Raw genomic sequence first — 72,089 nt, 5'->3', positions numbered from 1 at the left:
GGGCTGTCAGACTTTACAAGCAAGATCTTTCAACCACTGAGCCACTTCTTCTGCTCAAAAATGGCATTTTTAGTAAGAAAGATTGCTAAAAATTATATTTTCTGAACAGTGGTACATACGATAGTTTGTAAAGAAAAACAGAATTTAAACAGCATATATTTTAAAAGAGGGGCACCATGATATGGAGTAAGTAGGATAGACCCATTTCTGGGCTACTCTGAACTGCCAGGTCTGAGTTTCCTGCTTGGACAGTGTGCGGGCAGGCACAGTGGACTGGAGTAAATAGGCCAGTCCCATTTGGGAACTCCTGCCACCTTCTGGGCCTGAGTTCCTTGTGCAGACTGTGTGGGTGGGCACCACAGTCTGGAGTGAGTAGGCTAGACTCATCTACGGACTCCCTCCATTTCCTGGGTCTGAATTCCTTGCTTGGACAGTGTGTAGGTTAAAGCTATGATCTGGATTGAGTTGGCCAGACACATTTCTGGCCTCCCACCTCCAGCTCTGAGTTGCCTACCCTGACCTTTGTGCTACAGGGCTACAGGTATGAAGTAGGCTAGATCCCTGTTCCCTTCCTCTTCCCAGTCTCCTGGTCCTGGTAGGTCCCATTGTGCCCTGCTTGGGGAGGCCTGGACCCCATGTAGAATCAGGACTTTTTCTCTGTTATCCTGACTGGCCATTAGGTACCAACCTTCACCTGAGTCAGAGGGTGAATGGGACAAACACAATAACTTTTTTCCTCCTCAATAAAATAAAGATTCCTCCTAAAATGGGTAGAGAGCAATGCAATAAAAGACAACTGTTGGAGTCAGGTTTGCATTGCTGGTAGAAATCTCTCAACTAAGAGCAGCTTGTGGGGATAAAAAAAGAGGTTTATTTTGGCTTACTGGCTGGAGGCGAATCTCCATGATGGAAGGAGGAAATAATGGCATGAGCAGAGGGTGTACATCACCCCTTGGCCAACATAAGGTGAACAATAGCAGCAGGAGAGTGTACCAAACACTGGCATGGGGAAACTAGCTATGACACCCATAAGCTCACCCCCAACAATACACTCCCTCCAGGAGGGGTTAATTCCCAAATATACATCGGCTGGGAATCTAGCATTCAGAACACCTCTGAGTTTATGTAGGACACCTGAATCAAACCACCACACCAACAAAAGCCAGAAAACTGAAAGATCTCTTCAATAGATGCCTACTCCTACAGTGAAAGACACCAATGAAATCAAAGAGAAATCAACAGAAATTCTTTCCCCAAATGAATACAAAACCACCAATGAGTCCCTGATCAAAAAATTCACTAAATGTGATGCAAACTATCAACAGAGCAACAATCATATGAATGAATGAAATTGAATAGAATCACCTCCTAGACTATTCAACTTTGACAGTAAGCTTAACCTGATTGAAGAAATAGAACCCACCAAAGAAATATGAATAAATTGAAGGTAAGTGAAGAAATGGAAGACCTCAACAACTGGTTGATTACCCTTAATGAAGACTTGAGCAAATGCAAGAATGAAGCATCAATAAAAAGAGAACTCAAATTGAAATTGTACCTCAAAAAAGAGATAAACATGATGCAAAACAACACAATGGGAAACAAAATCAAATAAAAATTATAAAAACCTCTCTAGAACCACTCACCAACAGATTTATTCATGTGTAAGACAGAACCTCTGAACTGGAATATAAGACACAAGAATTAATCAGGAGGCAAAAAACTTGGCTAACTTAAAAAAAATCAGAAGACTTCCAGTTAAGATGGCAGCATAGGAACCACACCAAAGCAGCCTAGGGAAGAAAAAGCCAATGAAAACCCAGCAAAATGCACACTTTTATAAAAAGTGAGGTGTATGGGAAATTAAAATGGCAGCAGAGAAGTAGGAGAGTCCCAGAGCATCCAGAGCCCACACAGGCAGGCCGAAGCAGCTCTGGCAGCAGAAGTGGTGGTGGAAGCTGCAGCTCCAGCTCTAGCAGCAACAGCAGTGGCTCCTACACTGGCAACAGTGGCTCCAGCAGCAGCAACAGCAGTTCCAGCAGTGGCAGTGGCAGACCCAGCATCAGCAGCTTCAGCAGCAGCAGTGGTGGTTCCAGCAGCAGGGGTACCAATCTGTAGGGCCACAGTAGCCAGGCTCGGTTTTCCCCACAGGAAAAGCCAGTGCCCAGCTCCAGAAAACAGAACAGTAGTCCAGCAACCCAACCAGCCTACTAGACTGAGACCAAAACCATCCAAAAGCGTAACTGGGATTGCACAAGGGTCTCACTTGGTCACAAGCTGATTGGAACCCTCACTAGACCAGAAATCATAACCTCTTTGATGATAGAGGATCTGGTTATTATAACACCTACAATTGCATAAATACTCGGTGCTATTATAGTTAAACTTAGAATCTACCTGTATTTTTTTCCAATCAGCCCACTTGGACACTCCCATAACAGGCAAACTCAACCCCTAGGAACACTTTTCTAGATACTCTGAGAGTATTAAGAGCTACACCTAACATCTTAATCTCCTACATTGAAGATATATAACATCAGATAAATTGATACAGCTAAGAATACCCAACTAACTAGAAAACCCAAGCATTAACTTAATCCAAGGTGCAAAAATATATACATTCTAACACAAGAAACACAAAAATCAAAACAATATAAATCAACCAAAAAGTATTAATGCATCAGAGATGACCTCCAGTGAGAATGAGTTGGAGGAAATGCCTGAGAAAGATTTCAAAAGAATGATTATAAATATGTTCAAAGAAGTCAAAGAACAAATCAAAGGATTCAAAGAGGAAATCAAAGGAATCAAAGAAGATGCAGGACACCAATTTAATGAAATAAAGAAGGCAATAAAAGACATAAGTAAGGAAATAGAAATAATAAATAAAAACAAGTCAGAATTACTAGCAATGAAGAACACAGTTAATGAAATAAGAAACTCTGTAGAAAATCTCACCAGAAGAATGGATGAAGTCAAGGACAAAATATCTAAGCTAGAAGACCAGGTAGCAGATCTAATACAGTCCAACAAGAGAAAGACAAACTAACAGAAAAATATTAATGGGAATTTCAAGATATTCAGGACACTATGAAAAGATCAAACATAAGAATTCAGGGCATAGTAGAAGGAGGAGAATGTCACTCCAAAGGCATAGTAGGCATCCTCAAAAAATCATAGAAGGAAACGTCCCACAAATTGGGAAAGAGGTGCCAATGCAGATGCAGGAAGCCTTGAGAACACCAGCCAGACAAAACCAGGAAAGAACATCTCCTCACTATATTATAATCAAACTACCAAACACACAATCCAGAGAGAAAATATTGAAAGCAGTTAGAGAGAAAAATCAAATTACCTACAAAGGCAATCCATCAGGATGACAGCAGATGACACAACACAAAATTTAAAAGCCAGAAGGGCTTGGAGTGATGTATTCCAAATTCTGAAAGATAACAACTGTCAACCAAGGTTACTTTATCCTGCAGAGCTATCCAATCAAATACACGGAGAAATAAGGACATTCCATGACAAAAGCAAGCTAAAGGAGTATTTGAAGACAAAACCAGCTCTACAGAAAATACTTGAAAGAATCCTCCATGCCAAAGAGAAGGAAAAGCACACATATAAGGAACATGGAAAAAACAAGCAATACTCAAATACTAGTTAACACAAGAGAGCACAGGTAGAACCAGAACCACACACACACAAAAAAAATGGCAAAAATAAATACACAACTTTCAATAATATCACTTAACATCAATGGCCTCAATGCCCCAACCAAAAGACATAGGGTTGAAGACTGGGTTAAAAATCAGTATCCTACAATTTGCTGTCTCCAAGAAACTCACCTTTCTACAAAGGATGGGCATTATCTCAGGGTGAAAGGTTGTAAAACAGTGTTTCAAGCAAATGGGCCTAGAAAACAAGCAGGGGTTGCTATCCTAATATCTGGCAAGGTAGACTTCAGTCCAATGTTAGTCAAGAAAGATAAGGAAGGTCACTTTATATTGATTAAGGGCACACTCCAACAGGAGGACATTACAATCCTAAACATATATGCACCTAACATGGGGGCTCCCAAATTCGTCAAACAAACACTATTAGAACTAAGGTAACAGAGAACACCAAACACAGTGGTGGTGGGTGACTTTAACACCCCAATCTCATCAATTGACAGGTCATCCAGGAAAGAATAAACAGAGAGGCATCTGGACTAAATGAGGTCATAGAAGGAATGGACTTAACAGATATATACAGGACATTTTATCCAAAGGCTGCAGAATATACATTCTTTTCAGCAGCACATGGAACATTCTCTAAAATAGACCATATATTAGGACACAAAGCAAATCTTAACAAATAGAGGAAAATTGAAATAATTCCTTGTATTCTATCTTACTACAATGTAATCAAACTGCAAATCAGTAGCAAGAAAGGCCATAGAACATATACAAAATCATGGAAACTAAACAATACAATACTAAATGATGAATAGGTCAATGAAGAAATCAAGAATGAAATCAGAAAAATTATAGAGTCAACCGATAATGAGAACACAACATACCAAAATCTCTGGGATTATTTTAGGGTGAAAGGTTGGAAAACAGTGTTTCAAGAAAATGGGCCTAGAAAACAAGCAGGAGTTTGTATCCTAATATCTGACAAATTAGACTTCAGTCCAATCTCTGGGACACAATGAAGGCAGTTCTAAGAGGTAAATTTATAGCTTTAAGTGCCTATATTAAGAAATTAGAAAGGTCATAAGTAATGACCTACTGCTTCAACTTAAAGCCTTGGAAAAAGAATAACAAGGCAAACCCAAAATCAGTAGATGGGAAGAAATAATAAATATTAGGACAAAAATTAATGAAATAGAAACAGAAAAAAAAATCAAAGAATTAATGAATCAAAGACTTGGTTCTTTGAAAAGATAAACAAGATTGATAAACCCTTAGCAAATCTAACCAAAAGAAAGAGACACAAATTAATAAAATTAGAGATGAAAAAGGTAACATCACAACAGCTTACAGAGAAATTCAATAAAATCATAGGGACATACTATAAAAGCATATACTCCACAAAGTATGAAAATCTGAAAGAAATGTATGCGTTCCTTGATTTATATGACCTACCTAAATTAAATCAAGATGAGATTAATCACTTAAATAGACCTATAGCAAGCATGGAGATCCAAACATTTATTAAAAATCTCCCAACTAAAAAAAGCGCAGTCTCAGATGGATTCACTACTGAATTTTACAAGACTTTCAAGGAAGAGCTAACACTATTGCTTCTTAAGCTTTTCCATAAAATAGACAAAGAAGGAATTCTATCAAACTCCTTCTATGAAGCCAGAATCACCCTGATACAAAAACCAGGCAAAGACAGAACAAAAAAGAAAATCACAGAGCAATCTCCCTCATGAACATAGATGCAAAAATTCTCAGCAAAATATTGGCAAACAGAATATAAGAATATATCAGAAAGACTACTTACCCTGACCAAGTAGACTTTATGCCAGATATGCAGGGATGGTTCAATATACACAAATATATAAATGTAATACATCATATAAATGTACTGAAGGACAAAAATCACATGATCATCTCATTAGACGCAGAGAAAGTGTTTGACAAAATCCAACATCCCTTCATGATAAAAGTCCTACAGAGACTTGGAATAGAAGGAACATATCTCAATATAATAAAGGCTATTTATGACAAGCCTACAGCCAACATATTACTAAATGGGGGAAAATTAGAAGCTTTTCAACTAAAATCAGGAAGAAGACAAGGGTGTCCACTGTCTCTACTTTTATTTAATATGGCTCTGGAAGTCTTAGCCATAGCAATAAGGCAAGAGACACACATAAAAGGGAAACAAATTGGAAAGGAAGAGATCAAGTTATCATTATTTGTAGATGACATGATTCTATATATAAAGGACCTTAAAGACTCTACTAGAAAACTATTAGAGCTGATCAAAACCTACAGCCATGTAGCAGGATACAAAATAAATACACAGAAATCAGAGGCATTCATTTATGCTAACAACAAACACACAGAGGATGAAATCAGAGAATCACTCCCATTCACAATTGCATCAAAAAAAAAAAAATAATAAAGTACTTTGGAATAAACCTACCCAAGGAAATAAAGAATCTCTGCAATAAGAACTTTAAAACACTCAAGCCAGAAATTGCAGAAGACACTACGAAGTGGAAAAACATCCCTTGTTCCTGGATTGGAAGAATCAATATTGTGAAAATGGCAATCTTACCTAAAACAATCTACACATTTAATGCAATCCACATCAAAATTCCAAAGGCATTCTTCATGGAAATAGAAAAAACAAATCCAAAAATTCATTTGAAATCACAAAAATCCTTGAATATCTAAAATAATACTGAGCAGCAAAAATAAGGCTGGTGGTATCACCATACCCGATTTTAACCTATACTACAGAGCCATAGTAACAAAAACAGTGTGGTACTGGCACAAAAGTAGACATGTAGATCAATGGAACAGAATTGAGGACCCAGATGTAAGTCTAGGTAGCTATACCCACCTGATATTCGATAAAAATGCCAAAAATACTCATTGGAGAAAAGACAGCCTCTTCAGCAAATGGTGTTGGGAAAACTGGATATGTATCTATAGAAGGATGAAAATAGATCCTTCTATCTCTCCATGCACAAGAATTAATTCCAAGTTGATTAAAGACCTTAACATCAGACCAGAACCTGTAAAACTGCTAGAGGAAAAAAGTAGTGAAAACCCTTCAACATATTGGTCTTGGCAAAGATTTTCTGAATACAACCCCAATTCCTCAGGCAATAAAACCACAGATTAATCACTGGGACCTCATGAAATTACAGAGATTTTGCACTGCAAAGGACACTGTGAATAAAGCAAAGAGGCAACCTACAGAATGGGAAAAAACTCTTTGCCAGCTCTATATCTGATAGAGGATTAATATCTATGATATACAAAGAACTTAAAAAATTAACTAATAAGGAATCAAACAAGCCAATCAAACAACAGGCTATGGAGCTAAATAGAGAGTTCTCAAAGGAAGAAATACAAATGGCATATAAGCATCTAAAAAAATAATCTACATCACTAGTCATCAGGGAAATGCAGATTAAAACTACATTGAGATTCCATCTCACTCCTGTCAGATTGGCTACCATCATGAAAACAAATGATCATAAATGTTGGCAGGGATGTGGACAAAGAGGAACCCTTCTACACTGTTTGTGGGAATGCAATCTGGTCCAGCCATTGTGGAAATCAGTGTGGAGGTTCCTAAAACAGCTAAAGATTGATCTACCATATGACTCAGCTAATGCACTCCTAGGCATATATCCTTAGGACTCATCTCATTTCATTAGAAGTACGTGCTCAACCATGTTTATTGCTGCTCAATTCATAATAGCTGGAAAATGGAACCAGCTTAGATGTCACTCAACTGATGAGTGGGTAATGAAGATATGGCACATTTATACAATGGAGTTCTACTCAGCGGTAAAGAAAATAGAATTTATGAAATTTGTATAAAAATGGATGGATCTGGAAAGGATTGTACTAAGTGAGGTAACCCAGGCCCAGAAAGACAAGCACCACATATTCTCCCTCATATGTGGTTCCTAGCTACAGATGACTGGGCTTCTGTGTGAGAAGGAAAAAAACTCAGTAGCAGAGGCCAATAAGTTAAAAAGGAGATGTAAAGGGAAGAGAAAGGAAGGGAGGAGGGTACCTAATAGGTTGGTATTGTATATATGTAAGTACAATGATTGAGATGGGGAGGGGATATGATGGAGAATAGAATTTCAAAGAGAAAGTGTGGTGGGGGTATTAACATGGGATATTTTTTAATAATCATGGAAAATATTAATAAAAATTGAGAAAAAATAAAAATAAAAAAGTCAAGTGAATGGAATATGAGGGAACTTCAACTACCAAATATCCAGATCATGGGTTTCCAGAAGGAGAAGACCACAGGCATCAAGAACATATTCAACAAAATTATTGAAAATTTTCCAGATTTTGCAAAAGAGAGGCCCATCCAGATACAAGAAGCCCACAATACACCAAGCAGACAGGACCAAAGAAGAAACTCTCCAAGACACATCATAGTTAAAACTCTTAATAATGAAAATGAAGAGAGTATTAAGCGCAGCAAGAGAGAAGCAATTCACAACTTACAAAGTCAATCCTCTTAGAATAACATCAGATTTCTTAATGGAATCCCTGACAGCCAGAAAAGCCTGGAATGGAACACTTGAAAGTCTGTAAAATGATGTCTTCCTGCCCAAGCTACTTTACCCAGAAAAAGTATCCCTCATAATTGATGGTGAAAGAAAAACTTTCCATGAAAAGAGTCAACTCCATGATTGTATGAACACAAAGCCAAACCTACAGAGAATACTTGAGGGACTGCTCCACGCAGACCAGTCAAACAACCAATCTCAAGAGCCAACGAGAGGTTGAACCTGGGACAGATCACTCTCGGTGAACTTACCCAATCACAGAAAAAAAATCGACACATAGTCTCACTCATCTGCAACACCTAACCTGAATCTGCCCAAGATGCCTTACATACCCAGCAAGCGCCTCATGGGCTAGACAATAAGATGGATGGGAGGGTGGGGAGGGAATCAAAGGGTGGAAAACAGTAATCCGGACCCAAACGGCAATGGTACCATAAAATTCTACTTCCTAAAAGACAGACCAAATGGCTGAACCTTCACTAGACCCTTACAGGAAACACCTGAACCACAAGACACTGGAGAGGGTAGGATCAAGACTGACCTAAATCTCCTACATCTTCCCTCCCTCCCTCTCCCCCTCTCCCCTCTATCTCTCTCCTCTCTAACTCTTGTATAGTAGTTATCTTTTTCCTGTAACCCCCACTTCCAGCTTGGGCCTACCATCCACAATGAGCTTTTGATCAGAGAAACCTACAAGGTTTCCCAAAACAATGACAGACTTCTGTCAGAGTACTTGATGACCCACCAAAGGCCAGTGGTAAGACCCTATTGCTGAAGACTCCATATGCAGCTGACGTGTAAACTGGAATGACATGGCTGGAAGACAAGAGAGAGTCAGTCCCCAGACAGTCAGCGTGTCTAGTGCCAGAAGGCACTACATAGGCGACTGGGGGAAATGACCAAGATCTGTCCAAGCAACACATTGTTTAATCTAATTAGCAACAAATAACCGGATGTGATGCCCACACAAGTGCAATAGTGGTACGCAGCCATGGTGAGGAATCAATTACTCTTGATTTGGCTAACTGATCCACTCAGTGGTACTAGACCCTTAGCTGGAGCTGGGAAACAAGTCAGAACCATACCCAAACACAAGCCCACTCTATAATATCAAGCTACCATCAATCATGGGGTATAAGAGGGCCTACTGTCTATCAAAAAAGTAAGTGTTATCTCAATTTTCCGGGTGCTAACTTACTCTCCGTTGGAGAATCTGCTTCTCTTTTCCAGATAGATGCAGATCCTAAGAAGAGAGCTTCCCCAACATACCTCAAAAGGGGCCCAACTGAAACTAAGGACAACTGGTGAAATAAGCAAGGGTGATGTTTTCCTGTGAACCAGATACCAGCACAAAGGGGAAGGAGATCAACGCAGAGAAAAATCAACTCCTACCAAATCAGAGAGCCAGAGCCTCAGATGCCCCCAACACCTCAGCACTGAAGCAGACCAAAAATGAACCCAACATGGCTCAGGGAAATTTTGCAGAAGAGGGGGCGGAAAGAATGTCAGAGTTACATGTTGGGTCATGATTTGCAGAGACATTTACCATACCAATAACTGGGGGCTAACTCCACAATGCACGACCCATTTTCATTAACAAGGAGGGTCTAATGGGAGGGGGTAGATCACAGATGAGCCTAAACAATGGTACCAAACTTCCTGTATTTACTGAAAAGAAAACTAATAAATTAAATTTAAAAAAATGTCAAAAAAAAAAAGAGCCAACGAGAAGATCACAATAACCAAAATAAACCTGGATCAAAACAGTACATAACACAAGAAAGCACCAAACCCCATAAAACACCTCATGGGATTAATTCAAACCTCAAAGTAATAAGCTTAAATATTGCTGGTCTTAGTTCACCCATCAAAAGACACGTTATTGGGATGGAACAAAAAACTAGACCCTACTCTCTGTGGTCTTCAAGAAACCCACATTGCCATTAAAGACAGACACCTCCTTGGGGTGAAAGGTTATTAAAACGATATTCCAAGAAAATGCTGCATAGAATTCCATCGTGCAGATATACCACATCTTAGTTATCCATTCATCTAATGATGGGCATCTGGGTTAATTCCAGCTCTTAGCTCTTATGAATAGAGCAGCTATAGACATGGTTGAGCAAATCTCTCTGACCTGAGGTTTGGAGATTTTGGGATACATTCCTAGTAAGGGAATAACTGGGTCTGTTAGTACCTCTATAGTCATCCTTTTCAGGAGTCTCCATAATTCTTTCCATAGTGGTTGTACTAGCTTGCATTCCCACCAGCAATGAGTGAGGGTTCATATTTCTCCACAACCTCGCCAGCATTTGTTGTCATGAGATTTTTTTAAAGTTTGCTATCCTTACTGGGGTAAGGTAGAATCTCTTCATTGTTATAATTTGCATTTTCCTGATGATTGGGGATGTTGAACATTTTCATAAGCGTGTGTTTGCCTTTTGTATTTCTTCATCTGAGAACTCCCTGTGCAGTTCTTTGCCCCATTTTGTGAGTGGGTTGTTTGATTTTTAATTGTTTAGGTTTTTGAATTCTTTGTTGATTCTAGAAATTACACCTCTGTCTAATGTATATCTGGCAAAGATTTTCTCCCATTCTTTGGGAAATCAATTGTCTCTGCTTGTTTGTTTGTCTGTGAAAGCTTTTCTCTCTCATTTCTCAATTTTGTTCATTTGAAGTATTTTTTCACTTTATCAATTTGGCCAGGGGTTTATCAATCTTGTTTATTTTTTCAACGAACTGGCTCTTTCTTTCACCAATTTTCTTAATTGTTTGCTTAGTTTTTAATTCATTAATTTCTGCTCTGGTTTTAACTATTTCTGTCCATCTGGTGCTTTTTTGGGTTGGATAATTCTTGTTTTTTCACTGCCTTTAGGTGGATGGCTAGGATATTGATTTGGGATCTCTCTATATTTGTTATGAAGGCATTTATCACAGTGAAATTTCCCCTGAGGATTACCTTCATTGTGTCCCATAAGATTTGGTACATTGGATTCTCATTGTCATTAATTTCTATAAATTTTGAAATTTCATTTTTAATTTTGTATACTACCCATTTATTGTTTTTGAGTGTGTTGTTCAGTTTCCAGGAGTTGGTTGGGTTCTTGGCACATCTTTTGTAGTTGTACTGTGATCTGATATCAAGCAGCAAATTATGTAGATCCTCCTAAATATATGGAGGCAGGCGGTGTGACCCAGTATATGATATATTTTAGAATTCCATCATTCTATGGGCCACTGAGAAGAATGTGTAATCTGTGGATTTTGTGTGGAATGCTCTGTAGATGTCTGTTATGTCTAATTGGTGTATGGTGCTGTTGAGCTCTCATACTTCCCTGTTCATTTTATGGTTTGATGTCTACCTATTGCTCATAGTGGAGTATTGAAGTCCACAACCATGATGGTGTTGGTGGTTATTTCTGTTTTATTGTCAAATAAGTTTATTTATTTATTTATTTTTAATTAATTTATTTTTAAAAAAAATTTTATTAACATTTTCCATGATTATAAAATATATCCCATGGCAATTCCCTCCCTCCCCACCCCCACACTTTCCCATTTGAAATTCCATTCTCCATCATATTACCTCCCCATTACAATCATTGTAATTACATATATACAATATCAACATATTAAGTATCCTCCTCCCTTCCTTTCTCTATGAAGGTTTTTTAAATTGTGGTACACCTTTATTTTTTGCATAAAGATTAATGATTATGCTGTCCTCTTGTTGGATCATTCCCTTGATAAGTAAAAAGTGGACTTCTTTGTCTTTTTTTTACTTTTGGTGTGAAGTCTATTTTAATCAATATAAGTATAGCTACACCTTCTTGCTTATTTCCATTTGCTTGGAATATCATTTTCCACCTTTTCACCTTAAGGAGGTATCTGTCTTTAGTGGCAAGGTGTGTTTTTTGAAGAGAGCAAGTCTAATTTTCTGATCCACCATGTTAGCTTATGTATCTTGATGGATGAGTTAAAGCCATTAATATTTAGGGTAATAACTGAGGTTTGATTTAATAGCTGCCATGTTTTGCTGTGGTCTACCCATGACAATGTTTCAGAAAGAAAAGGGTATGAAATGCTAGCCTGCTGGCCATGGTGGGGGGGGCAGTAGTGAGTGAAAGGATGCTCACCCATGGAATTCAGAAAGGCTAGGGTGGAGAAACTAGCCTTGTCCCTGTTAGGTGGTGGGAGGGGGAAGCAGTGAGTGAAATGGCAATTGTGCACTTGGCTCAGATGGGCTGGGCAGGAATGGTGACTGGGCCAGAGATTGCCCACAGGGGTCAGCAAGGCTGGGCAGTCATGGTGACTGGGCTACCCAGTTGCAAGTGGGGGACAGCAAGGATGGGCAGGAACAAGAACAGAGATAGCGGTGTCCACAGAGAACATCAAGGCTGGATGGGAACAGTGATCATGCCTAGACAGGTGCCAGCAACACTGGGCCGGAATGGTGATCACGCACCTGCACCCCTGGTGGACAGCAAGGCTGTGGGGAAATGACAATCATGCATGCATAGGGACAGCAACACTGGGCCGGAATGGTGATGGCGCACACCTAATGGGGAGAGCAAGGCTGGGGGGAAATGGTGATCATGCACCTGCAGGGGACAGCAAGGCTGGGGAGGACCATTAATCTTGCACAGTGATGGGGGGACGTTGAGGTGACTGAAAGTCTTGGAAGAACTGGTGATCCTATGCACCTGGAGGGGGAACAGCAAGATTTGGTGGGAACAGCAATCCTGCCTGCCCACTGGGGACAGCAAGGCCGGGTGGTAATGCCTATGGTGCATGCCTGCAGGGAGCAGCAATGCTGGGTGGAACGGTGATGATGATCACATCTTTGGGGCTGTGCCTGGTGACGGGAACACCCAGGCGGAGGACCCAGCCTGCTAGCTTGGGCCCACTTGGCTTGAAGTTAGTGCCAGAGGGACCTCTTACTAGGATGGTGACTAGGATGGCTGCTTGAGGGGATCCTGTGACTGGTGGGATACCCAAGAGTGTGGGAGTCAGCAGATTCCCTATTTTACACCTTCATACCCTCCCACTGGAAGCCTACTAGAATCTGAAAACCCCTAAACAAAAAAATACCCCTCCACACACACACCTTAGGGGCCTTGCCTTTCCTTCCTAGGCAGATGTCATCTTGACCTGGAGCCCAAGTTGATTTCTTAATGTCCTGTAACCAAAAAATGTAATATCCTCAGTAATAGAGTCTTATAGTCTAGTTCTGATGGAAAACCAAGAGAATTGGCAACATCCTGTATGATTTTGGTGCTGCTGTGATTTCTGTAACCAACTACTCCCTGGGAGGTTTCCCACCACTGAGACTGAGGTTTTCTGTAGTAATCTATAGCTTTTAAGAGCATTACTAGTCACCTTTAAAATGTATATCTACCTAAATTCTCTCATTTGTGATTACATTTTTAATTACCTAACAAAGAATTGAGTTTCCCTATGGACTTTATTCTGGTGGATATTTTACTTTCCAAAAATGGTTCTTTCAGTTGTGTCCAATAAAAATAGTTTGAGTGGATAGATGTACAAGGTTCTTATATCTATAGGTCTTTCTGATCTTTCATTCCCCCCTGCCAAGATTCCCTACTACAGTTTTCATTCAAAGCAGCAGAGGCACACTTCTTCAGGATTGATACTCATGCCTATTGCACAGCGAATGATGATGTGTGCTTTCCTGGTGTAGCTATGTGGATTTTTAATAGTATCCTGAGATTTGGCTAGCACCTGTGAATCCCTGTCACTCCACTATCCTCCTTCAGTAATCACACTTAGACCTTTCCACCCCCAGTGTTCTGCCTCAACTTACACATCTAGAATCCGTTCTTTCTAGTCCTCCTTGTGGCTTCTTTGTAGTTTCCTGGACTTGACATGATGCTTACTGCAACTTCCTACAATTTGACAATTTTGAAGTTAGGATTCACATATCAAATACAACATGCAGCATTTGTCTTTCTGAAGTAGTTTACCCACATATTTTCCAGGCTGTACATTTCCTATAACTTTCATTATTTTATTTTCCATTATACCTGAATATCACTGTACATATGTGCACATCTTTAATATCCATGCATCTGTTGTTGAGTACACTAATTTCATTCTAATTTGACTCCTTTCTTCATATTTTGTTAACAAGTTCCCTAGATATAGACAATATATTATTATGATCATAGTCCTTTCCTACAACCCTCCCTTTTCTTCCTTCCAAATCCTCTGAATCCTGTTTTCATTCCAAGAGGTCTTTCACCTTCCTCTCCTAACAATACTGTTTCTTCTTGTACTACTACCATTACTTCTCCTCCTCCCCCTTATATTATTATTATTGTTTTGTTTTGTTCAGGTAGGGTTTCACTGTATCCCATGCAGACCTGGAATTCTCTATGTCATCTCAGGTGGCTCTTAACACACAGTGATACTCCTACCTCTGCCTCACAGGTGCTGGGATTAAAGGCATGTGCCTCCATGCCTGGCCTTGTATTCTGCCTTGATGTCATTTTTCCTCCTATTATGAAGGTCTTGTGTAGATTGACATCAGCCACAGTGAAACCATGAATACCATGGCCTCCTTGCATCTGGAAGGCAGTATTATAAACAGTCTTGTCTTCCTTTTATCCTTACATGATTCTTTCCACCACTTATTTTGCAATGGTTCCCAGCTGAGGGAGATTTGGAAATTAACACATCCTGGAGGCAGTGTATGTTTGGCAATGGGCTTAAGGGTATTATAGCCAGTTTTCTCTTGCCAGTTTTTGGCACACACTCCTGTTTCTGTTGTCCATCTGATGTTGGCAATGAGGTGATATCTACCCGCTGCTTATGCCATTATTTTCCCTTGCTGTCATGGAATTTCCTCTCAGGTCTGTTAGTCAAAATAATCCTTTCTTTCCCCACAGGCTGCTCTTGGTCAGGTATTTTCTGCCAGCAATGTGAACCTGCCTGGAACAGTTCCTGTTTCTCCACATCTTTGCCAAAATGTGTCATTTATTTTTTTTCTGTTGTTGTTGTTGATAGCCATTCTCATTGATGTAAGACTGAACCTGAAACTATTGTTTGTGGAACACTTAAAAATATTCATTGTCCATTTATATTTCTTCTTTTGAGAACTCTGTTCAGTTCCATATTCTATTTATGTTAAGTTGCTTGATTTTTGTTGTTGTTGTTGTTGTAGGTCTCAGTCTAACCCAGACAGACCTGCAAATTAACTACATGTGTCAGGTTTCCCTCAAACTCACAGTTGCACAGCAAGTCTCCTCCTTCCCTCCCCACTGCTGGGATTAAAGTCACGTACCCTCACACCTGGCTGTTTTTTTTTTTTTTTTTTTTTTTTTTTACTTAGTTTTACAAGTTCTTTGTATATTCTAGATATTAATTCTATCAGATGTATAATAGGTGGAGGTTTGCTTTCATTATGTATGTTGACTCCTTTTCCATATTTTGTTAACAGCTTCTCTAGTTATAGACAATATATTATGGTCATAGTCCCTTCCTATCACCCTCCCTTTTCTTCCTGCCAAATCCACTGAATCCTGTTTTCTTTGCAAGAGGTCTTTCACCTTCCTCTTCTACTAATACTATTTCTTCTTGTACTACTACCATTACATCTCCTCCTCCTTCTATATTATTATTGTTTTGTTTTTTTTGTGGTAGGGTTTCACTGTATCCCATGCAGACCTGAAATTCTCTATGTCATCTCAGGTGGCTTTTAACACACGGTGGTACTCCTACCTCTGCCTCACAGGTGCTGGGATTAAAGGCATGTGCCTCCATGCCCAGCTTTGTCTTCTACTTTGATGTCATTTTTCTACTTATTATGCAGGTCTTGTGTAGATTGACATCAGTCACTGTGAAACCATGAATACCATGGCCTCTTTGTGTCTGTAAAGCAGTATTATACGCTGTCTTGTCTTCCTTTTACTCTTACATGATTCTTTTCACCACTTATTCTGCAATGGTCCCTGAGTCTTTGAGGGAGTGATAGACATGTGTCATTTAGTGTTGGAATATTCACTGTCACTTATTTTAGTCACTTTTGTGAGGTTCAAGTCACTAAAGTAGTCACTGCTACATGAATGGAGAAGCTTCTCTAACCAAAAGTGTGAGTGACATTAATATATGGGTATAACCTATGTATTTAGATGTTAGTTTGGTGGGGATAATGTTCCCATTTAATCAGGCAACAGTGTAGTTTCCCTGCTAGGTTTTATGACCACCCTAGCCAAAGGTTTTGATTAGGCTTTCAGTGCCAGTTAGGAATTTCTCACATGGAGTGGGCCTCAAGTCCAATCAGAGAACAATTGGTTTTCCCATGACTGATATTCCACCATTGTACCAGTTGATATGTTGGTCCTGGCTGGATACTTGTAAAGCTTGCAGGGGCACTGTTGGTTAAGAACACTAATGAGTTTTCTTCCCCCAGCTGGCTACATAGGTCCTCCCATCTAGTCAACATGGAAGAAGCTTACAGATTAGCTTCATCTGATTTCTCATTGACTTGCAGTTCAACCATGTCCAGATTTCAATAGCATAATCTTACCATGAAGTTCCAGTGAGCAAACATGAAACTTGGTAATAACCTACAATATTTGGGGGATAAGAGCCCAACTTCAATTTTTCTAATAATAATCTGAAAAGTTTCTAATAATAATGTATGTCTTCTGTGGTCAGACTTATGCACCCCTCCAAGGTGCTGCTGCCCAAAGCTTTGTTTATCATTAGATTTGTGTCTCTCCACCCTCTCTCCCTCACCCCAGTGTTCTCCAAGAACCTTCCCACCCCTGCATTCTATTCCTCGCTTGTCTGTCTCGTATACCTTCCTCGTATCCCTCCATGCTTATCCTCTTTCCAAACCCCGTTCTAGCTTCCTTACCAGTACTACTGATACTTGCTACAACTCATAAACAAATCAGTCTATTCCATATTTGGATCTGCATTTAAGTCTTTCTCAGCCTATGTAATATCACTTATAATGATTTTTTTCCAGGTCTATCCATTTTCCTGGGAATATTGTAACTTAATTTTTCCTTACTACTGGGTAGCATTCAATTGTGGAAAATGTACTACATCTTCATTATTCAATCATCAGTTGGTGGGCATCTGGACTGATCCCATTTCCTAGTTATTTTTAATAGAACAATGACAAACATGACTAAACAAGTGTCAGAATGGTAAAGCATGTGGCTATGTGCCTAGGAGTGGTGTTGCTTGGGCAAATGGTGTACCTACTTTTTTGTTACTTTTTCAAAAAACATTTTATTTATTTATTTGAGAGAGATAGAAAGAGACAGATAGAGAGTGGGCATGCCAGGGCCTTTAGAAACTACAAATTCCAGGTGCATGTGTCACCTTGTGCATCAGGTTTATGTGGGTACTGGGGAACCAAACACTGTTCCTTAGGCTTTGCAGGCTAGCACCTTAACTGCTAAGACATGTTCCCTGCCCTTCATTTTTATATTCTTGAACACCTTCTATGCTGATTTTCATAATTTCTATAGAAGTTTGCACTCCCACTAACAGTGAATTAGGATTCCTCTTTACCCACAATTTTGCAGGTGTTTACTGTCATTTAGGAGCCTTTAAAATGAGTTAGTTCATTTTCGGTTCTCATTAGGTTTTTTCACTGTACCCATCTCTTTTTTAATTTGAATTTCTTGGTTTGACTTTTTTGGGGGAGCAGGGTTCGAGATAGGGTTTCACTCTAGCTCAGGCTGACCTAGAATTCACTATGTAGTCTCAGACTGGCCTCCAGCTCATGGTTATCTTCCTACCTCTGCCTCCTGAGTGCTGGCCTTGGTTTGACTCTCTTAGTATCTCTTGGACTTCATTCATCTATTTGAACATGTCAATGTTGAGTTCATTCTTATGTCAAATTGTTTTTGTTAATTCTCATTATTTTTATTCAGCCATCTATTGAGTTCATTTTGATTCTCTGTTTTATTTGAGTTCTCCTCCTCCTCCTTCTTCTCCTTCTTATTATTTGCTTTTTCAATGTAGAGTATTGATTTAGCCCAGGCTGACCTGGAATTCACCATGTGGTGTCAAAGTGGCCTTGAACTCATGGTGATCCTCCTATGTTTGCCTCCTGAGGTCTTAGATTAAAGGCAGTCATCACCATGTTAAGTTCAATTGACTTTTTTGTTGTATCTCTTGGTTTTTAAATGCTCTCTTTTTAGTCCCAAATTAGCCAAGATAAGTACCTTGAAGAAATTATATTTATGAAAAAGAAGAGCACAGGCAAACAGGGAATAGTGTCTACACTTTAATGTCATAACTGTAGTTCCTACAGGGAGACAAACAGAAGGCCTCTGGAGATGGGGAGGATCCCTTGTCCTGCAGATCTAGAGTGCCAAATACAGCCCTATTCTCAGAGAGATTTGCCACTATTTTACCTGTCTGGTAGTTCTACAGATGACCTCATTTACAAGGATTATATTTATTTGACCGGATTCACAACTCACCTACTATGAACAGCCTTTTTTCCAGGATGTTTGTCAATAATAATAATAATCAACCACAGATATTGCCAGACATCATGACTGCCTTAGAGGCTTGTTAACAACTGCAGCAAACAATAACACATGTCTATCATAACTCAGAGAGTACTTGTTTGTGAATTCAGTTCCTGAAAATCTGGAAAGTGGGAGGGCAGAGCACTGCACTGAGGATGAGAGGTTGTTATCAGAAATACAGTGACAGGACATTTTTACCACAGACCAAGAAGCCAGTAAAATGAGTATTATGTGAGAGAGGTTCCAGAAATATAAAAGAAAATCACTACAGTTAACTAGGCAGTTAGCTCTAGCCAATAGTATGACACACTTGAGGAAGTCAGTTTCATGGCCTTGTTTTATGAAGACCTTGATGAGATTCAACTTTGACGTGGTTAAAGGCAATCCTGGGATGAGGTAGATGCTTGTTCCATGTCTCAGTACAGCCACTTTCACATTGAATAACTATGGTAAATTTTCCTAGTCTTTTAGAACTTCTATTTCATTCTTAGTGAAAAATGAGAATGTTTTTGCCAGGATACTGTCGCATTAAGATAGGACACAGGGTTTATTTAGCACGAAATAGCTGCTAGCACATGGTGGCTATAATTATATCTCAAAACATTTGGTTAAATGTGATTTTTCTATCCCCTCATTTATGCATATATACAAAAGGAAGAACACAACTTTTAAAACTGTTAAATTTCATTTACAAAGTGTATGGAGTCTTAAAGTTTAGACATCATCAATGTGAAGTATTCTTTTGTTGTTGTTGTTGTTCATTTTTTATTTATTTATTTGAGAGCAACAGACACAGAGAGAAAGACAGATAGAGGGGGAGAGAGAGAATGGGCATGCCAGGGCTTCCAGCCTCTGCAAACGAACTCCAGACACATGCGCCCCCTTGTGCATCTGGCTAACGTGGGACCTGGGGAACCGAGCCTCGAACTGGGGTCCATAGGCTTCATAGGCGAGCGCTTAACCGCTAAGCCATCTCTCCAGCCCTGAAGTATTCTTAATACAATGGAAGTGTTCAGCTAAGATAGACAAATATTATCTTCATTATATACAGGTCAGAGTTATGCACACAACGAAAGTGACTTGTCAAAGAATGTCAGAGTTTGAGATTAGATTGCTGGCTTCCCTAGCTCATAGGTACATTGTTGGACAAAGGCTCTCTGAAGCAAATAGTCTCCATCCACTCAAATCAGACCAGTCATTCCAAATGATTACAACTCAGTTACATCTTCTCCCTCACCCCATTCAACTCACATTCTTGAATTAAGCAAGTATTTATGAATACAAAATACTATATATTTTTTGAAACTGTGGCATTGGCTAATTGGGTGGATGGCTTCAAACAATGGATGGCTACAAATTCTGTTGGTTGAAATTTACAAGATTACCAGGAGAAAGTAATTCAATCTCTTACCACATAATTATTAAAAAATCCCAAGAAACATACCTACAATAGATACAAACAGCAATTTATCTGGTTAAAGAAACTAAATAAATACTCACTCAGAATTCGATGTTCCCTGACTGCAAATGATCCCAGCATTACTTCCAGCTCCTGGGAAACATAGAGGTCATTTTCCTGCCTCTCCACTTCTTACTTTTCTAAGATGTTTGCTTTGTTTTCTCTTTCTCCATAGGCATCCAAAATATATGTAAAGTGTGATTGAATTTGAGAAGTAGCAAAGAAAATTGTCTCAGTCAATTTGTGAAAATGTTCATGGGCTCATAAGACATTCCAGTGTAGGTCCTCATGTGGTTGTGGTGGCTTTCAAGTAAGTAAATGCACTTGCAAATTATAGGATGTTATTATTTCTTTTACATGGTCCTTACACAAAGTGTGGAAGAACTATACTACAAATTCCTTTGAAACTGTACACCAGGATTTTATTCTATGTCATACTATTTTATTCCAGTGTTAAGGCTTTTATCTAAAAAAGGAATATATATATATTATATATATATATATATATATATATATAATATATATGTATATAATATATATATATTATATATATAATGTTTGTGTATTTGTGTATATATGTATGTTTAAATATTTTATTTTTATTTACTTATTTATTTGTCAGAGAAAGATGGAGGAGAGTGAGAGAATGGGCCTTCAGCTACTGCAAATGATCATACTCCAGATGCATGTGCCCCCTTGTGCATCTGGCTAACATGGGTCCTGGGGAATCAAACCTGGGTCCTTTTGGCTTTGCAGGCAAATGCCTTAGCCTTTAAGCCATCCTTCCAGCCCCTATTTTTAAATGTTGATACAATTAAGCTACTGAAGAGAAAATTTAATATAAAGAAATAATTTCTGGAAATTTTATTCTCTTTTCCAAGTAGACAGGCAAAATGCTAATATACCATACACTCACAAAATATACTGCCACCATTTCATTACAATTCAAAGATTAATTACTATGAAAAACTCAGTCCAAGGAAAAGCCTATTTGAACATTCATACTAGGAAGCTAAATTCCATTAGACATAGTAGAAAATGTAAAATGAGCTCTCATTCCACCAACATTTTCTTGATTCAGACTTCTTGCTTTTCATATTAGCAGAACATGGTGGAACAAAGCATGAGGGTACAGCGCTAGCCTTAGTGGCCTGGAGCAATCAGAGAAATCTGACAAGGTGAAGGGGAACATGGAGCAGGATTGCTGGCCAAAAGGGATAGTAGTAGCAAAAGGCCGTCAAGTCCAAAAGTGCGCTATGGCCCATCTAAAACATGCAAAGGGCCTAAATTTACATGGTCATGTATGTATTTGGAATATGTGCAAATGATAATGGAAACTTAGAAGACATTTTGGCAAGTTGTATAAACTTCAGTAAGTAAAATCCAGAAAAAGGTAAATCGTTACTGAATCTTTAATGCAATCTATGCATTAAAATAGTTTGCATTGTAATTTATTTATTTATTTTTTGTTTTTTGGAGTAGGGTCTTGCTCTTAGCCCAGATTGACCTGGAATTTACTATGTAGTCTCAAGCTGGCATTGAACTCACAGGGGTCCTCCTACCTCTGCCTCCCAAGTGCTGGAATTAAAGGCATGTGCCACCATGCCCAGGAATTACATTGTAATTTTCACTTATATGTTGAAATTAAAAATGACTACTACTTCAGTTTTTACATAAAACCAGGTTGGTAAAATAAAGTAAGTACAAATTTAAAATAAATTAAGGATGAATTTTTAAAAAGAAGAATGTTGTGGCTGGAGACATTGCTCAGTGGCTAAGGTGCTTGCCTGCAAAGCATAAAGACCTGGGTTTGATTCCCCAGTCTGTACATAAAGGCAGATGCAGAAGGAGGCACATGCATCTAGAGTCCCTTTGCGATGGCTAGAGGCTATGGTGTACCCATTCTCTCTCTTTCTCGCTATCTTCTCTCTTGCTCTCTCTCTCTCAATAAAGAGTTAAAATAAAATAAAAAGAAACATGTGCTGAGGGCATAGCTCAGTAGTAGTGTTGGCCTGGGGTCCAATCCCTAGTATCACTTCCCCAATAACATTGACTGCATATATGCTAATGATCTACTTATAGGTCAAGGAATTATTTTTACTCTATAAAATAATTATTTCTTAGTAGCATGGTATAGTTTGGACTCAAATTTTCCAGCGCCGTCCTAAAGCAAATCGAAGTTACATAACATAAATGACTAGACATGAAATTAGTTGGTGGATCTTATTATAGTCTCCTGCTAATAATCCTGTAATTGCTCAGCTGTAAAAGTCCCACTGAAGCCAAAAATACAGAGACTCAAGGACCTTAGTGGAAGGATAAAACAGCAATGATGAGTTACCCAAAGTGGATGCAAAAATGGATTTCACAAATATGACCTAAAACCTAAGGTATGGCACACTAACAAGGAAGTAGAAACAGTACTATGTTCCCATGAAAAAGTTGACAGTTAAGTACAAGTTTGCAAACAGAGAAAAAAATGTGTGATTGTGACAATCTAGGCCACATAACATCAAGGACCTTATTGTGACACTAAAAATTCAAAAAATTCAGGTTATGAAGGCAGTAGAAGCATTAATATAGTGATCTTTTGTGTTATGCAGCACCTTTCCACATAGCACTTTATGTCAGTTGTCTGCAAACCCCATCCTTCAGAATAAATAAATGTACCTCTAGTAGGGAAATCTCACTATATTAAGCTGAGTCATCAAACAGTGATTGCCATCATTCACATCTGTTATGTGGCTCAACATTACATCAGATTCACTAAATAATCAATACTAACTGATTTATCAAGTGGTTCATTAGATGCAAGCCTAACAACACCCAGGAGGTTAGTAGATCTTTGCAGTACAAACCTGGTGGTTTTGTTGACAATGGTAGGGGTGGAGGAGATGGCTCAGTAAATCCCCAGATCCCACACAAACCCCAGCATGAAGATCTGAGCTCAGATTCCAGAACCCACATAATAAAAAACTGGAAATGGCAGTGTGCAATTTGGTGAGACAGGAGGAAGAATTAAGTGAATCCATGAAATCCCGCAGGTCAGCTAGCCCAGCATACACTGCAGCAAACATGAGACCCTGCTTCAAACAGGGTGAAAGCTGAAGACCCACACCAGAGGTTTGCCTCAGACCTCTGCAAATGACCTGTGGTCCCATAATACCCATACACACAGGAACACACTAATATACCACACACACACACACATAGACACACAGATAAAATAGATAACAATTGTTTCTTCTACTATATGCTAGAGATGATGAATATGGCCATCCTGAAAAATGTAGATTATGGGGCTGGAGAGGTGGCTTATTGGTTAAGTGCTTGCCTGTGAAGCCTAAGAACCCTGGTTTGAGGCTCCATTCCCCAGGGCCCACGTTAGCCAGATGCACAGGGGGAACACACATTTGGAGTTCATTTGTAGCAGCTGGAGGCCCCGGCACACCCATTCTCTCTCTCTCTCTCTCTACCTCTTTCTCTCTTTGTCTGTCACTCTCAAATAAATAAATTTAAATAAGCAAATATTTTAAAATTTCTATTATGAATTAAAAAATGCAAAACAATAAAAGTTTCAAGGTTTTGAACACCTGCAAAGGAAAAGACTATAGTTGGTGATAGTTGTCATTTTATGCAATCCAACAGGAAGTCCAAAAGGAGAAAAACAAAGATGTTCAGGATACAGATTTTTTTAAATGTATTGTATTTATGTATTTGAGAGAGAGAAAGAGGAAGTGAGGGAAAGAATGGGCATGCCATGGCTCCAGCCACTGCAAATGAACTCCAAATACATGCACCACCTTGTGCACCTGGCTTACGTGGGTCCTGGAGAATCAAACGCCGATCCTTTGGATTTGCAGTCAAACACCTTAAGTGCTAAGCCATCTCTCCAGCTCAGGATTCTTTCTACTTGTGACTTTTTCCCTTTCTGATATTACCATTCTAACAAGACAAAAGGGGATTTGAGGAACTATTACTGGAAACTCCTCTCACAGCCATCGCCATGAACATTAAATGAAGGCAACATGAATGATGCTCTACTACCTCCCACAGGAACTAGCTCAGGTGAAGGCATTCATTTGGTTGTTTAAGCTCTAGTTTATATACTAGGAAAAATGATCTGTGACAGCATTGTAGTCATGAATGATATCTTTATACTGTTTCAAAGACAAAGACAATCCCCACATCTCCACACCTACAACTTCATTTTCATCATAGCAGTAGTGTATAAAGTAGTGCTATGGGCTCAAGGCTAATATTGGAAGTCTGCATGTAGTTTCAGAATCAACATTCCTGCTGTGTATTTGAATGTCTACCATTCATTGAGGGAGAAATGTGTGAGAGAGTTGGCTACAGGTAAATAGGATAATTGTCATAGAAGTAAACTGTCAATCACTGGGAAAGTACAAGGTAAAATAGACTTTGAGAAAAGGATAGTATATGTTTGCTACTGAATATTTTACAAATCCAACATAGAGAAAAACATATAATTCTGGAATTTTCACATGTATTACTAAAGTAGTCTATCACTTTACTTTAGTATCAATATTTCCTACATTTAATGAAGTTTCCTCATATTCCATTATCACTTCCAGCATGTGCCTCAGACTGTAGTGAGAGACCCACACTACAGTGTTATGGGTGGTGGTTTTTCTAATATTGACCTGAGTTGGGCAAAAGAGTTTCTCAGAAGTAAGAAATTACTAAGAAAACAAACACAGGAACAAACAAACAAGAGACAAAGAAAAACCCTCCTAAAGTGGTTCAAACAGTGTTCACCAGAACATACTTCAAGAATCGTCCATGAAGTTTAGGGCTCTTTCTTTCCTGCTTCCCTGTAGAATTTAGTACAGGTTTAGCTTTTGGGGTGTTGTGAGCCATGTGTCTGATGTGCACATCATATTAGATGATTTTGGATGCCTGGTTCTTCAGGCAATGTACTCTTTCTGCATCTCTCACATACATAACTAGTTGATGAAGTTTGAGCTGATTTCTGAAAGACATAGGAAACTCAGTTCCTCAGTGAGGCAATGAAGATTGGTGCAGCATACTAAGAGAGGGAAATGCAAAAGCATGAGTCTGAAAAGGGCCAGTGGGTATGTTCTGATTATAGGAAGCATCAGCAATCACTCCATTGAATGGTCTCAGATAATCATTTACCCTGATCACTGTGAAAGTACAAGGTAAAATGGACTTTAAGAAAATTGGTAAGGGTCAAGAACTAGGTCAGAAAACAGTGGGGATGGCTTGTCTCTGCGCTATGATCTGGGACTTCCTGACAAGACTTAAAGACTGGCGAGGGAATAAGAATCTGCTAGCTTATCATGGATGTGCTTATTTGGCCATAGATGCTGGGCATTGTTTGAGGGTCTCAGTTGCTCTATACTAAGGTCTCACTGTGGACTATCTTTGATGGTCCTCTCAACATACACATTTATTTACCAATGCACACACACTCAAACAAGGGGCCAGGTGTGAGCTCTATTCCTTTCGTATGATGGAGCCTTGAATATCATGTACTATCACTTCTTTTTTCTTCTACTCTTTGTAGCAGTCACAGTATTTACAGATTCAAAGAAAAGATAAACAGACTCCTCATTACTGGAAAGTGACAAGGTTCTAGAAGCACAGAAATAGGATTGTGATTTTTTTTTTTTTTTTTTGGTGTGTGTGGGGGTGGGAGATGCACTGTAGCAGTAAGTGGCATGCAGAAGACAGTGGGAAAATAGTTCAAAATGAAGTGTGAGCAGGAAACTGATTTGGAAGAAAACTGTATATCATGTTAGAATCTCAGTATTTATTCTAAAATTCATGAAAAGTCACTAAGACATGTATGCATGGGACCATCAAACCGTGCTTCTGCACAGATAAGGGACTGGATGGAGGAAAAATTGGATATGAGTAATCCGATTAGGAAAGCTAGTGACAAACAACACAAGAGATGAAAGAATTCTGACTAGGATTGCAGCAAGATCTGGAAAGAAAAATCCAGTGGATTTGATCAGAGGTTCAAGAGAGAGGGAGGTGTTGAGGATGGTTTTCAATTTCAAGGCTGTACAACTGTAAAAACTGTGGCATCTGCTAGCAAGGAAGGAGAAATTGGGAAAACATCAGGGTTTGTAGAGAAAGGATAATGTGCTTAGTTTTGATTTTTAATTACTTTATTCACTTATTTATGTGTGTGTGAGAGAGAGAGATAAAGAGGCAGAGAGAACAAAGAGACAGTACAAGAGAGAGGTGGAAGGGAGAAAAAGAGATAATAGGCATACCAGGGCCTCTAGCAACTGCAAACAAACTCCAAACACACGTGCCATCCTGTGTGTCTAGCTCTATGTGGGTAGTGGGAAATCAAACCAGAATTCGTGGGATTTGCATGAAAGTGCCTTAACCACTAAGCCATCTCCCCAGCCCTCAGTTTCAACTTTTAGAGGGCTACAACTGGACAAGTATAGCTGTGTAGGTGGACTTCCAATGAGATCTCAGGAATAGAGATATATATTGAAAGTCTTCTAAGTATAGGGAGTAGTTGTTGCTACTGGCATGGGTAGATTTTCATGGGAGAATGCAGGCATATAATGAATAATGTCAATTGAATGCAAAAGAATAATTCCACAAAAAAAAAACCTGTAGAAGATACAGCAGGGAAGCTAGAGGGACACTGAAGAAAGTGAACTTGTAAATGCTTAGGAAGGGGCTGGGTGTGGTAGTGTACACCTTTAATTCTGGCACTCTGAAGACAGAAGTAGAAAGAGTGTTAGGAGTTAAAGGCTTCCCTAGGACTTCATACTGAATTCCAAGTCATCCTGGGCCAGAGTGGGACCATACCTTGAAAAACAAACAAACAAATAAATAACAAAAATGTTGAGGCAGGAACATAGGAGGTGGGTTAATTAATGACCTTTGGTATAAAGTCTATTTCTTAGCTGTTTTGAATTTTCTAATATTGTACACTAAAAATAACCTAAGAACTATCAAAAAGCATGATTTTCAGAACACATAATACTATGCCATATGAAAAATGATAGTATTTGTTCGACTACAAATTTAGAAAAGAGGGGAGAGAACATTTAACATGTAGTTGAATATCAAATCTTAATTCAGGACTAAAGTCCATACTAATACTATTTTTTTATTTGAAAACCCAGATTTTAATTGTCTTATTTTAAATTATAGCATTCTTGATATATATTAGTTAATAATGATTTTTTATTTTAGTCAGAAATTCTTATTGGAATATATGTAATTATACAAACTATATGTGAAAATATCATGTATTCAATAATATACTAATAAATTCTCTAGGAGCAATTCTATTTTGATTTGTCATTTTAAAAATATTATTATGGACTTCTGGTTAGATGGCAGCTTAGGAACCAAACCAAAGCAGCCTAGGGGAGAAAAAGCCAAAGAATACCCAGAAAATTGTGCACTTTTACTAAAAAGTGAGGTGCATAAGAAATTAGAATGGCAGCAGAGAAGTAGGAGAGATCCAGGGCATCCAGAGCCCACACAGGCAGGCCTAAGTGGCCCTGGCAGCAGTGGCTTTGGCTCCGGCAGCGGCTGCTGCAGCAGTGGCTGTGGAAGTGGCAGGGGAACAGAGGCTCTGGCTCTGGCTCCAGCTCTGGCATTGGCAGCGCTGGCTCCAGCAACAGCAGCAGTGGCTCTGGCAGCAGTGGATCCAGCAGCAGCAGCAGCAGCTCCAGCTCAGCAGCAGTAGCAGCTGCGGCACCAACAACAGCAGTGGCAGCTATAGCAGCAGCGGATCCAGCAGCAGTGGTGAATCCAGCAGTGGCAGATCCATCAGCAGCAGCAGCAGACCTAGCAGCAGTGGCTCCAGCAGCATAAGCAGTGGTGGCTACAGCAGTGGTGGTCCCAGCAGCGGCAGCTTCAGCAGTGACAGCAGCAGTGGAGACTACAGCAGTAGCAGCAGCAGTGCCAGGTCTGTGGGGCCACAGGTGCCAGGCTCACCTTGCCCCACAGGAAAATCCAGTGCCCAGCTCCAGAAAACAGAACAGCGGTCCAGCAATCCAGTGAGCCTGCATGAACTTACACAAGGCACCAAAGAGGGATGCATAACTGAGACCAAAATCATCCAAAAAGTTAACTGGGACTATACCAGTTCCTCACTTCCTCACAAGCTGACTTGGAATCCTCAGCAGACCAGAAATCTTAACCTCTTTGTTGATAGAGGATCTGGTTGTTATAATACCTACTCTTGCATAAATACTCGGTGCTGTTTTTCATTGAATGTGTAAACTGTTTAGTTATATTTTAGAATCTATCTGTATTTTGTTCCACTCAGCCTACTTGAATACTCCAATGGCAGGCAAACCCAACCACTAGGAACACCCTTGTAGATACTCTGAGAGTATTAAGAGACACACCTAACACCTTAAGCTCCAACCCAGTAGAAATATAACATCAGATCAATTGATACAGCTAAGAATACCCAGCTAACTAGAAAATCCAAGCATTAAATTAATCCAAGATGAAAAAAATATATACATTATAACAAAAGAAACACTAAAAAGCAAGACAATATAAATCCACCCAAAAGTATTAATGCATCAGAAATGACCTCCAATGAGAACGAGTTAGAGGAAATGCCTGAGAAAGATTTCAAATGAATGATCATAAATATGTCCAAAGAAGTCAAAGAAGAAATCAAAGGAAACAAAGAGTAAATCAAAGAAAGCAAAGAAGTCATAGGACACTAATTTAATGAAATAAAGAAGTCAATACAAGACATAAATAAGGAAATAGAAATAATAAGGAAAAACCAGTCAGAAATACTAGCAATGAAGAATACAGTGAATGAAATAAAAAAAAAAACACTGTAGAAAATCTCAACAGTAGAATGGATGAAGGAGAGGACAGAATATCTAAGCTAGATGACCAAGTGGCAGATCTAATACAGTCCAACAAAGAGAAAGACAAACTAATAGAAAAGTATGAATTGGAATTTCATGATATTTGGGACACTATGAAAAGATCAAATATAAGAATTCAAGACATAGTAGAAGGAGAAAAATTTCACTCCAAAGGCATAGTAGGAATTTTCAACAAAATCTTAGAAGACAACTCCTGCCAAATTGGGAAAGAGGTGCCAATGCAGATACAGGAAGCCTTAAGAACCCCAGCAAGACAAAACCTGGAAAGAACCTTTCCTCGCCATATTATAATAAAACTACCAAACACACAATCCATAGAAAAAATATTGAAAGCAGTGAGAGAGAAAAATCAAATTACCTACAAAGGCAAGCTCATCAGGATTACATCAGATTACTCAACACAAACTTTAAAGGCCAGAAGGGTGTGGAGTGATACATTCCATGTTCTGAAAGATAACAACTGCAAGCCAAGGATACTTTATCCTGTAAATCTATCCATTCAAATAGATGGAGAAATAAGGACATTCCACAACAAAAGCAGGCTAAAGGAGTATTAGAAGAAAAAAACAGTTATACAGAAAATACTTGAAAGAATCCTCCATGCCGAAAAGAAGGAAAAGCACACATATAAGGAACCTGGAAAAAACAAACAATACTCAAATACTACTTAACACAAGAGAGCAAAAATAGAACCAGAACTACAAAAAAAAAGGCAAACATAAATACACACCTTTCAATAATATCTCTTAATATCAATGGCCTCAATGTCCCAACCAAAAGACATAGGTTTGCAGACTGGTTTAAGAATCAGAATCCTATAATTTGTTGTCTCCAAGAAACTCATCATTCTACAAAGGATGGACATTATCTTAGGGTGAATGGTTGGAAAACAGTGTTTCAAGCAAATGGGCCTAGAAAGCAAGCAGAGGTTGTTGTCATAATACCCGATAAGGTAGACTTCAGTCCAATGTTAGTCAAGAAAGATAAGGAAGGTCACTTTATATTGATTAAGGGCACACTCCAACAGGAGGACATTACAATCCTAAACATATATGCACCTAACTTGGGGGCTCCAAATTCATCAAACAAACGCTATTAGAACTAAGGTCACAGATAATACCAAACACAGTGGTAGTGGGGGACTTCAACACCACACTTTCATCAATTGACAGGTCATCCTGGGAAAAAATAAACAGAGAGGCATTTGGACTAAATGAGATCATAGAAGTAATAGACCTAACAGATATCTACAGGACATTTTATCCAAATGCTGCAGAATATACGTTCTTTTAAGCAGCACATGGAACATTCTCTAAAATAGAACATATATTAGGACACAAAGCAAATCTTAACAAATACAGGAAAATTGAAATAATTCTTGCATTTTATCTGACCACAATGGAATAGAACTACACATCAATAGCAAGAAAAGCTATAGATCATAAAAAATTATGGAAATTAAACAATACATTACTAAATGATGAATGAGTCAATGAAGAAATCATGAAGGAAATAAAAAATTCATAAATTCAAACGCTAATGAGAACACAACATACCAAAATCTCTGGGACACAATGAAGGCAGTTCTAAGAGGTAAATTTATAGCCTTAAGTGCCTATATTAAGAAATTAGAAAGGTCGCAAGTAAACGACCTAATGCTTCGCCTTAAAGCCTTGGAAAAAGAAGAACAAGGCAAAGCAAAAATCAGTAGACGGGAAGAAATAATAAAGACTAGGGGAGAAATTAATGAAATAGTAAGAAAAAAAAATCCAAAGAATCAATGAAACAAAGAGTTGGTTCTTTAAAAGGATAAACAAGATTGATAAACCCTTAGCAAATCTGACCAAAAGCAAGAAAGAAGAGACACAAATTAATAAAATTAGAAATGAAAAAGATAACATCACAACAGACACCAGAGAAATTCAAAAAATCATAGGGACATAATATAAAAACATGTACTCCACTAAGTATGAAAATCTGAAAGAAATGGATGATTTCCTCAACTTATATGACCTACCTAAATTAAATCAAGATGAGATTAATCACTTTAATAGACCTATAACAAGTATGGAGATCCAAGCATTTATCAAAAATCTCTCAAATAAAAAATGTCCAGGCCTAGATGGATTCAAGTCTGAATTTTACTAAACTTCAGAATTTCTGGGAAGAGCGAAAGCTATTTCTTCCTAAGCTTTTCCATAAAATAAAAAAATAAGGAATCCTACCATACTCCTTCTACAAAGCCAGCATCACCCTGTTACGAAAACCAGGCAAAGACAGGACAAAAGAGGAAAATTACAGATCAATCTCACTCATGAACATAGATGCAAAAATTCTCAACAAAATATTTGCAAACAGTATACAAGAATATATCAGAAAGATCATTCACCCGGACCAAGTAGGCTTTATACCAGAGATGCAGAAATGGTTCAATGTATACAAATCAATAATAAATGTACTATATTATATAAATGGACTGAAGGACAAAAATCATATGATCATCTCAGTAGATGCATAAAAAGCATTTGACAAAGTCCAACATCCCTTCATAATAAAAGTCCTACAGAGATTAGGAATAGAAGAATCATATCTCAATATAATAAAGATAAAGACTATTTAAGACAAGCCTACAGCCAACATATTACTAAATGGGGGAAAACTGGAAGCTTTAACACTAAAATCAGGAACAAGACAAGGGTGTCCACTCTTCCCACTTTTATTTTAATATAATACTGGAAATTTTAGCCATAGGAATAAGGCAAGAGAAGCACATAAAATGGGTACAAATTGGAAAGGAAGAGATCAAGTTATCATTATTTGCAGATGACATGATTCTACATATAAAGGACCCTAAAGACTACCAGCAAACTGTTAGAGCTGATAAACATCTACAACAACATAGCAGGATGCAAAGTAAATACACATATGCAGAAATCAGTAGCATTCCTTTATGCTAACAACAAACACACAGAGAATGAAATCAGAGAATCACTCCCATTCACAATTGCATCAAAGAAAATAAAGTACTTTGGAATAAACTTAACCACAGATGTAAAAGATATCTGCAATGAAAACTATAAAACACTCAAGCAAGAAATTGCAGAGGACACTAGGAAATGGAAAAACATTCCTCGTTCCAGGATCGGAAGAATCAACATTGTGAAAAATGGCAATCTTCCCAAAAGCAATCTATACATTTAATGCAATCCCCATCAAAATGCCAATGGCATTCCTCAAGGAAATAGAAAAAAACAATCCAAATATTCATTTGGAATCACAAAAACTTCGAATATCTAAAATATTACTGAGCAACAGAAACAAGGCTGATGGTATCACTATACCTGATTTTAACCTATACTACAGAGCCATAGTAACAAAGACAGTGTGGTACTGGCACAAAATCAGACATGTAGATCAATGGAACAGAATAGGGGACCCAGATGCAAGTCTAAGTAGCTACATCCACCTGATATTTGATAAAAATGCCAAAAATACTCATTGGAGAAAAGACAGCCTCTTCAGCAAATGGTGCTGGGAAATCTGGATATCTATCCATAGAAAGATGAAAATAAGATTCTTCTCTCTCTCCATGCACAAGAATTAAGTCCAAATGAATTAAAGACCTTAACATCAGAACTGAAACTCTGAAACTGCTAAAATATTAGGGGAAACCTTTGAACATATTGGTCTTGGCAAAGACTTTCTGAATACAACCCCAATTGCTCAGGCAATAAAGCCATAGATTGACTGCTGGGACCTCATGAAATTACAAAGATTTTGTACAGCAAAGTGCCGTGGACTGACTCTCCGGGAGATTAGGACCGAGGGAGAACAAGGGCGAAGGCTCAAGGAGAACTCGGGATTCGGCGAGGAAATGACAGACAGACACACTCTAGGTAGAATATGCTGCTGCAATTTACTGAAGGTTTCATGAAGATTTTATACAGATTGAACAGGGAAACTTAGCAAGCCAACAAGTGATCTCAGAAATCACTAATCTAAACAATCTTAAGTATTGTTCTATTGTAAGCATACATGCAATGTTGATCAGGCAGGAACTGTACCCATTTTTTAAGAAGGACGCCTTGCATCATTGACCACAGCTTTACATGAATAGAAGCTTGGGGTAAGGGGTGTAAGATGAACAATAGGTTATTTATTTTTTATAAACTGAGCAGAGAGCCATCTCTTTCCACTTATAAGATTATTTATATAATCCTCATATTCATTATAAAAGTGTTTCTATCCAAAAGACCACCAATATTTTAAGGCTGGTTTAATGTTTTTCAGGAATTCTTTTCTTTCTTGTCTAGAGTATAAGTACCAAGGCTTACGTGTCCTTGCTAAGCATTTCATAAATGGAAGAGAATGCCATAGCCTCCTTATTCCTTTATAATTCATTCATCTATTACCGAATTTATCATATCCTCCCTCATAGGGGAGTGGATCTAGGTAGTTCCCAGCTCTGGGAGTCTACTATCAGCCCTTGATCAAGTACTGAACATACCCCCCCAGGAAGTTTCCTGGTGGGAAAGCCTAAGTTTTACAACTCCTTATCTGTAGAACTGTCATACTTCTAATGAACATTACTGATTAACATTTCTACTTTCACTTTCTCAGGATCAGTATTGTTCTAAAACATCATAAGCTGTTTCTACTCTACACCATCTAAAAACTGTTCTAGAGTTAATTTTTTATTCCTAGTAGAGTTATACATTTCCTCCATTGCCCTAATCATAGGAGGTGCACATTCAATACTCAAATTGTTTTTTGTACTCTGATTGCGTGCAAGATTAATAGTAAGTGTAGCGTAGAAACTAGCTGTTCTTTGACAAACAACTAGAAGGAAGCAGAAGAGAAACAGAGCACAGAAAACAGCTCATTGGCGCCAGCAATTAGGTCGTCGTGACTTCATGGGCAGCAGGAACCTTTACAGTAACCGACTGCCAAGGGGTCACCGGGGGCATCCCTCCGAAGAGTGCTGGCCCTCTGTCCTCAGCTCTCATCCAGTACAGAAGCATCTCTGCTTGCTACACAGGCGAGGTCGCCGTGGACGTACCAGCAAAGGACACTGTGAATAAAGCAAAGAGGCAACCTAGAGAATGGGAAAAAAATCTTTGCCAGCTCTACATCTGATTGAGGATTAGTATCTAGGATATACAAAGAAATCAAAAAATGAAATAATAAGAAATCAAAGAAGCCAATTATAAATGGGCGATGGAACTAAATAGAGAGTTCTCAAAAGAAGAAATACAAATGGTGTATAAGCATCTAAAAAATTGTTCTAAATTCCTAGTCATCAGGGAAATGTAGATTAAAACTATGTTGAGATTCCATCTCATGCCTAACAGATTGGCTACCATCATGAAAACAAATAATGACCATAAATTCTGACAAGTGTGGAAAAAGAGGAACCCTTCTACACTGTTGGTGGGAATGCAATCTTGTCCAGCCATTGTTAAAATCAGTGTGGAGGTTCCTAACACAGCTAAAAATTGATCTACCATATGACCCAGCTATAGCACTCCTAGGCATATATCCTAAGGACTCATCTCATTTCCTTAGAAGTACGTGCTCTGCCATGTTTATTGCAGCTCAATTTATAATAGCTGGGAAATGGAACCAGCCTAGACGTCCCTCAACTGATGAGTGGATAATGAAGATGTGGCAAATTTATACAATGGAGTTCTACTCAGTGGTAAAGAAAAATGAAGTTATGAAATTTGCAGGAAAATGGATGGATCTGGAAAGGATTATACTAAGTGAGGTAACCCATGCCCAGGAAGCCAAGCATCACATGTTCTCTCTCATTTGTGGATCCTAGCTACAGATGACTGTGAGAAGGAAAAATCTCAGTAGCAGAGGCCAGTAAGCTAGAAAAGAGATAGAAAGTGAAGAGAAAGGAAGGGATAGGGGTACTTAATAGGATGGTAATTTATATATGTAAGTAGAATAATAGACTAGTGGGGGTGAAAAGGCCCAAAATGAGGTCTGGGGAAGAGACTGACCAAAGGAAAAGTGGAGGGACAGCTAATCAAAATCTAAGAGGATATATATAACATATGTAATCCTACTCTTTTGGACAATGGAACACTAAGGAGCCATATATTGTTGCTAGAAAATTTTCAGTACCAGGGATGGGATATCTTCCAGTGAGTTGTTGGCCAGGGAGATCCCTGATGCTTCCAAATCATTATAGGCCATTGCCAAGGCCCTTGGTTTCCCACCAGGAATATATGCTAAGTACCTATTGCTGAAAACTCCATATACTTGGGCTGCAAGGCCACTAAGAAATCTTGCTGGAAGTGAGCTGATAATCTTCTTCATGTAGACCAGCTGACAGAAAACTAGAAGAAGCCATTCTGCATGCAGTTCAATGGGAGAAAGAGAAATCACCAGTGAAGATACTCATCAGTGGACACTGCAAGCCTTATAATTGGCCAGCCAGGCCAAATGAGCCCATGGGTGCAATAGTGGCACGTCTGTTATAGGGGAAACCAACAGCCCTCTAATTGGACTGGAGGCTGCTCTATGGGAAGGGAATACATACCTGATACTGAAAACTTAAAAGAGGGATTGTCATAAGCCCTAGGAGTGTCATGTCTGCTGTTGTCTGGCCAAATGTATATACTATGCTTATCAAACTGCCCAGTAAGCACTTCTGTTAATGTTCACACCCTTATATTAATGCTACTCTCATTTTTGGTTGAGAATATTCTCTTTTCAGATGACAATGACCTTGGGACAACCCAGCAAGTATCATGGTAATGGAAAAAAAATGACTGCAGTGCTCAGTGCTGCAATATCTGTATAACACCTTCCAAGGCTCAGGGTCTAATGTGGAAGAGGTGGCGGAAAGAATGTAAGAGCCAAAGGAAGGACAGGACTCATACAACATGCTTGCTCCAGACACAAAATGGCCTGGATATCCATGGCCTCATTGTGCCTGATACTACCTGCGTAAGACCATCATAAGAGGAGGAAAAGATCAAGAAAATCAAAAGTAAAAGAGAGACTGATTGAGATGGAGAAAGGGTATTATGGAGAGTGGACTTTCAAAGGGGTAAGTGGGGGAAGGGAGGTTATCACCATGGGGTATTTTTTATAATCATGGAAGTTGTTAATAAAAAAATTAAAAATTAATCAAGTAAAAAATCAAAAAATATTAGTATGTAAATAAATGCAAGTAGTTAAATATGTATATGGAGGGACTATTAATCATAATATGATTTTTTTCAGAATGAAATATAATTCATTGATACTAAATTGAAAAATGTAATACTTCCTTGTACTTTTATAAAGAGCTATTTTATCAAGACTTTAATATTTTTAAATTAAATCTGATACAATATGATTACACATGTCATATTTTTCATGCAACTTTACTTAGAAAAATGAATGTTCTTTTCCAATGGCATTGTGATGATGAAAATAAGACAGCAAGTTAAGTCTTAAAACAATGATTATTTTTCAGTATTCTTGAATGAATGGATTGAATAAAGACATTAAGAATTAAATAAAGGCATCCTTATTGGAATATTAAACTTATGCTTAGGAGATATTTTTCAAGTATTTAAATACTTATATAGTTAAGAGCAGTTTAGAGAATGTTACATTGCAATAAGAGGATGTGCACCTAAACATATATTTGTTTCACAAAAAAAGTTGTAGCAGTTGATATATGAAATAACAATAGTGACATATAATTGTCCTTGTCAACATTAAATGCACTATGATAATAAGAAAATGAATTCCCTCTCTCTCTCTCTCTCTCTCTCTCTCTCTCTCTCTCCATATATATATATATATATATATATATATATATATATATATATATATATATATATATATGGCTCTTTCTCTGTCTGTCACTCTCAAATAAATAAAATAAACAAAAAATATTTTTTTTAAAAAAAGGGGGGGGCTGGAGAGATGGTTTAGCAGTTAATCACTTGTCAGTGAAGCCTAAGGATCCTGGTTCAAGACTTGATTCCCCAGGACCCATGTTAGCCAGATGCACAAGAGGGCATGCTTCTGGAGTTCATTTGCAGTGGCTGGAAGCCCTGGTGCGCCAATTCTCTCTCTCTCTCTCTCTCTCTCTCTCTGCCTCTTTCTCTGTCTGTCACTCTCAAATAAAACAAAAAATATTTTTAAAAAAAGAAAATGAAAATGAAGTCAATATCGTGTTAGTTCTCCATATAATGGCTATGTATTTATTCCCAAAGACAAATTAAAAGATCAAATCAAATGGAAAAACCTACAATGTTCTCTGAATTTTCCTTTGGCTTAAGACATAAGATAAGGTAAGTGTTTAATATCTATCCGTTCTTCCTTAATCTAATAACCCATATAGTATAATAAATTTAATTTTATTGCTAAACATTTATATTGTTATCTAATTTCATATCATTTGGAAAGAATCGCTAGGCTTATATGTAGATTATAGTAATATATATTACAGAAAAATGTTTGTAGCCCATCTGCTTGTACTAATATGCAGATATAGTTGTTCTCTTTGAAAATGATGAGATGGACATGAAATGTAACAACAATTAAAGAGATGCTGAACTATCACAAAGTAAATGTGGATATATAGTCATCAAGAGTATCTACTGCTTCTCAGGTAGGGTTGGTACTTAGCTGCATACTGTGCATCTACTATTTGTAATTCCAGAAAAACTTATTATTCAAATCACTATTGGCCAATCCAATTTAGTAGATGACCAATATATCTCACTTGAACAAGTATTGTCAGTTGATCTAGTGACAACGTCATTACCACTGTAGGTGTTTTGTTATGGGCATCCACCTCAATGTACTGGGCTTCTACACAAAACATGCCAAGAGTAATTTCATATTTTACATAAAAGCTGATAATTTAAGCATGATGTCAAGTGTTCATCACCTGAGTGAAGACTGTTCAGTGGTCTGGATGTGAGGACAGAATTCTCAGAAGGATAGGCGGCTTACCACTCATAGGAGTGAATAGCAAGGTGCCCCAACATGATGCTTTATTATAGGCATGACTTAACAAGGGCAAGGACAAAAGAATTTGGAGTCTCCAGTATAGACGTTTGTTATTTTTAATGAGTTCACCATTGATATGAAGACCCAAGAGTTCAGAAAACGAAGTTGGAAAGATTAATTAAAATAACAAGTAAGAACTTGGTTATCTTCCAGTTAAGATGGCGGTGTAGGTACCATGCCAAAGCAGCCTGGGGGGAAAAAAGACCAAAAAACCTCAGCAAAATACACACTTTTACTAAAAAGTGAGGTGTATAGGAAATTGAAGCAGCAGCGGAGAAGTAGAAGAGATCCAGAGCATCCAGAGCCTGCACAGGCCGGCAAAAGCGGCCCCAGCAGCTCCACCAACCATGGCGGCAGCACACCAGAAAGCCACCAGACTCAGCTCCAGCTGCAGGAAAAGCCAGGTGTGGGGAGCTTCCACTCACACCGGCGCTCTCTGCAACTCAGGAAACGTGAAGGGACAGCAACAGTGAGCAATGGAGGAGCAGACCATGAGGTAGAAGAACACGTTGGAGCAGCCAGAGAACCAGAGCAGCTGTGGCTCCCTCCCCTCCCCCACTGCCTGAGCACAGCAGAGGTGCCAATACAGACACAGAAAGCCTTTAGAACCCCAGCCAGACAAAACCTGGAAAGAACCTCTCCTCGCCATATTATAATCAAACTTACAAACACACACACCAAAGAAAAAATATTGAAAGCAGTTAGAGAGAAAAATCAAGTTACCTACAAAGGCAAGTCCATCAGGATTACAGCAGATTATTCACACAAACCTTTGATCAGAGAAACCTACAAGGTTTCCCAAAACAATGACAGACTTCTGTCAGAGTACTTGATGACCCACCAAAGGCCAGTGGTAAGACCCTATTGCTGAAGACTCCATATGCAGCTGACACGTAAAATGGAATGGCATGGCTGGAAGCCAGGAGAAAGTCAGTCCCCAGTCAGCGTGTCTAGTGCCAGGAGGTGCTACATGGGCGACTGGGGGAAATGACCAATATCTGTCCAAGCAACTCATGGTCTAACCTAATTAGCAACAAATAACCTGATGTGATGCCCACACAAGTGCAATAGTGGCACACAGCCATGGTGGGGAACAAACTGCTCTTGATTTGGCTAACGAATCCCCTCAGTGGTATGAGACCCATAGCTGGAGCTGGGAAACAAGTCAGAACCATACCCAAACATAAGTCCACTCTCCAGTAACAAGCTACCATCAATCATGGGGTACAAGAGGGCCTACACCTATCAAACTCTCTATCAAAAAAGTAAATGTTATCTCAATTTTCCAGGTGCTAACTTACTCTCCATTGGAGAATCTGCTTCTCTTTTTCACATAGATGCAGATCCTAAGGAGAGAGCTGCCCCAACATACCTCAAAAGGGGCCCAACTGAAACTAAGGACAATTGGCGGAACAAGCAAGGGTGATGTTTTCCTGTGAACTGGATACCAGCACAAAGGGGAAGGAGATCAACGCAGAGAAAAATCAACTCCTATCAAATCAGAGGCCCCCAACACCTCAGCACTGAAGCAGACCAAAAATGAACCCAACATGGCTCAGGGAAATTTTGCGGAAGAGGGGGCAGAAAGAATGTCAGAGTCACATGTTGGGTCATGATATGCAGAGACATTTATCATACCAATAACTGTGGGGTAACTTCACAATGCAGTACCCATTTACATCAACAAGGAGGGTCCAATGGGAGGGGGTAGATCATGGATGAGCCTAAACAATGGTACCAAACTGCCTGTATTTGCTGAAAAGAAAACTAATAAATTAAATTAAAAAAAAATAAGGAATCAAACAAGCCAATCAAAAAATGCGCTATAGAGCTAAATAGAGCATTCTCAAAGGACGAAATATGAATGCCATATAAGCGTTTCAAATGATCATAAATGTTGGTGGGGATGTGGAAAAAGAGGAACCCTTCTACACTGCTGGTGGGAATGCAATCTGGTCCAGCCATTGTGGAAATCAGTGTGGAGGTTCCTAAAACAGCCAAAGATTGATCTACCATATGACCCAGCTATAGCACTCCTAGGCATATATCCTGAGGACTCATCTCATTTTCTTAGAAGTACATGCTCTGCCATGTTTATTGCTGCTCAATTTATAATAGCTGGGAAACGGAATTAGCCTAGATGTCCCTCAACTGATGAGTGGATAATGAAGATGTGGCAAATTTATACAATGGAGTTCTACTCAGCGGTAAAGAAAAATGAAGTTATGAAATTTGCAGAAAATGGATGGAAAGAATGGAATTTCAAATGGGAAAGTGTGGGGGGGGAGGGAGGGAATTACCATGGGATATATTTTATAATCATGGAAAATGTTAATAAAAATTTAAAAAAATAAAATAAAAGATCAGAACAAAAGAATAACTAAAAAAAAAAGTGGCCTTCTTTGTCTTTTAAATTCCATTTTGTTTGAAGTCTATTTTATCTGATACTAGTATAGCTACACCTGCTTGTTTCTTATTTACATTTTCTTGAAGTATCATTTTCCACCCTATCGCCCTATGGAGGTATGTGTCTTTAGATGTGAGGTGTGTTTCTTGAAGACAGCAGATTAGGGAGACTAATTTTCTGATCTACCCTGTCAGCTTATGTATCTTGATGGGTGAGTTAAGGCCATTAATATTTAGAGTAATAACTGTGAGGTTTCTTTTGATCCCAGCCATATTGTGGTGGTTTCTGTGGTTTGTTGTTTTCTTGAACTTTGTAGTTTTTTTGTGTCTTCTCTAAGTTTTGTTATTGTGATCTGCTTCTTGTAGGCACCTGAGGTTGGTTATTTGATTGTTCTGTTTGGACGTTTGGCTTTGGGTTCATATAGTTGTAAAGCTGAGTTTTATCAGGGAAACTTTTTCTTTCACCATCTATTATGTGGGATACTGGGTAGAGCAGTTTGGCTTGGAAGCCATAAGTCTTTCGTCTTTGCAGTGTACCATTCCAGGCCTTTCTGGTTTTCAGAGTTTCCATTGAAAAGTCTGAAGTAATTCTGATGGGGTTACCTTTAGATATAATGTGTGTTTCTCCCTAGCTGTTTTTAGGACTTTCTCTTTGGTATTGATGGTTAGAGTCTTAATGATATTATGCCTTGGAGAATTTTTCCTTTGGCCCAGTCTGTTTAGAATTCTGTTAGCTTCTTGTAACTTGATGGGACCTTCTTTTGAGAAAGTGGGAAAGTTCTCTTTGATAATTTTTTTGAATAAATTGTCCATGCCTTTGGTCTGAATTTCTTCCCCTCATGGTATTCCCATGATCTGAATGTTGAGACATTTAAGGGTATCCCACATTTCCCTCCTATTCTGTTCCCCAAATATTTTGAACTTATTGAAATATTTGGACTCACAATGTGTTTCTTTGTTTTGTCTTCCAGCAGTCAGTTTCTATCCTCCACATGGCTGACACTATTTTTGAGCTTCTGTAGAATTTTGAGCTTGTTCAATTTCATTTGTATTTTCTACTGTATTATTTTTACTTATTATTTGCTTTATTTGTCTTTTTATTTATTTATTTTAGAGGCAGGAAGAGAGTGAGAGAAAGAGAGAGAGAGAGGCCTGCAGTCAATACAAACAAACTCCAGATGCATGTGCCCCCTTGTGCATCTGGCTTACATGGGTCCTGGTGAATCAAACCAGGATCCTTTGGCTTTGCAGGCAATTACTTAAACCACTAAGTCATCTCTCCTCTACTACTTCTTTTGTGTATAGTTTCCAACCCTCTGTTGAGTACTCTTTTCATATCATTGTCTGATTTTCTTAATGCTTCTTGGAATTCATCCTTATATTTCTTTATGTCTTCATTGAGTTTAGCCAGCTGGTTATTGAGGTGCTCTTTTATTTTCTTTTTTCTTTTTCCTTTTATTCTCTCTGTCTCTCCTTAAGATCCCTTAATTGTCTTTGGAACCCTTTCTGGCTCTTTTCTATTAGGTCTACTGTAGCAAGGACAGCATTCATACAATTATTGGCTCTTTGTTGATTTTCTGCACATTCTGCTATTTGCTTGGTCAGGGTTGCATAGTTTGCATCTTCATTTTGGGGTTCTGATCCTATTGTCTCTTCCATGTTTTGATTAGAGACATCCATTGTGGGATTGGGCGACCTTGATGAATTCATTTGCATTTGATTTTTCATGTCATTCCTTTTATGCTGTGGTCTGCCCATCACAGTATAGGAGTCTTACTTAATTTAGGAGGAAGCTGTAGTTTACACTTGAAGTGTCTTCAGTGATCATTCTCTTTTATATTTGCTTCCTCTAGGCTTCTGTTGGTAATGGAGCCTGCCTGTTCAGAGGGAAGGAGCCTGTGAGGCCAAGCTCCTGTCCAATAACTAAACACACAGGATAGGTAACATGAGGACCTACTTGTGTACTTAAGAGAATTTAGTTGTATGTCTCTGAAGTGTTTGGAGTTCCTTTAAAAAAAAGGGGGGGGGAGCATCTGGGATTAACCTTCTTAGAAATTCAGAGACACAGAAATATAAAAAGACAGAAAAAGAAAGCTTTCTAAATTGTTTCATTCCATGTGAAAATTTTAAAGTAGTTCCAAAATAATGATAAACAAATTAAAACATTTATTAGTTGAGTGGTTATAACATTAAATTCTGTCAGTCAGAGAGCACAGAAACCTGCAGTAAATTTATCATACTATAAAGTCTTGTGAACATGAAACTTTGAATGGTTTTAATATTTTCCCAAATTTCAGCCTAAATTCTAATCTTTGCTATCTTGGTTATCAACTTATTAAAGAGAAAATTTCATCACAATCTCTTTTGCACTAAGACATATAAGTAAATATATCAAAAAGTTACTTAAACCTCTTTCATACTAAATCTCTACCAAAAAAAAAAAAAAAAACAATACTCTTACTAGAAAATAGATGTGAGTTTTCCCTGAAGCATACTTACTTCAACTCATTTTTGGTATTTCACTAGATACTGGGCACATAGGAATCAAGTGGGGAAGACAGAATGTTCAGATCGCCAGTGGAGATAGAGAGCAGGGGTGTCTTCACTTAGGTAGATCTGTAACTGTCATCGTCCTTGTCATCCTTACTCCTCCGTCTTTGCCCAGTCTTCATATGGAGTTAGTTCTGGCCTCTCCACTCTACATTAAGTCTACTCTGGGGTTAGAAGTACAAGGATGTTCTCTTTGGTTATGAACTCAATAACATTGTTTTTCGTGGGTAGTGGGTTCCTGCCTAATTCCAGTATGACCAAGTTCTTTTTGTAAAAAATTTTATTAGCATTTTCCATGATTATAAACAAAATCCCATGTTAATTCCCTCCCTCCCCACAACACACTTTCAAATTCCATTCTCCATCATATTACCTCCCCATCACAATCAATGTAATTACATATATACAATATCAACCTATTAAGTATCCTCCTCCCTTCCTTTCTCTACCCTTTATGTCTCCTTTTTAACTTACTGGCCTCTGGTACTAAGTATTTTCATTCTCACGCAGAAGCCTAATCATCTGTAGCTAGGATCCACATATGAGAGAGAACATGTGGCGCTTGGCTTTCTGGGTCTGGGTTACCTCACTTAGTATAATACTTTCCAGGTCCATCCATTTTTCTTCAAATTTCATAACTTCATTTTTCTTTACTGCTGAGTAGAACTCCAGTGTATAAATGTGCCACATCTTCATTATCCACTCATCTATTGAGGGACATCTAGGCTGGTTCCATTTCCTAGCTATTATAAATTGAGCAGCAATAAACATGGTTGAGCACGTACTTCTAAGGAAATGTGATGAGTCTTTTGGATATATGCCTAGTGTAGGGAGCTAATGCAGACGCCATTACAAGATGGCGCTGGCTTCCTGCCAGTCTTGAGGTAAACAATTCCTTATTTAGGCAGCGCCTTGGCGCCAACCTCGCTTGAGGTTGCGCATGCGCTTGACGCACCTTGTCTTAAGCCTATCCCATGGCTCCTGGTGGCGGGTGAGCTTTGGCAGCCAATCAGTAGATGCCCCGTAGTGCTCGGCCCTATAAAAGCAGCTGCAATCCTACCCTCCTCGCCCCTCGCCATCAGCTTTCCTGTTAACCAAGAGGCTCTCCAATAAAGTGTGATCAAGAAGGATCTTCGTTTGCTGGTCGTTCTTCTCCTACAGGACAGGGGGTTCGCCGCAAAGTGGTGCTGAAACCCGGGACACCGGGTGCTTTGTGGTCACCGGGCGAGGGGCCAAAGAGGATCCAGAACTTGACACACGGAGAGGAAGACATCGGTAAGTCATCCCCAGTCTTAATGTTTTTTCACTTAGATCCCTACCTGATCCTTGTTATTTTCATTCCTGTGTGGTTTATTGTCCTTGTCGTTTGCTGTGAGCGCAACATGGGCAATTCTCAGGGTGCGAGTTTTGTGACTGTTGACTTTGTCCAGCCGATAAAGGAATTGCTTAAGCAGAGGGACATTAGGGTCTCCTCTGCAACAATTAAAAAGATTGTTAAAGACCTAGATATGATCGCGCCCTGGTTTGCGGTCTTGGGGGACCTTTCTCTCCCTACTTGGGAGAAATTAGGTAGAGAATTGGAGGCAGCAAAACAAGAGAACAGAATTGGTAAGGGTACACTGCCGTTTTGGCGGCTGATTCACTCTTGCTTAAGTAAAGAAAACCACATGGAACTTATTAGAAGGGGATGGGAAGTTCTCTCAAGGCATCAGGATAGACTTTCTGAGTCAGATACAAATGGGGATTCACACAATAGGCCTAGAAAAAAAGGAAAAATAAAAAGGGAAAAACAAAGACAAGATATAGAAAAAAGTTTACAAGATGAGCTCAGAGAAACAGGTGAAATCTATAATTGGCCCCCCCAGGGGGAAAAAGGAGGCTTTGGCAGGCTCTACCCTCCCATTGAGGAGCTTACACATTTAAATGTACTTGACACAGATGAGGAGGCTAGCTCTGATTCTGCAGAGGAGGAAGAAAAAAAATTATTTAAAGGGGAAGAGGAAAGACAAAAGGAGGCCACCGCCTGTTATAAAAGGGAACAATATAGGTCCCCGCCTAGGCGCCCTCTGCTAACAAAGGGGCCTAAAGGCCAAGGGTGTGGTCCTTTACAGTCGATAGAGCCTTCCGCACCCCCACCCTATAACTCCCCTGGGGACACATGCCGCTTCATTAAAACAAAAACCTAGTCGCAGCTGGCCTCTGCTTTTCCTGTTTTTGAGGACCCAGTAAGTCAACAAAGGAGACATGAACCAGTTCCCTATAAACAACTAAAGGATTTGGTTCAGGCTGTCAAGGATTTTGGACCAGGTGCAGATTATTCCAAGAATGTTTAGACCCGATTCCCCTCAAATTGTTGAATGCCTAATTGTTTTGGAGGTCTTTCAGACATTCTCTACTTCTTTTAACTTGTTTACGGATTCCTTATATGTGGCTAATGCGGTTGCTGGCCTAGAGACTGTTGCTTCTGTTCGCTCTGCTAGTCTGGTGTCTAATATTCTTTTACAACTTCAGTCTTTAATTTTGCAGTGAACTTGCCCTTTCTATGTCTTAGATAATAAATAAAAAGGACCGGATCTTGTTATAATAAGATCCAGGGGAGCTGTTTGTGTTTTTCCACAGGAACAGGATTCTCCTCATTGGGTTCCAGCCTGGCTGGTGAGGACAGTCAAGCGATCTCCGGAGGAGGGTCCAGAAGACAGTAAGGTCCATCAGGGCGGAGATGATAAAGGTCTTGTGGATAATCTTCCTCCTGTGCCTCGAATCCATTAAAGGAGAGCCACGTTGGGGTATTCTGTCAACCTTTCCCAAACCTATGCCGGTGCTCCATTCTGCCACGGTCTTCCCTTGCTTCTTTTCAACTCCATTTTCAAAGTGGATTTTATGTGGAACAAATGGCAGCTGCACGGACTTTACACCCTTTGTACTGTTACAAGGAGGACTTGTAGCTTGCAATAATGTGCCCGGGACCCTCCATACGGAGAATCAAGTGGAAGAGGAAGAGACACAAGATAAGGGGCGTTTTGGAAGCGTCTCAGTACATCTGGGGGTGTTAATGACATTGGACATGGCTGTGAGAGGAATACTTCCTTTGCCCCTGCGCCGGCATATGTTCATCCACCATTTCTGTTCGTTCTTAGTAACTTCTCTTTCAGTAATTGTACCAATGCTTCCTGTTACTTGTCTCAATGCTGGAATGCCAAGGTATTCAAGAATGCTATGGTCCTTAGGGTGCCCCTGTGGGTCCCCGTGCCTGTAGAGGCCCCCAGCACGCTATCGCTAGTCAGACAAAAAAGAGATTTTGGTATCACGGCAGCGGTGATAGCGGCTGTGGGCGCAATAGCAGCTGCTGCCACAGCAGCCAGTGTGGCCATGGCCACTTCGGTACAGACTGCTGAAACTTTGACTATTTTGGCCTCCTCCACTACCGTGGCCCTGGAGACTCAGACAGCCCTAAATTCCCATCTAAAGAGTGTTCTCTTATTTTAAGGAATGGGTAGGAGTGGGAATGTTCCTGGTGTGCTGCCTGGGAGGATGCGTACTTTGCCTCTGGTTGATTTGCCGCCTGCGAACCCAGACCAAGAGAGACAAGATGGTCATTTCTCAAGCGCTTGCTGCCTTGGAAAGTGGTCCCTCCCCCCAAATTTGGCTGTCAGCTTTAAAAGGCAAATAGCTCCCCTGGCCGTTGCACCCTCAGGGTCTCAGAGTATCCATTGCACGAGGATGGGCAGGGATCTGGTAGCTTTCGTTTGACCACCGCCTTTGCACTCTCAGGGGATCTGTCCCATTGCACTGAGGAAGGGGAGGTTGAACTTCTTCCCTTGATCGGTCAACACATCATGAGGTGCGGACCTGATCGGGAAGGTGGCTATTTTTCCTGAGCTATGCCATAAGTTAATAAAAAAGGGGGAACTGTAGGGAGCTAATGCAGACGCCATTACAAGATGGTGCTGGCTTCCTGCCAGTCTTGAGGTAAACAATTCCTTATTTAGGCAGCGCCTTGGCGCCAACCTCGCTTGAGGTTGCGTATGCGCTTGAAGCACCTTGTCTTAAGCCTATCCTGTGGCTCCTGGTGGCGGGTGAGTTTTGGCAGCCGTTCAGTAGATGCCCCGTAGTGCTCGGCCCTATAAAAGCAGCTGCAATCCTACCCTCCTTGCCCCTCGCCATCAGCTTTCCTGTTAACCAAGAGGCTCTCCAATAAAGTGTGATCAAGAAGGATCTTCGTTTGCTGGTCGTTTTTCTCCTGCAGGACAGGGGGTTCGCCGCAGCCTAGGAGTGCTATAGCTGGGTCATATGGTAGATAAATCTCTAGCTGTTTTAGGAACCTCCACACTGTTTTACACAATGGCTGGACCAGATTGCATTCCCACCAGCAGTGTAGAAGGGTTCCTTTTTTCCACATCCCCGCCAACATTTATGATCATTTGTTTTCATGATGGCGGCCAATCTGACAGGAGTGAGATGGAATCTCAATGTAGTTTTAATCTGCATTTCCCTGATGACTAGTGACGTAGAACATTTTTTTAGATGCTTATATTCCATTCGTATTTCTTCCTTTGAGAACTCTCTATTTAGCTCCATAGCACATTTTTTGATTGGCTTGTTTGATTCCTTATTATTTAACTTTTTGAGTTCTTTGTATATCCTAGATATTAATCCTTTATCAGATATATAGCTGGCAAAGATTTTTTCCCATTCTGTAGGTTGCTTCTTTGCTTTTTTCACTGTGTTTTTGAGGTGCAAAATCTTTGTAATTTCATTAGGTCCCAGTGGTTAATCTGTGGTATTATTGCCTGAGCAATTGGGGTTGTATTCAGAAAGTCTTTGCCAAGACCAATATGTTGAAGGGTTTCCCCTACTTTTTCCTCTAGCAGTTTCAGAGTTTCCGGTCTGATGTTAAGGTCTTTGATCCATTTGGACTTAATTCTTGTGCATGGCAAGAGAGAAGAATCTATTTTCATCCTTCTGCAGATATTTATCCAGTTTTCAAAACACCATTTGCTGAAGAGGCTGTCTCTTCTCCAATGAGTATTTTTGGCATTTTTATCGAATATCAGGTGGCTATAGCTACTTGGGCTTACATCTGGGTCCTCTATTCTGCTCTACTGATCTACATGTCTGTTTTTGTGCCAGTACCATGCTGTTTTTGTTACTATGGCTCTGTAGTATAGGTTAAAATCAGGTATGGTGATACCACCAGCCTCTTTTTTGTTGATCAGTATTATTTTAGATATTCGATGTTTTTTGTGATTCCCAATGAATTTTTGGATTTTTTTTTTCTATTTCCATGAAGAAAGTCTTTTGAATTTTGATAGGGATTGCATTAAATGTGTAGATTGCTTTAGGTAAGATTGCCATTTTCACAATATTGATTCTTCCAATCCAGGAACAAGGGATGTTTCTCCACTTTCTTGTGTCTTCTGCAATTTCTCGCTTGAGTGTTTTAAGTTCTCATTGTATAGATTCTTTACTTCCTTGGTTAGGTTTATTCCAAGGTACTTTATTTTTTTTGATGCAATTGTGAATGGGAGTGATTTTCTGATTTCATCCTCTGTGTGTTTGTTGTTAGCATATATGAAGACTACTGATTTCTGTGTATTTATTTTGTATCATGCTACATTGCTGTAGGTTTTGATCAGCTCTAACAGCTTGCTAGTAGAGTCTTTAGGGTCCTTTGTGTATAGAATCATGTCATCTGAAAATAATGATAACTTGATTTCTTCCTTTCAAATTTGTATCCCTTTTATGTGTGTCTCTTGCCTTATTGCTATGGCTAAGACTTCCAAAACTATATTAAATAAAACTGGGGACAGTGGATACCCTTGTCTTGTTCCTTATTTTAGTGGAAAAGCTTCCAGTTTTTCCCCATTTAGTAATATGTTGGCTGTAGGCTTGTCATAAATAGCCTTTATTATATTGAGATATGTTCCTTCTATTCCCAGTCTCTGTAGGACTTTTATCATGAAGGGATGTTGGATTTTGTCAAATGCTTTCTCTGTGTCTAATGAGATGATCATGTGATTTTTGTCCTTCAACCTATTTATGTAATGTATTACATTTATAGATTTGTGTATGTTGAACCATCCCTGCATCTCTGGGATAAAGCCTACTTGGTCAGGGTGAATGATCTTTCTTTCTGTTATGTCCATTCCTTCTATGACCTCATTTAGTCCAGATGCCTTTCTGTTTATTTTTTCCTGGGATGACCTGTCAATTGATGATATTGGGGTTTTGAAGTCACCCACTGCCACTATGTTTGGTGTTATCTGTGACCTTAGTTCTAATAGTGTTCATTTGATGAATTTGGGTGCCCCCATATTAGGTGCATATATGTTTAGGATTGTAATGTCCTCCTGTTGGAGTGTGCCCTTAATCAATATAAAGTGACCTTCCTTATCTTTCTTGACTAACGTCAGACTAAAGTCTACCCTGTCTGATATTAGGATAGCAACCCCTGCTTGTTTTCTTGTTTGCTTGAAACACCATCTTCCAACCTTTCACCCTAAGATAATGTCTATCCTTTGTAGAAAGGTGAGTTTCTTGGAGACAACAAATTGTAGGATCCTGTTTTTTAACCCAGTCTGCAAATCTATGTCGTTTCATTGGGGCATTGAGGCCGTTGATATTAAGAGATATTATTGAAAGGTGTGTATTTTTGTTTGCCATTTTTGTGTGTGTGTGTGTGTGTTTCCGGTTCTACCTGCGCTCTCTTCTGTTAACTAGTATTTGAGTATTGCTTGTTTTTTCTAGGTTCCTTATATGTGTGCTTTCCCTTTTCTTCAGCATGGAGGATTCTATTAAGTATTTTCTGTAGATGTGGTTTTGTCTTCAAATACTCCTTTAACCTGCTTTTGTCATGGAATGTCTTTATTTCTCCATCTATTTGAATGGATAACTTTGCATGATAAAGTAACCTTGGTTGACAGTTGTTATCTTTCAGAACTTGGAATATATCACTCCAAGCCCTTCTGGCTTTAAAAGTTTGTGTTGAATAATCTGCTGTAATCCTGATGGGCTTGCTTTTGTAGGTAACTTGATTTTTCTCTCTAACTGCTTTCAATATTTTTTCTTTGGTGTGTGTGTTTGGAAGTTTGATTATAATATGGCGAGGAGAGGTTCTTTCTGGGTTTTGTCTGGCTGGGGTTCTAAAGGCTTCCTGTATCTGCATTGGCACCTCTTTCCCAATTTGGGGGAAATTTTCTTCTATGATTTTGTTGAAGATGCCTACTATGCCTCTGGAGTGGAGTTCTTCTCCTTCTACTATGCCCTGAATTCTTATATTGGGTCTTTTCATAGTGTCCCGAATATCTTGAAATTCCCACTTATACTTTTCTATAAGTTTGTCTTTCTCTTTGTTGGACTGCATTAGGTCTGCCACCTGGTCTGCTAGCTTAGATATTCTGTCCTCTCCCTCATCCATCCTACTGGTGAGATTTTCTACAGAGTTTTTTATTTCATTAACTGTGTTCTTCATTGCTAGTAATTCTGACTGTTTTTTTTTTTATTATTTCTACTTCCTTATTTATGTCTTGTATTGCCTTCTTTATTTCATGAAATTGGTGTTCTGCATCTTGATTCCTTTGATTTCCTCTTTAAGTTCCTCTTTGACTCCTTTGATTTATTCTCTGACTTCTTTGAACATATTTACAATCATTCTTTTGAACTCTTTCTCAGGCATTTCCTCTAACTCTTTTTCACTGGAGGACATTTCTGATGCATTAATACTTTTAGGTGGGTTTATATCGTCTTGCTTTTTAGTGTTTCTTGTGTTATAATGTATATATTTTTGCATCTTGGATTAAGTTAATGCTTGGATTTTCTAGCTAGCTGGGTATTCTTAGCTGTATCAATTGATTTGATGTAATATATTTTCAGGGTAGGACCTTAAGGTGTTAGGTGTGGCTCTTAAGACTCTCAGAGTATCTACAAAGATGTTCTTAGGGGTTGAGTTTCCCTGCTATAGGAGTATTCAAGCAGGCTGAGTGGAATAAAATACAGGTAGATTCTAAAATTTAACTAAACACTGTACACATTCAATCAAAAACAGCCCCAGGTATGTATGCAAGACTAGTTATTCTAACGACCAGATCCTCTATCAACAAAGAGGTTAAGAGTTCTGGTCTGTTGAGGGATCCAAGTCAGCTTGCGACCAAGTGAGACCCTTCCCTGGTGCAATCCCAGTTACCTTGGATGATTTTGGTCTCAGTCAAGTTGCTGCCTGGGCCGTCGGGCTGCTGTTCTGATTTCTGGAGCTGGGCACTTGCTTTTCCTGTTGGGCAAACCGAGCCTGGCAAGTGTGGCCCTGCAGATCAGCACCCCTGCTGCTGGAACTGCTGCTGCTCAAGCTGCCCCTGCTGGGACTGTAGGCACTGCTGCCGAAGGTGTTGCTGCTGGACTCACCAATGCTGGTGCCTCTGCTGCTGCTGTAGCTGCCACTGCTGGAGCCACCACTGCTGCTGAAGCTGCTGCTGCTGCTGTGTCCACTGCCGCTGCTCCCCCTGAAGCTGCTGCTGCCGAGTCTGCCGCTGCTGCCACTCCTGGGTCTGCTGCTACTGTGGCTGCTGTTACCGGTGCTGGAGCCGCTGATGTTGCTGCTGAACTCTGCTCCTGCTTGGGTCCCGCTGTTGGCATGGCCGGGTCCCAGGCCGCTGCTCTGTTCGCCGGAGCTGGGCTCAGGCGGTGGGGGAGGGGAGGGAGCCGCAGCTGCTCTGGTTCGCTCACTGCTCCACGTGTTCTTCTACCTCGCGGTCTGCTCCTCTGCTGCTCGCTGCCGCTCTCTCCTCACGTTTCCCGAGTTGCGGAGAGCGCGGTGTGAGGGGAAGCTCCGGCATCTGGCTTTTCCTGCGGCTCCAGCCGAGTCTGGTGGCTTTCTTGTGCGCCGCGGCGGTTGGCCGAGCTGCCGGGGCCGCTTTTCCCACCTGTGCAGGCTCTGGATGCTCTATAACTCTTCTACTTCTCTGCTGCCACTTCAATTTCCTATACACCTCACTTTTTAGTAAAAGTGTGTATTTTGCTGAGTTTTTTTGGTCTTTTTTCCCCCCTAGGCTGCTTTGGCGTGGTACCTACACCGCCATCTTAACCGGAAGTCGCCACTTCTTACTTATCAAGGGAACAACCCATCAATAGGATATCACAATCATCCATCTTTATGCACCAAACACAGGTGCACCACAATTCATAAAACAAAACCTACTTGACAACAAGACAAAACATAACCAACAACACCATCATATTTAGGGACTTTAATACTCTACTATCAGCTACAGATATATCATACAAACAGAAAATTAATAGGGAAGTAAGAGAGCTCAACAAAACCATAGATCATTTAGACCTAACAGACATCAACCGAACATTCTACCCAAAATCCACACATTACAGCTTTTTCTCAATAGCACATGAAACCTTCTCAAAAACATATCATATACTGGGTCACAAAGTCTGCTTCTATATACTTAGGAAGATTGACATACTTTCCTGCATGATATCTGATCACAATGCTGTATTGCTAGAAATTAACAACAAAAGATGTGCCAGGAATCCCACAAGCTCCTGGAATCTGAACAGCACACTTTTAAACAATAAATTGGTAGTGGACAAAATAAAAAAAATGAAATCACAAAATTTCTGGAAATGAATGACAATGAGAAAACAAAGTACCAAAACTTATGGGATATGATGAATGCATTCCTCAGGAGAAAATTCATAGCACTAAATGCCTTTATAACAAAGACAGATCCCATATCAACAACCTAATCATCCACCTAAAGGCACTGGAAAAAGTAGAGGAATCTAATCTAAAAAGCTCCAGGTGTAAATGCATAATTAAGATCAGAGCAGCAATAAATGAATTGGAAGCTAAGAAAACAATTAAGAAAATTGATGAAACCAAGAGCTAGTTCATTGAAAACAGAAAAAAGATTGTTAACCCCTGGCCAATCTGATCAAGCAAACAAAAGAGGTGCTTCAAATTAACAAAATCAGAAATGAAAAAGGAGAGATCACTACAGATGTAAGTGAAATCAGGAGAATCATCAGGACTTATTTCAAAAACTCTACTCCATGAAACAGAATAATTTGGAGGAAATAGAGTAATTCCTGGACACATACCACCTCCCAAAGTTAAACTTTTAGCAGATTAATCTCCTAACCAAGGATATCATGGTAGCCACATGCTGGTACTGGGAGTTACAGGTCAGTGCCCACTAAGAAAAGCAAGAAAAAGATAACTAATATAAAAGAGTTAGAGAGAAGAGAGAGAGAGAGAGAGGGGAGCTGTAGAAGATTAAGGTCACTCTTCATCATACCGTCTCCAGAGTCTTGTGGCTCAGGTGTTCCCTGTAAGGGCCTGGGGAAGGTTCAGACATTTGGTCTGCCTTTTACAATGTAGAATTTTATGGTACCATTGCTGTTTGGGTCTAGATATGTGTCTCCCACCCCCTCTATTGCCCTCCCCTCCCTCCCCATCCACCCTATTGTCTAGTCCTCAAGATGCTTGCTGGGTATGTCAGCATATAGGGTAGGTTCAAGTTAGGTGCTGTAGATGAGTGAGACTATGCGGCAATTTTTTCTGTGATTGGATAAGTTCACTGAGAATGATCTGTTCCAGGTTCAAGCATTTTTCCTCAAATTTCATTGTGTCATTCTTTCTTACTGCTGTGTAGAATTTCATTGTGTAGATATATCACATCTTAGTTATCCATTCTTCTAGTGATGGACATCTGGGTTAATTCCAGCTCATAGCTATTACGAATCAAGCCACTATAAACATGGTTGAACAAACCTCTCTGGACTGGGGTTTAACTGTTTTAGGGTACATGCCCAGTAAGGGAATAACTGGGTCTATTGGTAATTCTCTAGTCAGATTTTTCAGGAGTCTCCATATTGCTTTCCAAAGAAATTCCCACCAACAGTCAATGAGGGTTCCTAGTTCTCCACATCCTCACCAGCATTTCTTTTCATTTGATTTTTTTGATGTTTGCTATCCTTACTGGGTAAGGGAGAATCTCATAGTTGTTTTAATTTGAATTTCCCTGATGATTATGGATGATGAACATTTTCTTAATTGTGTATTTGCCATTTGTATTTCTTCCTCTGTGAACTGCCTGTCCAGCTCTTTGCCCCATTTTGTGAATTGGCTGATTGACTTTCTATTCTTTAGGTTTTTGAGTTCTTTGGAGATTCTGGAAATTAGGCCTCTGTCAGTTGGATAATCAGCAAATATTTTCTCCTATTCTGTAGGTAATCTATTGGCTTTGCTTATTGTACACTTATCTGTAAAGAAACTCTTCAGCTTCATGTGATCCCATTGGTTGAATGACTGTTTGATATCAGGAGCTACTGGGGTTTTGTTCAGGAAGCCTTTTTTTTGAAATATTTTGTTTATTGTTATTTATTTATTTGAGAGCAACAGACAGAGAAAGAGGCAGATAGAGAGAGAGAGAATGGGAGTGCCAGGGCCTCCAGCCACTGCAAATGAACTCCAGATGTATGCGCCCCCTTGTGCATCTGGCTAACATGGGTCCTGGGGAATCGAGCCTCGAACTGGGGTACTTAGGCTTCCCAGGCAAGCACCTAACCACTTAGCAATCTCTCTAGCCCTCAGGAAGTGTTTTACATTCCTACACATTGGAAAGTTCTTCCTATATTTTCTTCCAGTAGTAGCTGAGTTTATGGTCTTATATTGAAGTTGTGCATGGCAAGATGTGTCAATCAAGTTTCAATTTCCTGCATATGGTTATCCAGTTTATCCAGCACCATTTGTTGAAGATGCTGTCTTTTATTCCAGCCTATATTGTTAGGGCCTTTGCCAAATATCAAGTAGCTGTAGTTGCTTGACCCAAAGTCAGAGTCCTCAACTGTATTCCATTGATCTATATTACTGTTTTTATGGCAATACCATGCTGTTTTTATTACTATGGCTTTGTAATATAGCTTTAGATCAGGTATGCTGATGCCTCCAGAGGTATTTCATTTGCTGAGGATATGCTTGGATATCCGATGCCTTCTGGCTTTCCACATGAAATTTGAGATTATTTTTTCTATCTCTGTGAAGAAAACTGTCTTATTTCTTGAGATAGGACTTCCAGTAATATATTGAAGAGCAGAGGTGAGAGTGGATAACCCTGTCTTGTTCCTGATCTCAATGAGAATTCCTCCAGTCTCTCTCCATTAAGTATGATTGGGGCCTTAGGAGCTTTGTATATTGCCTTTATTATGTTAAGATATGAACCAGCCATGCCAATTCTCTCCAATGTTTTGATCATGAAGTGATGTTGTATTTTATCAAGGCCTTTTCTGAATCTATCAAAATGATCATGTGGTTTTTGTGTTTAACATTGTTTATGTGGTGCATTACATTGTCAGATTTCCCTATTTTGAATCACCCATGCATTCCTGGGATGAATCCCACTTGATCAAGGTGGAAAATGCTTTTGATGTGTTGTTGGATTTGGTTTGTGAGGATTTTGTTCAGGATTTTTGCATATAAATTCATAAGGGAAATAGGACTGTAGATTTCTTGTGGCATTTCTGCCTGGTTTTGAAATTAGGGTGATACTAGCTTCATAGAAAGGAGTTGGGGAGCTTTCCCTGTTCTCCAATTGCACAATTTGAGAAAGATTGTTTTGAGTTCTTCCATAAAGGTTTGATAGAGATTACTCCCCACTAAAAGACCCAGTGAACCCTTAATGCCTAGCTTTTCTTTCCCGGGGATGTGTGGCACAGTTATGTGGTTGTCATCTTGGCCGGAAGGCAAGAGATTCAGTTCCTCATAAGCTGTTATTAAGGTCCTGTAGCACCACTGAAAAATTTGACTGTATCCTGTGAAAATTACCACAGGGTGCTGCATTAAAAAATGTAGTTGGAATCATTACATGTGACAGGTATGGTTACATTGGAATAGGGAATAACTGTCTAAATTTCTTTGATGATGCAATATAATGGATTTTTATATACAATCAGATTTAATATTCTCTGATGTAGTACATTATTATTTAGTGCTATTATATCTTCTTGATATTTCTTGAGTTAAGTTCTTAAGTAATCAAAAATTAATTTTAAAACTTTCAACAATCTTAGAAAAAGTTCTAAGATCACACACTTGTTAACACTGAGATAAAGGGTTAGAGAGGCCAACAGAAGTGGAAGGAGACAGTTCTATAATGAACATGTTTAACTTTATAAATGATTATACAAAATTGAACTTGAAATTGCTTGGAGAAAAGAAGCATAATATAGATCTGTTCAGTAGGGCCATCTTTCTTTGGTGCTAAAATTCTGTGTATGTTCAGAGTTATTTTTCTCTGTGTTATTTAAGGATTGCCCCAAAGGAAATATTAAAACTAAAGGCCGGAAGTAGACACTCCTAATAAGGTTATTTCAGTTAGAGTTGAAATCTCAAACACCTTTGGTAGGCTTTGAAATGCAAGGATACAACTATTAAATAAATATTATATGAACCGATAATAAATGTATATCCAGTTTATTTTGTGTTTAGACACAATTCTACATAATTTCTACCTATACTTATTTTCAAAACTTGTAATTTAACAAGGTATTCTTGGAAGTACTAATTTTAAGCTCCTGTTGTCTTATTATGTGAGAATTCAGCTGATGTGGAAGCTGGGGTTTTACTTCCTGAGTGTGTCATTTAAGTAAAACAATCCACTGTATTTGAGAGCTTTGTGCAGTTCTGTGTTAGATAACACATTTTTCTTCAACTGAATAAAGAAAATGCTTAAGCTTTAAAACAAGATTGTGCATTGCTTATTGGGAACTTTTGACACAGTAAGCCTTGTAGTTCAGTCATCTAGGTTTTTAAAACTCTTACCTTCTAAAGGACTATGAAAACACCTATGACCCCTGAATAGAGGCTACTGCTCTCATGTTCTCTTTGTATTTGTCATACTCTTGGAGAGATACAGAGGAAGCACGCAGCTTGAAAATATGAGGGAGAATGTCAAAGTTCCAAGATGAGATAGATGAGTAACTCATTTACATGTAGAAAAGCAAATTTGAGACTTGACTGAACTGCCTCTCTGGGATATTAAACATAAACATGTATGATGCTACCTTGGAAACAGTAATCTTATTGTTGAGACAGGATCTTATCCAAGACTGGCCTCAAGCTTGCAATAGACCTGCCTCTGCCTGTGAATGCTGGGATTGCATTCACCATGTCTTACATACCCAGCAAGTATTTCGTGGACTAGACAATAGGATGAGTGGGCAATGGAGGGGGTAGGAAACACAAATCTAGACACAAATGACAATGGTATCTAAAAATTCTACTTCCTACAAGGCAGACCAAATGGCTGAACCTTCACCAGGCCCTTAGAGGGAACACCTGAACCACAAGACACTGGAGAGGGAATGATGAGGACTGACCTTAATCTTCTACAGCTTCCCTCTCTCTCTATCTCTCTTTCACTCCCTCTCTCTTCTCTCTGACTCTTGTATATTAGTTATGTTTTTCTTCCTTTCTTAGTGTAACTGTAACTCCCAGTATCAGCATGTGGCTATCATCCACAATGAGCTTTTGATAAGAGACCTACAAGGTTTCCTAAAAGACAGACAGATTTCTGTCAGAGTACTTGATGACCCACCAAAGGTTAGTTGTAAGACCCTATTGCTGAAGACACCATATGCAGTTGACATGTAAAATGGAATGGTATGGCTGAAAGCTAGAAGAGAGTCAGTCCCCAGACAGTCAGCGTGTCTAGTGCCAGAAGGTGCTACATGTGCGACTGGGGGAAATGACCAATATCTGTCCAAGCAACTCATGGTCTAACCTACTTAATAGCAAATAACCTGTTGTGATGCCCACACAAGTGCAATAGTGGCACACAGCTATGGTGGGGAACCAACTGCTCTTGATGTGGCTAACTGATCCCCTCAGTGGTATGGGACCCATATCAGGAGCTGGGAAACAAGTCAGAACCATATCTAAACATTAGCCCACTCTCCAATATCAAGCTACCATCAATCATGGGGTACAAGAAGGCCTACACCTATTAAGTTCTCTACAAAAAAAGTAAGGATTATCTCATTTGTTCTGTTGCTAACTTACTCTCTGTTGGAGAATCTGCTTCTTTTTTTCAGATAGATATAGATCTTAAGGAGAGAGCCACCCCATCATACCTCAAAAGGGCCCCGGCTGAAACTAAGAAAAATTGGCGAAACAAGCAAGGGTGCTGTTTTCCTGATGAACCGGATACCAGCACAAGGGGGAAAGAGACCAACACAGAGAAATTCAACTCCTACCAAATCAGAGAGCCAGAGCCTCAGAGGCCCCTCATCACTGAAGCACCAAAAATGAACCCAACATGACTCAGGGAAATTTTTCGGAAGAGGGGGTGGAAAGAATGTCAGAGCCACATGTTGGGTCATGATATGCAGAGACATTTATCTTACCCAGAACTGTGGGCTAACTCCACATTGCACAACCCATATACCTCAACAAAGAGGGGCCAATGGAGAGGGGGCAGGTCACGAATGAGCCTAATAATGGTACCAAACTGACTGTATTTGCTGAATACAAAACTAATTAATAAAAATTTAAAAATAAAATACAAAAAAAGGATTTTTTTTTCTTTCACCAATAGTCTGAAAGTGTCCTGGGAAAGTAACTATTTTAAAGACATTAAAATCCTTCCCAAAGGGAAAATACTCAAAATATACAGAATTGCAATTCTAATGTTTTAAAGACCATTTTACCTGTCACGATTACAATCATTAATGTCTTGCTTTATAACTAGCCACATTTCGTTTACTTTGAAATCTTGAGACGACTGTATTTCTTAATTTTTTTAACTTACATGCTAGAACTAACACTTTTTAATTAAAAATTCACATGAATATTTCAAACTTTTTGTTGTTATTTTTTTTACTGTAAAATTGATTAAAAATTTAAGCCAGTGTTAACACACTCACCTCTGTATTATAAGGAATTTCTTAAGTTTACACGTTTAAATCAACTGTAACTTATATATATTGTTGGGAAGGTTTTCTATTTGTATGCATGAAGAATACTGATGTTTGGTTTTTAATGTCAGTATTCACAATAATTTATTTCCCTTGACTCATTTGATTAAGAAAAATACCTTTTATGAAAAAATTCTCTTGTCTTGGATATCCAACATATTGAAAGTCTTGTCAAAGGTACCCAAAAATAAGTTTTTATACAGATAGATACCTCATAAGTTCTGGTTTACTTTATTACTTGTTAATCTCATGATACTATGTTCTAAATGAATTATAAATAACAAAAGTGAGTCATTGAAGAATTATTTAAAACTATCCTTTATAAGCAAAAGAAGAAACTATAAGCTAATCTAGTTGCCAAGTTGGAATTCATTGTTTAATTTACCTCCTGTGCAATGTTAATTCTGAAAAAATGAATACTTAAGTCACGGTATATACAGAAAAGACAGAAATTTACATGGTTTGAGAAGTAGCCAGTTGAATTCTGTTGGAAATTTACTGTACTGTTTCAATGTGTTGAGTGACTTGTTGTAAAGTAAAAATTTCAAGCTTAGAATTTATTATTTTCCTGACATATATTTTCCATTATGATTATCTATTAATACTGTTATAGTCATTTAATTAAATGCTTACACTTTAAACCAATATGCACATTTCATAAAATATTGTGTATGCTAGTACTTTAATCATGGAGCTGTCATGTGGGATTTGAGTTGAGGTCTTGTTTTATTTGTGTTTGTTTTTAAAGGATATTGTCTCTTTAGAAGTATGTTTTTTGTGCTTTTAATTTTGTGTTTACAAAAACATTTCAGGAGGGATTTTGAAGTAGAACTGTATAGTTATATTTCTAAAATGTCATCTTGCATTTATATTTAAAGTGCCTGATTGTTAGTTAAAACTAATTTATGTTTCTATTTAAAAGAAGGTACTTGATTTATAATTTCTTTGGTTTTGCTTCAAAAAGATAATTGCAAAAACCTAAACTTTGTATTAGCCCAATAAATCACATCAATAAAAAATTTTAAAAAATTTAAAAAGAATATTCACCTCCTGCCTTTACACATATACATACCCCACATGCGTGTGCACACCACATATCCAAGCATATATGCCACACACACATGTAAGCATTCTAAACAATCAAAAAGAGAACTAGAACTGGAGAGATGTCTTAGTGGTTAAGGCACTTGCCTGTGAAGCATAAGGACCCAGGTTAGAGACCCCAATACTCATGTAAGCTGAGTGCATAAGGTGCTACATGCATCTGGAGTTTGTTTGCAGTGACAGGAGGTCCTGGCATGCCGATTTTGTCTGCCTTTCTGCTCTCTCCTTGCTACTAAATAATAAAATATTTTTTTAATTTTTTTGTTCATTTTTATTTATTTATTTGAGAGTGACAGAGAGAGAAAGAGGGAGGGAGAGAGAGGGAGGGGGGGGGAGAGAATGGGCACGCCAGGGCTTCCAGCCACTGCAAACGAACTCCAGACGTGTGCGCCCCCTTGTGCATCTGGCTAATGTGGGTTATGGAGAATCAAGCCTCGAACCGGGGTTCTTAGGCTTCACAGGCAAGCTCTTAACTGCTAAGCCAACTCTCCACCCCTAAATAAAATATTTTAAAAAGGGAACTAGGGATGGAGAAATGGCTTAGCAGTTAAAGTGCTTGCCCACAAAGCCTAGGGACCCATGTAACATTACTTACCACGTAAACTGAGCACACAAAAGTGAGGCAAGCACAAGGTCTCACATGACCACTAGGTAGTGCAATCAACCAGCGTTTGATTTCAGTTCTGAGGACCCAGTGTGCCAAGTCTTTATTTCGCTCAAATAAAAATAAATTAATAAATAAATAAGAAAGAACTATACAGAATGCATGATTGTAATTTCCTTTTTAAATATTTTATTTAATTTATTTGTGAGAGGCAGATAGAGACAGAGAGAGATAGAGAATATGGGCATGTTCTGGCCTCTAGCCACTGCAAACAAACTCAGATGCATGTGCCACCTTGTGCATCTGCCTTACATGGATACAGGGGAATTGAACCTGGGTTTTTAGGCTTCACAGGCAAGTGCCTTAACCACTAAGACATCTCTCCAGGCCATGTTTGTAATTTTTAATGTGAAAGGCTGGTGAACCTTCTAGTAATGCACCTGTGGTCCTTTTAATGTAATGTTTGGCCCCTTAGACTCAGATTTTTTAATTTGCATATTTGTTTATTTATTATTTTCAAGAAGAAAGAGAGAGAAGAGAGACACAGAGAGAGGGACAGAGAGAGAGAAAGAGGGTGAGAGAGAGGGTGAGAATGGGCATGCCAGGGCCTCTAGCCACTGCAAACAAACTTCTGACCCATGTGCCACCTTGTGCATCTGGCTTTATGTGGGTCCTGGGGAATCAAGTCTGATCCTTAGTCTTTGCAGGCAAGTGCCTTAAGCACTAAGCCATCCCTGCAGCCCAGCTCAGGCATTTTTAAACCTATTAAAATGTATTTTTATTTGAGACATAGAGAAAGGAAGAGAAAGAGAATGGGCAGGCCAGGGCCTCTAGCCACTGGAAACAACCTCCATACTTTTTCACTACCTGATGCATCTGCCTTATGTGGGGAGTTGGAGAATTGAACCTGGGTCCTTAGGCTTTGCAGGCAAGCACCTTAAGCACTGAGCCATTTCTCCATTCCAATTCAGGCATTTTTATCAAATAGCCTACTCAAGGCCCTAGCAAGCAAAATCCTGGTACAAGGGGTGTATCACTGGGGGTGAACCAGAGTCCAGCACTAGGTGTGTTTCTGAGTGGATCTCCAGTTAAGACTTGTCAGGTGTGTGCAGAGCAGTTTGAGCTCTGGGGATTCAGGGTGGCTGTTGGTGATGTCTCTCTGATTGGATCTGTGAAAGGCAGCCAGCTTCTTATATGATGGAGCTGTTCCTCTGGGCTCTGTAAGCATGAAATCAATCCCTTCCTCACGTATACTGTGTCTGGTTGAATGTTCGTCCCAGAAACTGGAACTGACTATAACAGAATAATATGCTAAGATTCATTTCAGGAGGTATGTATTGATGCACTAACTTTATTAACTCAACTTCTTCATCACAAACTATCCACACATGCTCAAAAAGGGATCAAAACTGCTCTGTGGAGGTGGCTCAGTGCTTGAAGGAACTTGCTTGCAAAACTTGATGGTCCAGATTTGATTCCCCAGTACACACATAAATCCAGCTGCACAGCACAAAGTTTGCAGTGAAAGTTCAAAAGGGCTATTGTATTCAGTCACTCACTCATTCATTGTCTCTCACTAGTAAATAAATAAAATATTTTAAAAATGAAATAAGGGCTGGAGAGATGGCTTAGCAGTTAAGGCATTTGGCTGTGAATCCTAAGAAGCCATGTCTGACTCTCAAGATCCCACATAAGTAATCATCTGTAGTTCGATTTTAGTAGTTAAGGCCATGCCATGCCAATTCTTTCTCTGGGTTTTTCTCTCTCATTCTCTCTAAAAATAAAAATATAAATAAAATTAAAGATGTGCTGGAGAGATGGTTGAGTGGTTAAGGTACTTGCCTGTAAAGCCTAATGACCTGGGCCTGATTCCTAAGTACCCATGAACAACCAGATGCACAAAGTGGCTGGAGGCCCAGACATATCCATCCTCTGTCTCTTTTCTCTATCTCTTTCTTCTTGAAAATAAAATAATAAAATATTTTTAAAAATAAAAGAATTAGATCATAGGCAAAAGGATGGATTGCCAAAATCCTTGCAAAGACTCATTAAATAATAAATAATTCAGGCTTAACAGATCATTTATTTCTCTGGCTCAGTGAGTCCTGGAATTATAAAAGAATCATAGATAAAAATGAAAAAGGGAGCTGGGCATAGTGGTACATGCCTTTAATCCCAGCCCTTGCGAGGCAGAGGTAGGAGGATCACTGTGAGTTCAAGGCCACCTTGAGACTATGTAGTGAATTCCAGGTCAGTCTGAGCTAGCGTGAGACCCTCCCTTGAAAAACCAAAAAGAAAAAAGCAATTGGAAATGGGGACTGGAGAGATGGCTTGCACTTAAGGTACCTGCCTGCAAAGCCTAAGGACCCATGTTTCATGACTATCCAGGTGCCACATAAGCCAGATTCTCAAAGTGATGCAAGTGTGCAAGGTGGCACTTGCACACAGTCACACATGCACACAACAGGGTGCACACCTCTGGAGTTCCATTACAGTTCTATTACATTCATTACAGGTTTGATTACCCAGGACACACATAAAGCCAGATACACAAGGTGGCTCATGTGTCTAGAGTCCATTTGCAGTAGCTGGAGGCTCTGTCACTCCCATTCTGTCTTCCTCTTAACTCAATCTATCTCTAATAAATAAACAAATATTTTTTAATGTGGGAGTGGGAGGGTGTGGTTGTTTTCCCAAACCATTTTGTTTACAAAAACAGATTTGCTAACTTACTGGCCCAAACTGACTTTCTGTAAACTGGGGCACATGTATGATACTGCGATTTAATCAAGGTTGACATTAATTTTTGTTGTCCAGAGTCTCAAGAAAATTAGTTTATACATAGACAACAATCAATTAAGGAAGGTAATACACCAAGGAGATACATCCCCCATCATGATATACACAACCAGTATGATAAAAACATGAATAAAAGTGGGGAGAATCTATTATATTGAGGATTCAAGGTAAACATGAATTTTAGAAATATGTAAATGGTGAAGGATGTCAGTGACTTCTCTATAAAAATATCTACATCCAATGCACATGGGACTGAAAAGTCTTTTTATTTTATTTTTTATTTTTTGGTTTTTCAAGGTAGGGTTTCACTCTAGCCCAGGCTGACCTGGAATTCACTATAGAGTCTCAGGATGGCCTTGAACTCACGGTGATCCTCCTACCTCTGCCTCCCAAGTGCTGGTATTAAAGGCATGTGCCACCACTCCTGGCCCTAAGAAGTTTTTTTTTTTTTAAATGGCTGTATCTCATTCCAGCACCACGAAATTCTAAATACACAGTCATAAATTGTTCTCATCACCTGTGTCATTCAGACTTCAGAATAGATTGTTTTAATAAAAGTAGCAGAGAACATATTAACATTTGTGATGGGCTTAGCAGCTAATTACATCTTGGGGGGAAAAAGGTCTTCATTAGGTTTGAAGTAACTAGGTCATCATTATCAATATTGTGCCCCCTTCTGTGGGGAAGCAAGAGGTTTTGTTTGTCACTAGAAATTGAAAATAACTGATTTAATCCTTCCTTCTTTGTCTAATTCTCTCTTTCCTTTCTTCCCTCCCTCCTTCCTTCCTTTCAGAAAAGTGGCTTAAAACATTTCCTTTCAGGTATGGAGAGATGGCTTAGCGATTAAGGCACTTGGCTGTAAAGCCAAAGGACCCAGTTTCGATTCCTTAGGTAAGCCAGATGCGCAAAGTGACACATGTGTCTGGAGTTCGTTTGCAATGGCCCCACCCCTTACAGGAATAAATAAAAATAAAACACAAAATAATCTTTTCAAATACTGTAGCCCAGTTAAAATTTTTCTTAATATTTTATTTTAATTAATTAATTAATCCGTTTATTAGACACATAAAGAGAGTGAGAGAGAGAAAGAGAGAGAATGGGCACATCAGAGCCTCCAGCCACTGCAAACATACCTAAGACGCATGCTCCAACTTGTGCATCTGTCTTATATGAGTCCTGGGTAATCAAAACTGGGTCCTTAGGCTTCACAGGTAAGCACCTTGACCACTGAGCCATTGCAACAGCCCTAATAAAAAAAAAAAAAGAAAAAAGAAAAAGAAAAAAAACTTCCAGAGGAGTTACAGACAATGAATGGTTGCTGGGGGAAGGGAAACACATCCTTCAGTGGTGTAGCCACTGGTACATTGCACATTCAGTGGTAACTAACATTCCACCTATGTTCATTGAGGAAAATATTTCAACTTGGTGGGACACACACAAGTGAATGAGTTCAAGGCCACCCTGATATATATGTCTCCTGTGAACAAGTACCTTCTCCCTCATAAAAACACAGAGGAACCCTCACCAGTAAACTTGCCCCTGTGAGAACACATACCTGGATCCCTCCCAGGAGGAGCTCCTGTCCTGGAAGTTCAAGCTTCAGGAAGTAGAATCGTGGGGAAGGTGGGGGAGAGACAATGAGGCAGGAAATGACTTCACATAGGTGTGGAGTCATGTCTCACTTCCAGGAGCTTCTGAAATGTGGGCATGGGGTGGGAGTTACAACCCTCACTTCTAGAATTTTTCCTGCCCTTTCTGACTCAACTGCAGCCTATGTTCTACCTCAAAGACCAGTGTTGGAGTGAGGGAATTCTATCTATCCATCCACTTTTAAAATATTTTAATTCTCAAAAAATGGGCTTTGGAGCTAAATAGAGCATTCTCAAAGGAAGAAATACGAATGGCATATAAGCATCTAAAAAAAAAATGTTCTACATCACTAGTCATCAGGGAAATGCAGATTTAAACTACATTGACATTCCATCTCACTCCTGTCAGATTGGCCACCATCATGAAAACAAATGATCATAAATGTTGGCAGGGACATGGAAAAAGAGGAACCCTTCTACACTGCTGGTAGGAATGCAATCTGTCCAGCCATTGTGGACATCAGTGTGGAGGTTCCTAAAACAGCTAAAGATTGATCTACCATATGACCCAGCTATAGCACTCCTAGGCATATATCCAAAGGACTCATCTCATTTCCTTAGAAGCACGTGCTCTGCCATATTTATTGCTGCTCAATTTATAATAGCTGGGAAGTGAAACCAGCCTAGATGTCCCTCAACTGATGAGTGGATAATGAAGATGTGGCACATTTATACAATGGAGTTCTACTCAGCAGTAAAGAAAAATGAAGTTATGAAATTTGCAGAAAAATGGATGGATCTGAAAGGATTATACTAAGTGAGGTAACCCAGGCCCAGAAAGCCAAGAGCCACATGTTCTCTCTCATATGTGGATCCTAGCTACAGATGATTAGGCTTCTGCGTGAGAAGGAAAATACTTAGTAGCCGAGGCCAGTAAGTTAAAAAGGAAATATAAAGGGAAGAGAAAGGAAGGGAGGAGAGTACTTAGTAGGTTGGTATTGTATATATGTAAGTAAAATGATTGTAATGGGGAGGTAATATGATGGAGAATGGAATTTCAAAGGGGAAAGTGGGGGGGGAGGGTATTACCATGGGATATTTTTTTATAATCATGGAAAATGTTAATAAAAATTGTGAAAAGAAAAATAAAATAAAATATTTTAATTATTTATTTAACTCATTAATTTATTTGAGAGAGAGATAGGATGGGCATGTCAGGGTGTCCAGCCACTGCCAGTGAACTCCAGATGCATTTGTCACCTCTTCATCTGGCTTTATATGGGTCCTGGCTTTACCTAGATCCTTAGGCTTCACAGGCAAGCTCCTTAACCACTGAGGCATCTCTCCATCCATTCCTGTGGGATTTTAAAAAATCATTTATTTATTTATTTATTTATTTATTTGAGAGCGACAGACACAGAGAGAAAGACAGATAGAGGGAGAGAGAGAGAGAATGGGCGCACCAGGGCTTCCAGCCTCTGCAAACAAACTCCAGACGTGAGCACCCCCTTGTGCATCTGGCTAACGTGGGACCTGGGGAACTGAGCCTTGAACCAGGGTCCTTAGGCTTCACAGGCAAGCGCTTAACCGCTAAGCCAACTCTCCGGCCCTCTTGTGGGATTTTAACAGACTTAAGGGTAAACTGTGTTCATTGAGCAGAACAATGACCTTCCATTGATATTAAATTATCTTTAACTTAAAGCACAAGAAACAAAATGTAAGATAGATGGAATATTGTCGTCAGTCAATTAAAAAAAAAAAGTCATGGCCAGGCATGGTGTGCAAGCCTTCAATACCAGCACTTGGAAGGCAGAGGTTTGAGAATCGCTGTTAGTTCAAGATCATCCTGAGACTCCATAGTGAATTCCAGGCTGCCTGGGCTAGAGTGAAACCCTTCCTTGAAAAAACAAAAACAAACAACAAAAAAAGTTAAAGATATCATGGATGTCAGGTGGCATAACTCATGTTTCTAATTCAAACACTGGGAAGGCTGAGGAAGGAAGGATGGTCATGATTTTGAGCCTAGTCTGTGCTTCAGAGTTAGTTTCAGGTTAGCCTTGGGTATAATGACACACTCCCACGCAAAAATTAAAAGTTAAAAGTAGGAGGGCTTGAGAGATGGCTTAGGGTTGAAGATCTTGTCTGAAAAGCCAAAAGACCCAAGTTCAATTCCCCAGTACCCATGTAAAGCCAGAGGCACAAGGTGACACATGCACCTGAAGTTCATTTGCAATGGCTGGAGGCCCTAATGCTCACACACTCTCACATTTTCTCTCCCTCCCTCCCCCCTCTCTCCCTCTCCTTCAAGTAAGTAATAAATGGCAAAAAAAATTGTTAAAGATGACACTTTTAATCAGAACTAAGTCCAGTAAAAAAGAATATCAACGTTACAATGGTTCCCTTTCTCCATCCCCACAAAAATTATCTCTATTACCAGAACCCTCAGCCCATGAATAAATCATGTGGCATGTAACACTCTATTCCAATGTCCTTGTCCTTTCCCTATTGGATTTACAAGTAAATACTATAATCCTGAAAGGAATATTTCCACACCATCTATTCTGTAATCCTGCAAGTCATTTTTGCCATAAAATAAATTCTAGAATAACTCAACAAGACCATAAATATGTAAAAGCCCATGCCAAAGATGTTGCCTTAACTCAAGTTAAAAAAGCATTTAGTCCACTACCAATAAGAAAATTGGAGATAGGCTGGGCATGGTGGCACACGCTTTAGTTAGAGGTAGGAAGATCATGGCCCTGAGTTTGAGACCAGCCTGAAACAACATAGTGAATTCCAAGTCAGCCTGGGCTAGAATGAGACTCTACTCCAAAAAAACCAGTAGAAATTAATACATGATAGACCCCACTAATCATGGGCTTAATCAGTTGTTTACATGACCTCAGTGTTTTTTTCTTTTTCTTAACTTGTAATCACATGTTTTTTTTTAAATGGTATTGTTTATTTACTTGCAAACACACACACACACACACACACACACACACACACACACACACACACACACAGAGAGAGGCATGCTAGTGCCTCCAGCCACTGCAAACAAACTCCAGATGCGTGTGCCACCTTATGCATTATGTAGGTACTTGGGAATTAAGCCTGGGTACTTTAGCTTCACGGGCAAGTGCCTTTAACCACTAAACCATCTCTCCTGTCCCAGGCTTTTCTTATTTTGTCCTTTGTGTTGAAAAGATGTTAGATATGTTAGAAAACCAGTAAGAAAAGCAGGATTTCTCTCTCTCTCTCTCTCTTTCTCACTCTCCCATTCTCTCTGAAATAAATTTTTAAAAAATCTTTATTTATTTTTATTTGAGACAAGGTGAGGAAGAGAGAAAGAAAGAATGGGCATGCCAGGGCCTCTAGCCACTGCAAACAAACTCCAGATGCGTGTGCCACCTTGTGCATCTGACTTACGTGAGACTTAGAGGATTGAACCTAGCTCAGAGAGAGATGACCTACATCCTGATGGGAAGTCTGGACTTAAAGTCCCTTTATCTCCATAATGGCAGCCCACTCCTCAAGGCTAATTACAGCATCTGAAAGGCCAAGGGTCTCTCTTTGTTGCAGGAGTGGTCTTCTCCAAGATGGAAAATACCTTTGTTTCAAAGTTTTTTATTTTCTCTTCTTCAAGTGAACCCAGCCATCCAGGGCACATGTGCACACACACCACAGGAAGCTACAACAGTGCATCATCCAGGGATGGGGAGATGGCTTAACATGTTAGGTGCTTGCCTGTAAAGCCTAAGGACCTATGTCCGACTCTCCAGATGCCACGTCTGCCAGAGGCACAAAGCGAGGCAAGCACAAAGTTATGCAGGCCTCCTAGGTGGTACAAGTGTCTGAAGTTAAATTGCAGCAGCTGAGGCCCTGGCATACCAAATCTCTCTCTCTCTCTCTCAAATTAAACAAACAAACACAAGAAAATACTAGTGCATCATCCATCCACTTCCAATCCTAACTGTCAAAGCCATCTGCTTCGAGTACCCACTCACCCTCATTCTCTCTCTCATTTTTCTTTTAATAAGTAAATAAAATAATATACTTTTTAAAAGAAAACGAAATTACAGGGAAATAGCTGGAAGAAGACATCATCTTAGGAGGACAAATGTATGTTTTATATGTACAAAATATAATATATACTTATATATAAAATGTGTGTGCTTGTATATCAATAGACACATATACATCAACATGAAATCTATCATTTTAATCATGAATACATGGTAAGGATAAAATGAAAATAATATATAAAATTCATGAACAAATGTCATAATTAATTATTGTACTCATCCTCTTTGCCTCCACTAAGCTGAATAGACAGTTGAACCAAGAAAAGTCCTATGTACTTATGTGAAGCACATTAAAACACAAAATGACCTCCCCTGATACTTTAATGTAGGAAGAGGGTCCCCATTTCAATATAACTGCCAAATATCTCCATTAATAAGTGCTCACAGACATATAGCAAAGAAAAACATTATCTTTTCTGTATTTGTCCTCTTCCATGAGAGAGGATGTGTTTGCACTTGCCAGATTCTGAAAACCATGTCCTTGTCTAAATGGGTTTCAGCCTGAAAAAGCATATTCTATATGGAGTTGGACATGGGGATGCACGCCTTTCATCCCAGCACTTTGGAAGCAGATGTAGGAAGGTTACCAGGACTTCGAGACCAATCTGAGAATACATAGAGAATTCCAGGTCACCTTGGGCTAGAGCAAAATCCTGCCTCAAAAAAATAAAATAAAATAAAAATAAAAAGGTGCAACATAAACTGTTGTCCACATGTCAATGGCACCAGGAGTACTGTTTAGGTCTAAGATCATCAACGTGTTTCTTGCAGAGTGGAGTGTGTGCTTGTGGTCAGCAGCGGCCTTCAAGAAAGTTCAAGGAGCCGGGCATGGTGGCGCACGCCTTTAATCCCAGCACTTAGGAGGCAAAGGTAGGAGGATTGCCGTGAGTTCGAGGCCACCCTGAGACTCCATAGTGAATTCCAGGTCAGCCTGGGCTACAGTGAGACCCTACCTCAAAAAAACAAAAACAAAAAAAAAAAAAAAGAAGGTTCGAGGAGATGGCCAGCATGCAAAATCCTGTGTTTGTGCTCTCCTCCTTGCTGTAGGTTCTTTTTTTTTTCCCTACTGGGGAAAAAAAAAAAAAAAAGAAAGAAAAGCCAGGATGTCATTACAGACACTCTGCATAAAGGGTAGAACATTTGTGTTTTTATGTTTCAAATAGATTACAGATTAAGATAAAAGTTACTTTGACCACCAAAATAATTTGAAAACCAAATTGAACCAGGCTGGAAAAATTTCTTAACTCAGTCAAGAAATTCAAGCCAACAATGATCAGTCTTTTGCATTTTAAGTCTCTGACGTCCACATACACATACTGAATGTACCTTTTCTCCCCACACATACACACTATAAATAAAAAATTAAAATCACTTAAAATATTCCTATCTGAGCATGGTGGCACACACTTTAACCCACATATTTAGGAAGCAGAGGTAGGAGGATCACCATGAGTTCAAGGCCACACTGAGACTACAGAGTGAACTCCAGGACAGCCTGGGCTAGACCAATAGCCTACTTCAAAAAACAAAAGAATATTTCATATACTTACATCTTTAAAGGAAATATCTTATAATAATTTTATCACTTAAAATAAGGAGTAAAAGTAACTTAGAAATACTTATTGGAAAGTTTTCTAATTAGAAGCATGTTTTTAAATTGATCAGGTAAGGCCTGGGGAGATGGATCAGCAGGGACGAGTGCTTGCCAGGCAAACATGAGGGACTGACTCACTCTGGGTTCAATTCCCCAGCACCAACAGAATCAGCTATATGTGACCACACACACCTGTTACACCAGTCTTGTAGATTGCTAAGACCAGAGAACTGCTGAGAATTTCTAATAGGCCACGCTGACCAAAAACGTGGAAGCTTTGGGTTCAGTGAGAGATTCCAGGTGAACAATAGAGTAAGACACGCAATGTCCTCTAGCCTCCAAACGTGCACATGTACACACACATGCAGACATACCACACCACCTACAAAAAAAGTAACCAGTAAAAGTATTGAAAGTAAAAATATAATCATTTGTTTTCATGATGGTGGCTAATCTGACAGGAGTGAGATGGAATCTCAATGTAGTTTTAATCTACATTTCCCTGATGGCTAGTGACATAGAACATTTTGTAAGATGCTTATATGCCATTCGTATTTCTTCCTTTGAGAATGCTCTATTTAGCTCCATAGCCCATTTTTTGATTGGCTTGTTTGATTCCTTATTATTTAACTTTTTGAGTTCTTTGTATATCCTAGATATTAACCCTCTATCTGATATAGAGCTGGCGAAGATTTTTTCCTATTCTGTAGGTTGCCTCTTTGCTTTTTTCACTATGTCCTTTGCAGTGCAAAATCTTTGTAATTTCATGAGGTCCCAGTGATTAATCTGTGGTTTTATTGCCTGAGCAATTGGGGTTGTATTCAGAAAGTCTTTGCCAAGACCAATATGTTGAAGCGTTTCCCCTACTTTTTCCTCTAGCAGTTTCAGAGTTTCAGGTCTGATGTTAAGGTCTTTAATCCATTTGGACTTAATTCTTGTGCATGACGAGAGAGAAGAATCTATTTTCATCCTTCTGCAGATATATATCCAGTTTTCCCAACACCATTTGATAAATGTTGGTGGGGATGTGGAAAAAGAGGAACCCTTCTACACTGTTTGTGGGAATGCAATCTGGTCCAGCCATTGTGGACATCAGTGTGGAGGTTCCTAAAACAGCTAAAGATTGATCTACCATATGACCCAGCTATAGCACTCCTAGATATCCAAAGGAATCATCTCATTTCTTTAGAAGTACGTGCTCA

Source organism: Jaculus jaculus, unplaced genomic scaffold (assembly GCF_020740685.1).
Source record: "Jaculus jaculus isolate mJacJac1 unplaced genomic scaffold, mJacJac1.mat.Y.cur mat_scaffold_34_1_3701052_arrow_ctg1, whole genome shotgun sequence".
Lineage (NCBI taxonomy): Eukaryota > Metazoa > Chordata > Mammalia > Rodentia > Dipodidae > Jaculus > Jaculus jaculus.
The sequence above is the reverse complement of the archived record's forward strand: the minus strand, read 5'-3'. Positions refer to the sequence as shown.